The sequence below is a fragment of the Bos mutus genome, chromosome 5 (assembly GCF_027580195.1).
Source record: "Bos mutus isolate GX-2022 chromosome 5, NWIPB_WYAK_1.1, whole genome shotgun sequence".
Classification (NCBI taxonomy): domain Eukaryota; kingdom Metazoa; phylum Chordata; class Mammalia; order Artiodactyla; family Bovidae; genus Bos; species Bos mutus.
Window position 1 is genome coordinate 18,030,824 of NC_091621.1, and position 72,089 is coordinate 18,102,912.

Here is a 72,089-nt window from a genome sequence, read left to right on the forward strand (position 1 = left end):
CCATTTCCCCTGGACACAGAGATTGGTTTAAAGATGAGCACATGACTCAGCTGCTGCTCAAATGGAAAATCTATCTTTGGCCTTTCAAGTAACACTAGAGGTGGATGAATTTGATTTTGCTGGCAGCCGTATTTCTTGCCATAGTGTTTCACGTGTACATGTGTGTTAAGTTGCTTCGGTCGTGTCTGACTCTTTGTAAGCCCATGGACTGTAGCCCACTGTACTCCTCTGTCCATGGGATTCTCCAGGCCAAGAATACTGGAGGGGGTTGCCAGGCCCTCTTTCATGGGATCTTCCTGATTCAGGATCAAGCCCACATCACTGAGGTCTCCTGCACTGGCACGCTAGTTCTTCACCACTAGTGCCAATCACTGGGGAGCCCTGATTACAATACAAAGAAGCATAAAAATGAGTATGAGGATGCCAGAGGTTTTCATAGATGCCAGAATAGATATCCATGCTCATAGATAGCATTTTACTTTAAGAAAATAGAAAGAATTAAGTATTTAACAGTTCTATGTCTTTTTAAGTGATGTGAAAGTCACTCAGTCATGTCCAACTCTTTGGGACCCCACGGGCTATACAGTCCATGGAATTCTCCAGGCCAGTATACTGGAGTGGGTAGCTTTTCCCTTCTCCAGAGGATCTTCCCAATCCAGGGATCAAGCCCAGATCTTCTGCATTGCAGGCAGTTTCTTTACCAACTGAACTGTGAGGGAAGCCCATGTCTTTTTAAAGGATGGTATAAATACAAATTTTCTTCTCATGTAAAACTATTGAAAATTATTTAAAAAATACATTTTTAAGTACATCTGGGTCAGTTTTTGGACAGTTTTAAAAAAAAATATCCGATTTAAGTTTTTGTGCACTCAAGAGCAACGATAATAGAACCTAAAGACCACTAAACTCATGATACAGCAGACATGGGTTTTCAAGGCTATCAGCTAGAAAAATTTCTCATGAGTAAAATAAAATTGCTGATCTGCAGAATCTCTGAGTCTTTGTCTAATATCATAATAAAAGAGAAATTCTCATTCTATCCAAAGGAGTACCTTTCTTTTTCTTTTTTTAAAAAAAGTAAAATTCTGTAATTCCAGGTTAAGGTAGAATAGTATGTATATTTTAATAACAAGTATATATGAGGTTTTATTTTTAATAAACAAGGGGTCTATACTGAATTTCTAATACAAAATTGTCAGTCTTTAATATTAGAATGTATTTTTGAAGTCAAGACCAGCTTTGAAGATAGGTTTTATTAATACATTCATAGAAGTTATAGTTTTTTATTTGACTATGCCAAATACTATGCCTCCTCCTATAGGAGGAGAAAAAACAATAGACTTATAACATTTAAAAAGCCAAGTAGAAAATTTTTTTCTTCATAACTGTAACTTTTCATCTTAATCTTAAATAATCTTTCATAATTTTTAATTATAAAATGATCTTTACTATTCAAAAATATTCCTACCTCAGTTTTTAAAAGACAGTTTTAGTACCTCTGGACAATGTTAGGTTTATTTTTCATGTATCCCATTTCATTACCATGTTTAGTGGTTAAATCTAAAGAAAATCTAAATAGATCCCTCATAAAAAGCATCAGTAGCAGCAACTAAGTATAACAGTAACAGAAAAACTGTCTCTCTCTCACTAAAGGAACTAGTAAAATATTCTGTTTTAGTTTCTTAAAATCTCTGATTATGTATTTGTTGTTGTTTCAGTCATATGATTCTTTGAGGTTTCAAAGTAATGTAAATTTAGGAGGAAAGTTCACGGAGTTCGGAGTTTTGGTTCATACGGATTCACCCACTCTAGTTATATTTGAGTCAGGTTTCATATGAAACCAAATTTCTAAACAAGACCTGCTATTACTGCCAATATTTGCATGGGTTAAAGTAAAAAATGTTATCCCTAATGATAAAAAAGCAAGCAATATGCATTTCTCTTTGCACATAAAATCCTAATGACATTTTCAACTTTTGAAAGAGCTGCTTTTATTTAAGTGTACTTAGCTAAAAGGTCGGTTTTATACTATTTTAGCATCAGTAAAATGGAAACAAACCTAATTTAGTTCCATTGAAAATATAAGGCCACTTATTATGGATCAATGAAAAATTATACATTATTATCAAAAAGTGTGAAATCATACACGTATCACCCACGTAAAGATAATTTGAATACTATTGAGGATTTTTCCAAAAAGCACTTTGTTTTGTATTAACGCATAATGTACATTGGAGCATTTATTTTTCTCTCTTTTGTTTTTATATGTTAATATCAAAATACTTTACTTTTCATCCATATCTTTTATAATATCTTACTAAAAAAAAGTTTATGCAAACCTGTACAAAGTGTGATGGGATGACAAGAGAGGGAGTATTCACAATAAATTCATTAATTTACAAAATATTTTATATTTACAAAATTATTTACATACAGTGTCTCATTGCTTATCAAGACAACTCAATTGTGCAAATATTATCTACAGTGATCAGATGATAACACTATGTCCCAGAGAGATTAACAGTTGCTAGTTCAATGATGAATTTGAAAAAAGTATACAGCACTCCTTGACCTCTTATCGAATGTTCTTTTCACTACACACTCAGGGACGAGATCATTAACTCAGATACTGGAAGCTATCACAGTGACATGAATCCTTGATCATAATTGACCCAAATTATTCTGATCTACAGCTGTTTAAATTAAAATTCAGCAAATAATTGCTCAGCTTCATTTTCTGCTGACTGCAAAGACCTGGCCTTGGAGGGCCTGAAAAGGGAATCTATTACTCAGAAAATGAAGAAAAACTTTTATCGAATTGAATTAAAGTGATTCATTTCTTTTTTCTTCTTTAAAGATCTTTTCATTGATTGTTATTTTTAAAAATCCTGTACAAAATTCTTTATAAATGAACAGGATTGATTTTGCTACTTGCTTTTTTCCTCCCTTGGAGTGCTTGGAACTTTCTCCCTCTTTATGTGTACTTCCACTTCCTCTGCACACCTGTTCTCCAAGTTTCTTTTGCTCATTCTTTCCACTTTATAATCTCTTTTGTGCTCACTTAAGATAGGCTTACTGCAAAAATAATTTCAGTCTTAGGGTGGGGTATTTAAAAGCCAAAGTTTAAAGAATAGTGTATTAATATAACAATCTTCCAGTATTAATTCTGCCTTTATAAGCATATGTTGAGCTGAGAAAATTATTCTAGTGAAATTTTAAGTCAGTTTCTTCATGCTCTTGACCAAAATCTTTTGAGATTTTACCAGTGTAAAGATCTATCCAATTCTGGGATTTAAGAGATGATGCAAGATCCAGTCCTTGATCTTGAGAAACCTTGAATTGAATAAAATCTTCTAGTTGAATATATTGGCATGTTTATTTATGTTAATTTTTAATAAGTCTTTGATTTAACCATCACTCTGTGACTGTGACAGTCCATATGATGGCATTTCATTGGTTACATTAAATTGGAAAGGAAAGGATGAGTTAGATAGTAGATCACTAAGCTTTCTTGGGCAATAAAAATGACCTTAAAGAAGAATTAATTGCTTGCACTGATGCACTTTTGTCAAATTTTGGAGAGCCATAATTAACTATGTATTAAAGAAAATCGAAACTCAATTTTCTGACATTCTGTTTGATTGGGTTAAATTCTTGTCTTTTCTTTTTTCAAAATTGGTTTGAATTTCCCAGCTACTATCAATGCAAAACCTATCTCAGTTCATAAGGATAATATTTTGAAGAGATTTATATAAAGCATTTATACACATATCAGTATTTAGGATTTTCCTCATCAGCATTTTTTTAGTTTAGCTGATTAAATATTAAAAATTTGCCAAGCTATATAGTAGGATTTTTTCCCAAGATTTCCAAAGCATGGTTACTGAAAACAGTGAAACCCTATATTTCATTGGCAAAGAACTATAAGGATTTAAACCTTTAATCAAGACTTTCTAAATGCTTAAGTTTATAAATTGTTTATGAGTTAACCAGGACTCTCCACCCAAATCTGTTCTGCTTGAGTGTAAAGGCTGGTTTTCTGCTTACAGTATCCTAGACAGTACAGACTTCTATGGTTCACAAAGAACTGAAGCCAAGATGAGATGGGAGTGGTCTGATCATGTATAGAAATGCTGAAACATTATTGGCATGAATCCACTCGAAGGGACTGGACTTTTACTTGAGAAGGAGTCTGGAAATGTGTTTTCAATGACATTCTATCTTCTCTTCTGCTTGTCTCTTAAAACCCTTGCCTGTCTCCATAGCCGATTAACACATGCACTCTTCCAGGGCAGGCAGACAAGCACAAGGTTTGATTCGCAGCCAGCTTTGTTCCAACACAGTTGTATGAGAGCTGCATTCATGAAGCTGATGCCCCTTTTCTGGCCCTGCTGCAGAATTCCAAGTGTTCTTTCCAGATGACTGTGCAGCCTCAGCCCCACCAACAGGCTGGAGTCTTTATCTGCCCAACAAAAGAGATGTCTGCTTTACTCTGGAATGTTAGCATGGCATTTCTAATTAGGACAATATCAAGATTCATGCAACTGGATATATCTAGGCAGAAGACAATATTGTTAGGTAAATAGTGGTTATGAATGCATTTTTGTTGGCCACACATTCTAAGCAATGATATATAGCTGTATCTTATCTTTAACATCAGAATAATACATTCTTTCATTTAACCATTCAATCAGTTATAAAAAATAAAAGCTCATTTGCTGAGCACCATTCACTGTGTTTGTCTCTGAGGTAGGTGCAGGAGATATGGAAACAAATAAGACATATTTCATTTCTATAAGCCATAGACCCATAAATGATTATTGATGAGAGAGATGAGGGAGGTAAGTCTAAAGATAATAAAAGAGTCAAAAGTAAGCAACATTGCTCTGGCAGAGAGAAAACTGTGGAAGCAGGAAAGGCTTCACAAAGGAGGGGATTTGAGTGGAGCATGTGGTGTTGGTTTATTTGTTCCTGTTTCTTATTGTCTCCTAAAATGAAGGAAATTTTCCTTACTCAATTTAACGTTCATAGTTTTAATTTTACATCAATGATGTCTTTTTAATTCCCATGACAAATGCCATGGTGTGTGTGTGTTATTTCTTTTTGCTTACAAGAAAGTTTAGCTTCAGAGATTGACTTACTCATGGTCATATAACTCGTAACTGGAGAAACTGGAGCTAAAAATACTCCCATGGCACCAATTCTCCTGCTTTTTTCCACCAACACACTGCCTCTATTTGATGGTATTTTGGCTTCATAGACATAATACTTTGTGACTTAAAGTCAGTTCATGCCTGGTTATCAATTTGATTTTGGTTGACCCAGATCCTGAGGAATTTGCTTTTGCTTTTGCTTGCAAGTATTACAGGAACAAAAAAAATTACACAAGGCAGGACATTTGTACTTGAGTGATTTAATCACAAAACACCTTAAGATGCAGCTACTTTGTTTCCATTTTACAGATAAGCAAACTGAAGTTTGCAAACTTGGAGTTATGAAGTACTTTACCGACATTGAATATTTACCATATAGAAGAGCTTAGATTTAGTCTTGGTAGTCTGGTTCTAGAGTTCACCACAGTGTTCTACATCTGATGAGTCACAAGTTGAGTCCACCCCATGGTTGTTAAAGAATTAAAGAGATGATTCAAATTATCTGACAACCTTTTCCAGACTTTTAAAAATATAAAATAATTCTACTATATAAGCCTGAAGAGAAAGTAGAAAAGATACTGGGACACCAACACTCTGCTTTTTTCCAACTTACCACTTTATATCTGTTCTTTTAAAAAAACATGAGATGATGTAATAATTTCATATTTATGCATGACATATTTCATATTAATGATAGTTTTCCAGATATCAAAGCAAGTGTATATGGGGTGTTAAATGCCCTTACATCCCTTTTGCCCAAACTCTCAGAGAAGTGCTTTCCCCTCAATATAGTAATGCCTTGTCTCTATCTGTTTGGTTCATCTCGATTTGGCTAGGAACTAGGAGAATCTATCAGATAGATTAAAATTTGTTTTTATTTCTCTATCCCAGAAGGGCTTCTGGATTTTTCTCTCAAAAGCATTTAGGAAAAAGAAGAGAAAAGGTGAGAGAAAGGAGACAAGTAAAAGAGAATATAAATTCCAGGAGTCTGAGAGTAAGTATGCCTGTTTTGGGATTGATGGCTCAGAATTGGGTTCCATGGAGTGCTAACTCAGAGTGTGGTCATCAGGCTGAATCACAAATGACTGAATCCCCAGAGGAACATTATGATTGGTGTGATATATCACATAATCCTAAAAGTTAGTGATGAGAAGAATCTCTGTGGAGAAGTCAGCTATTTAGCACAGCAAAGGCTCCGGTTCTTATTCACTGCTGCTGCTGCTGCTGCTAAGTCGCCTCAGTTGTGTCCAACTCTGTGCGACCCCATAGACGGCAGCCCAACAGGCTCCCCCGTCCCTGGGATTCTCCAGGCAAGAACACTGGAGTGGGTTGCCATTGCCTTCCCCATCTTATTCACTACTTCAAACAAAAAACCAAAATACAAACACCCCTATGACATTTAGAATGGACTTTCAGGATATATTTTAAGAGTACTTGTAGAATATATATAATCTAAAATTTAGTTTCTTTTCCTTAGTGTCATGCTTCAATAAAATATTCATGAACAGTTACAGAAGGAGAAAGGTAAGCAATCCAGATATGCCATGGAGATCCTTGTTTCTCTTTATTCATGTGATGAAGATTAAGGATCTAAGGCTATCGAAAAAAACTAAAGAGGCACTGTTTGTCCCAGTTGAAAAGCCAGAAATCATGGCAATTATAGTTCATGGATTAAGTAGAAATTGAAGAGTAAGGGGAACATCAAAAAGTCCATACAGACTTTTTGATGTTACAGATGGATGTGGCAGCCTGAGGGTGGGTGAAGTTACATCAATCAGGAACGAAGAATGAAACTTTCTAAAAAGAAAGAAAACCATCAGTGGCCTGTGCTTGATTTAATCAGATACCTTGTACTGAGGGTATATATTGTGTTGAAAAGAAATTATTTAAGCAGTTCTGATATGCAGTATATGGTTCAGACAATGATCTTATCTTCTGAATATTAAAGTCCTTTTCTGAAGATTTATTTCCCATCCCAATGGTCAAACTAATAGTGATTAGTTTACTAACTAGATAATTCAGGGTAATCAGATTAGTGTAAAATGAACATGCCTCACAAGTTTACTTGATAGTGATAAAATGTCCTCGTTCTTAACCTCTTATTAGAAAATTAATTCTAAAAAATTTAGTTGTATTTCATGTGCTGTAGGATACAGCATAAATCAAATAATATGTGGGAGTACTATTAATGCAACTTCTTTTTCTCATCTTCTGAACTGGTTGAGTGCTTCATTTTGTAGGGTTGGTTGGCTCTTGGAGAATGCTTTCAGCAAAGTGCATAGAATAAAACAATGTACCTTGCTCCCCTAAAACAAAAATGCATGTATATATTTAAAATGAACCTAAACAGCTGGCAAAATAGCTACTTAGAAGTGTTTTATTTTAAAATGACTAAGGTAAAATACAACATGACAATAACTGCATTATTAATAACTGAATTACTGTTGGTTTCAGCTTGGCTCTTTTAGAATTGCAGAGTTTTATTTTTCCTGCCATTATATAGGAATCACTTTGGAAGTGTTATCTTGATATCAAAATATGTATTTTAAGTGCTAGTCCCAAATGAAAAGAAGAGCATTTTTTAACATTACCAGAGGGAGGGAGCAGGTGAGAGAGGCTGTGATTGGGGAGGAATAGAGATTGACAATTAGATAAGTGTGATAAGCACATTCAGTTCAGTTGCTCAGTCGTGTCCAACTCTTTGCGACCCCATGAATCCCAGCATGCCAGGCCTCCCTGTCCATCAACAACTCCCGGAGTTCACTCAGACTCACGTCCATCGAGTCAGTGATGCCATCTAGCCATCTCATCCTCTGTCGTCCCCTTCTCCTCCTGCCCCCAATCCCTCCAAGCATCAGAGTCTTTTCCAATGAGTCAACTCTTTGCATCAGGTGGCCAAAGTATTGGAGTTTCAGCTTTAGAATCAGTCCTTCCAAAGAACACCCAGGACTGATCTCCTTCAGAATGGACTGGCTGGATCTCCTTGCAGTCCAAGGGACTCTCAAGAGTCTTCTCCAACACCACAGTTCAAAAGCATCAATTCTTCAGCACTCAGCTTTCTTCACGGTCCAACTCTCACATCCATACATGACCACTAGAAAAACCATAGCCTTGGCTAGACGGACCTTTGTTGGCAAAGTAATATCTCTCCTTTTCAATATGCTGTCTAGGTTGGTCATAACTTTCCTTCCAAGGAGTAAGCGTCTTTTAATTTCATGGTTGCAGTCACCACCTGCAGTGATTTTGGAGCCCCCAAAAATAAAGTCTGACACTGTTTCCCCATCTATTTCCCATGAAGTGAAGGGACAAGATGCCATGATCTTAGTTTTCTGACGTTTTAAGCCAACTTTTTCACTCTCCTCTTTCACTTTCATCAAGAGACTTTTTAGTTCCTCTTCACTTTCTGCCATAAGGGTGGTGTCATCTGCATATCTGAGGTTATTGATATTTCTCCCAGCAATCTTGATTCCAGCTTGTGCTTCTTCCAGCCCAGCGTTTCTCATGATGTACTCTGCATATAAGTGAAATAAGCAGGGTGACAATATACAGCCTTGATGTACTCCTTTTCCTATTTGGAACTAGTCTGTTGTTCCATGTTCAGTTCTAACTGTTGCTTCCTGACCTGCATACAGGTTTCTCAAGAGGCAGGTCAGGTGGTCTGGTATTCCCATCTGTTTCAGAATTTTCCACAGTTTATTGTGACCCACAGTCAAAGGCTTTGGCATAGTCAATAAAGCAGAAATAGATGTTTTTCTGGAACTCTCTTGATTTTTCCATGATCCAGCGGATGTTGGCAATTTGATCTCTGGTTCCTCTGCCTTTTCTAAAACCAGCTTGAACATTTGGAAGTTCACGATTCACATACTGCTAAGGCCTGGCTTGACGAATTTTGAGCATTACTTTACTAGCATGTGAAATGAGTGCAATTGTGTGGTAGTTAGAGCATTCTTGTAATAAGCAAGGGAAACCTTTAATACAGCATCCAATTAATGAATTACTGTGCTGTGCTCTTCTATAGGGACTGGAAGTACTGTGTCACATGAAATCACTAGAATAATACATTCTCTGGCTCAGGTGGTAAAGAATCTGCCTGCAAGGCAGGAGACCCAGATTTGATCCCTCCGTCAGGGAGGTCCCCTGAAAAAGGGAATGGCAACCTACTCCAGTATTCTTGCCTGGAGAATTCCATGGATGAAGGAGTGTGACCAGTTACAGTCCATGGGGCTGCAAAGAGTTGGACATGACTGATTGACTAACATACACTTACAGTTTGGAAGGAAGATTATATTGAATCTGGTTGAAGAATAATGTGGTGATTGAAGCAGGAGATCAGCAAAGACCTTTGATTGTCTTTCATTATCACCTCTGATTCTAAGGTTATAAGTCACTCATTTATAGTGAGGAATCTCATCTATGTCAGCTGCTTTGTTAAAGTCCCACAAGAACCTATACTGCTTCCCAGAGCACTAACATAACACAAAGATTGACATCAAGTGGTCATTCAAGTTGTGTACCAGAAAAATAATACATCTACCAAAAGTGAAGTCGTTTTACATCTTTTGTCACTAGGCTTAATTAGATAGTTAAGTGACTTTAAGTTTTCTCGATATATCTCAAGTTAAACTTGTGAATCCCCCTACTTGGAATGAGATTGTAAAAGATAAGCTTTACATAAAATATAATTTACAAATCACTTCTAGAATCCATTTCTCTTTCTTCAAATATTGCTATTAGGTTCAGTCTGGTTTCTCTTGCCTTATCTTAAAGTAGAATTTCAGTTATCCTGTGGTGATTTAGTTTCTAAGTCGTGTCCAACTCTTGCAACCCCATGGACTGTAGCCTGCCAGGCTCCTCTCTCCATAGGATTCTCCAGGCAAGAATACTGGAGTGGGTTGCCACTTCCTTCTCCAGGGGATCTTCCCAACCCAGGGATCGAGCCCTGGTCTCCGATTCTTTGCCAACTGAGCTACGAGGGAAGCCCATCAATTATGCCCATGACACCATAATTCATATGAAGATTACATTCATAACTCATAATTTATCCACATTCCCCACAGTAAGAACATTCCTGTGGCAATTAGCCATTACAGATTCAAGCCATAACAATACCACCAACAACAATGAATCAACATCATTATGCTCATAACCAAGTGCTGCCACATGGTATCAAAAGCACTAATGACAAATAGTCAGTTAAAAGTCCTGAGGAAAAGCAAAAAAAATACTGAGGTATCAATGAACTCTTGGAAACTATCTCCAAATTGATTTTTTTCTGAGTTCAATTTTTTTTAATGTGATGAAGTTTTTCTTTTTTTTTTTTTTTTTAGTGTTGGCCAGAAAAATATCTTACATCTTAAAATATCAACATAGTGATGTACAAATAAGGACAAATTCGTGGAATTTAAAAGTGAAAAAGGAAACTTAATCATCATAAAACCCAATGCATATGATGACAAATCATCAGAATTGCCTAGAATTTCATACACATGTACATTTTGCATATATAATATAAATGCAAATATAATGTATACATATTAGTATTTAAGTATATTAGTATAACATATACCTATATGTTTATATGTTGTTGAACTTCATTTCTGGATATTCAGTTCTAATTTAGTAAGTTCCCCAGTGGCTCAGCAGTAAAGAATCCACCTATATTGCAGGAGACACAGGAGACTCCGGTTCTATTTCTGGGTCAGGAAAGGCAACCCACTCCAGTATGCTTGCTGAGAAAATCCCATGGACAGAGGGGCCTGGTGGGCTATGGTCCGTGGGGTCAGAGTCAGACACAACTGAAGCGACTGAGCAGGAGCACCAAAGACTAGCAAAGCTTTCTGATGACCAGTCGGATTTAGAAGTCATTTATGTTACAACTTCCATAACTTTGCATATGAGGCAACTGAACTGCTATGTGGATTGGCCAGCCTACCAGTTGTCATACAGCCAATGGAAAGGAGTCAAGGATGAAACCCAGGCTTCCTGATTGTTGTCCTTTCCCATTAACCTAGGTTTCTTCTTCAAGATGTTTTGTGAGAAATGGCTAAACCTGTCTGTCACCCCACTTATAGTCTTTCTTTAGTTTTTGTTTAATAAAGAATTACTTATAGTCTTTCTTTAGTTTTTGTTTAATAAAGAATTACTTAATAAAGAGGCCAATTCACTACTTGGCCTCTAAAGGTAACTCGATATTGTGTTTGTACACAAAAATAAAGCTGTTAATGCTCGATGCCTTTGTTTGGAAATGGTTTTCGTGTGTTTTCTCATTTCCTTTTTTTTAGATTTATCGTCTTTTTAATATAAATTTATGTATTTTTAATATGGTTTTTTTTTTTTAATTTAAATTTATTTATTTTAATTAGAGGCTAATTACTTTACAATATTGTATTGGTTTTGCCATATATCAACATGAATCTGCCACGGCTGTACATGTGTTCCCCATCCTCAACCCCCTCCCACCTCCCTCCCTGTACCATCCCTCTGGGTCATCCCAGTGCACCAGCCCTAAGCATCCTGTCTTTTAACTGGTGGTTTTTTCACTTCAAAGTTAAACTATTTAAATCTAAGAAAAAGTGAGTTGTTTATTAAACTTACTTGCTTAACAGTGTTGCCAATGGAATGTTTATTGGGAGGAACACAATGCAGGCAATAAACACAATGTTTGTTGTGTTCTTCCCTCTTTCTTCTATCTTATCTTTCCTCTTACATTTATGAAAGGAAATGGCAGATGGTAATAGCTGAAATGTAATGTAATATACTAATTTCTTTGCCTGGTGTATGCATGACTGCCCTCTGTTGGATGAAATTAGATCTGCTCTAATATGTTAGACTGTCTTGCCCTCTAGTGGTTTGTATAGAAGATAGTGATGAAGACACAGGAAAACACTGCATGAAGGATCAATTACTTTCTTCCCAAATAATTGATATTTTCACAAATTTCAACCAAAAGCCTGATTTAATAATAATTTAAGATGTAAGAACTCACCCTGAGAGTGCCTCACATTTCTTTTATGGATATATCAATGGAGTCATTAAGTTAAATGAATATGTTTTATAAGGAATGTGAAATTTATGGTTACTTTTGACCCCATAACTCAATTTATCACTTCTTTTACTGAAAACATCTAATAAGTCACTTTTTGAAAATGAAATTTCCTGAACTGGAATGAATTGCATTTTCTATGACTGAGATCCTATCAACGGAAGCAGAGACAAGCAGCAAATCTTAATCTCTGCAATTTTTAACTTTTGAAAACATCCTCACTTTTGAAGAAAAAAAATATTTGTGACATAAAATATGAAAACAAAGTTGCCTATTGTGAATTTACTACCCTTTAAACTTAGTTGAAACATAAACTTCATAATTTCTCAGTTAATTAATTCCTTCAAAGTCAATCGAGCATAACCTATTTTTCCAGCTCTCAGGTGAGAGAGTTGGAAATAACATTCTCACTCTTTTGTAGCCTACAGTAATCAAATTTGAAGATTCCGATAGGGTTGAGTTTTGTTTCAAAGAATAGACTAGTTTTTTCTGTTTATTCTATCACTCAAAATTTACCACTCTCATTGGGCTTCCCTTGTGGCTCAATTGGTTAAGAATCCGCCTGCAATGCAGGAGACCTGTGTTCAATCCCTGGGTTGGAAAGATTCCCTGGAGAGGGGAACAGCTACCCACTCCAGTATTCTGGCCTGGAGAATGCATGGACTTTATAGGCCATGGGGTCGCAAAGTGTCGGGCACGACTCAGCGACTTAAAGTGTCCAGCTCTTTGTGACTCCATGGACTGTAGCCCACCAGGCCCCTCTGTCCATGGGATTTTCCAGGCAAGAATACTGGAGTGGTTTGCCATTTCCTTCTCAAGGGCAGTTTCCTGACACAGGGATTAAAACTTGGTCACCTGCACTGTAAGCAGATTCTTTACTGACTGAACTACCAGGGAAGCGCCCCCCAAATAGACAATCAACTGTGCTGTGCTTAGTCACTCAGTTGTATCTGACTGTTTGTGACCCCACGGACTGTAGCCCACCAGGCTCCTCTGTCCATGAGGATTCTCTAGGCAAGAATACTGGAGTGGTTTGCCATGCCCTCCTGCAGGGGATCTTCCCAGCCCAGGAATCGAATCCAGGTCTCCTGCATTGTGGGTGGATTCTTTACCATCTGAGCCACCAGAGAAGCCCTACCACTTTCATGGCTCTTACTTATCAGTGTAGTAATTCATTTCTGAATCTCCAGGGTAGAATATAGTACCAGAACCATGGTGGACTTTTAATAAATCTTTGTTTCTAGCACCTTTTCTAATCCTCTTGTTTTGCCTCCTCTGGTGTCCATGAAACCCTGCAACCCTATTATCAAAACTTCCACTGAAAGGTACATCAGGCATGCATGGTGCATGCTAAGTTTCTCATTCACGTCCGACTCTTTGCGACTCTATGGACTCTTTGCTACACTATGGACTGTAGCCCACCAGGCTCCTCTGTCCATGAAATTTTCCAGGCAAGAATACTGGAATGGGTTGCCATTTCCTCCTCCAGGGGATCTTCCTGACCCAGGGATAGAACCTGCATCTCTTATGTCTCCTGCATTGGCAGGGGGGTTCTTTACCAATAGCACCACTTGGGAAGCCCTAAATCAGGCATCCATTGCCTTAAAATAAAGTCAGTTATTTCTTAGCCTATGAGTAAAAATATATAAAACCTGTTCTTGAGTTTAAAATTGAGGACTTACAGGTGTATAGACACATAGATAGATAGAGGATAGATTCTAGAGGAGAAAGGGTGGCTATTTATACACCAATGAAAGAGATTAGAGATGTAGGCATTTATGTTCTTTCTTTAAAAGAATATTTGGTGTTGTCACTTTATAAGACTGTATTCCTTAAAAAGCAAAGCTACCTCATCTGTTTTATTTTTTTAAATCTAGCATTCATTCTTTTATTTTCCCCAGATCATATTTGCTCATTTTAAAAATTGTGCTTTGGACCCAAACAGCTGAAATTGGAAATAACTGACCAAGGAACTTGCCCTTCCTTGTCTGTACCAGCAGGAGTGACACCGGCCAGGTAAGTCATACTAATTGTGTAGAGCTGGTGGCTGTCCTAGTTGATTGCTGTGTGTGTTCTGATGAGCTGGTGCTTATTACATATTTTAATGATCACCATAGAGCAGCAATGGCACCCCACTCCAGTACTCTTGCCTGGCAAATCCCATGGACGGAGGAGCATGGTAGGCTGCAGTCCATGGGGTCGCTAAGAGTCAGGCACGACTGAGCGACTTCACTTTCACTTTTCACTTTCATGCCTTGGAGAAGGAAATGGCAACCCACTCCAGTACTCTTGCCTGGAGAATCCCAGGGATGGAGGAGCCTGGTGGGCTGCCATCTATGGGGTCGCACAGAGTCGGACACGACTGAAGCGACTTAGCAGCAGCAGCAGCAGCAGCATAGAGCAGTAGGCAGTTTTCATTTGTTCACACCAGAACCTTGCATGTGCTGCTCTCTCTTTCTACTCAATTTTACTTCCTCTAATACTGAATTCTCAGACATATTAGTTCTAGTACTCTTCATATATGTTATTTGGTGACTTCTAAAAACTCCAGAATAGAGTTGATCACAACTTCATTTATGCTTTTACTTTACAAAGTAAATAACCTTATTCAGGTGCTTACCAATGTCTAGCATAATTCTTGAGCACTGGGAATTTTAGCTATGACTTTTTTTTTTTAATTAAAAAATAATTGTTAAGCTTGCCTTACACTTTACAATTTTTACCTTTTTGTTCTTTCAGGCAATTATATTGTAGTCAGATGTTATAGATTCTAACTAGGATATTTTGCATTTTATTTCTTGTCTACCTTTCTATATATTCTAGATTTTTAAAGATATTCTTTCATCTTTCAATTAATGAAATTCTTCCAACTTTTTTTAATTTCTAGAAGCTATTTTTTGTTCGTGGATTTTTTTTCTCACAACATACGAATCTTGTTTTCAGTGTATTATAACTTATTTAGCCCCTCTGAAAAAAATATTTGATTTTAAACAAATTCTCATCATGGTATAAAAATTATGTATTTCTACTGATTTTCTTCTGTCATGTTGCAGATATCTTCCAATCTGTGTTGAAGACTGGTTTTAAGCTCACATTTAAGAAAGGGGAAAAATAGGAAGGTCTGTATAAAAAGGTCTGTGTATAAAAAGTTCAGCAGACTTCATATTATAGGAGTGGATGTGAGAAACCATTAAAGTAGAAAAAGTCTCTAAATGCCAGAATAAGGAGAGTTTTACTCTATAGTTTTACATTTAAAAAGTTGTGCTTATGATCCAGAAATATATGATGCCATTTTTCTAGAGAGATGAAATGTGCTTTCTGTCCATTGCTGAGTCTGATAACAGGGGTACTATAAGTGGTGGTGGGAGACTTCTACTGTCTGCTAACCTCAGGGTCTCTGAGTCAACATCACTTAAGGGTCTCCTGCTGCTGCTGCTGCTAAGTCGCTTCTGTCGTGTCCGACTCTGTGCGATCCCATAGATGGCAGCCCACCAGGCTCCCCTGTCCCTGGGATTCTCCAGACAAGAGTCTCCTAGAGCAAGTTAAATCTCTTCTTAATCCTGTTGCCTACAGAGTTCTTTGCATTCATCCCAGTCTATAGCTTCCTGCCATTCCTCATCCTTTTCCCTTTTGTCATCTTCTAAAATACATGAGTTTTTTGTCTGTTGATTGCATCTTCATCTATTTCTTCAGAGCTGTGAAGTGTATACCTCTTTGTTTTCTAAGCTGTCAACTTAGGAGGTTGCAGGGATGAAAAGAGCTATATGCTTGTGGTCAGACCATCATTTTGAAACAGAAATCATAAGAAGGACCAAGAGAGACAACACCAAACACTTGTACTGCCCTGCTGCTGCTGCTGCTGCTAAGTCGCTTCAGTCGTGTCCGACTCTGTGAGGCCCCAGAGACGGCGGCCCACCAGGCTTCCCCGTCCCTGGGATTCTCCAGGCAAGAACACTGGAGTGGGTTGCCACTTCCTTCTCCAATAGGTGAAAGTGAAAAGTGAAAGTGAAGTCGCTGAGTCTTGTCCGACTCTTAGCGACCCCATGGACTGCAGCCCACCAGGTTCCTCCGTCCATGGGATTTTCCAGGCAAGAGTGCTGGAGTGGGGTGCCGTTGCCTTCTCCGTGTACTGCCTTAGTGATGAGAAAATAAAGAGTGGCAGAAAGCAGTGCAGCAGGACATATGTTAAGTCCTGTCATGTCCTTGTGCATCGTGCTCAGTCGTGTCCGACTCTTTGCAACACCGTGGACTGTAGCCCACCATGCTCCTCTGTCCATGGGATTTTCCAGGCAAGAATATTGGAGTGGGTAGCCATTCTCTTTTCCAGGGGATCTTCCCAACACAAGGATCAAAATTGCATCTTCTGTGTCTCCTGCGTTGCAGGCCAATTCTTTACCAGCTGAGTCATGTCATGTACTTAAAGCCCACCTATTGGATTAAATACACTAACCTTATTTAAATCTCATAATAAAATATTAGAATTAAACTACTGTCTGGGGTCATCTTGCCAAACTTCAGTTTGGAGGTTGGAATTTCTCCTATGCTCTTTCAGTCAATGTGCTTCCCAAATATACTTAGCCATCCTTACTGAGTACCTAATGAAGCAATGCACATTGTTGGAAACTTCTATTTTGTTAGAAACTTCTTATAAAGAAATGAATTCAGCTTCTCTTCTTGTTTCACCCACTAATTCTAATCTGTCCATTAAAAACATGTGCTTCAGGGAACTCTGTGAACACTTGATATTGTATATAAAAATAATTTTTAAATGTGCCTAAGAACACTTTTCTGGGAGGAGGGTCCATTGGTTTCATTATGTTCTCAACTTAACCTACAAACAAACAAAAGACCAAAAGTCACTGGTCTCAAAACAGTCCAGACAGAGTTGGCTTCCTTTAGTTTCTGGCAGCTCTTCAAATATCCAAGAATAACTGTAATCCATTTTTATTTTTGGTATTTATACAATGAAAGCTTCAAAGTCATTTAAATAGCATGATACTGCAGCTAAATAGGATTCAGATTTTAAGGAGCTCAATTTAAGGTTATTATAAACCTATTCATGTCCATACCTATAAATAAAAAGAGAAGTCAGCTATTAAAACAAAGCAATGTATACTCTAAATGGTGGGAACTAGAGGTTTGTTGCCTTTAAGAAGTAGGATGAAAAAAATAATTCAGGGAATTCTCTCTATGCTCCTGTGTTTAATCACTGCACCTGTAAACTTTTCAATAACAAAGGATAAGATCATATTAATGGGATTTTTGCCTTTGCTGACAAATAAATATATCAGAATTATTTGTTAAAATGGTTGAAAAATCATTAGCAATTTTAGAAAAGCATATGACTTTGCTTTGTTAATAGCATGGCTTTATGAGAAGTATCACAATTATCAGAACTTCATGAGAACTTGAAATTTCACTAAAAATTTTCATTTTTATAGCATATAATTTTTCTTTGTTAAATTATTAAAATGAAAAAAATGATACTTTTAGGCATAAATTAAAAAAATTAAATAAAACTAATATTACATGAACTATCAATACCCAGTGTATCAATGCTAAGATTTTGGTGTATACACTTTCAGAATAAAATCCCATCTTCCTTGACACCTTTATTTATCAATATATTATGAATGTCCTTTCACAAGAGTGAATATAGATTTGCCTTTTAATTTTAATTATAACATATTTTTCCATTGCTTATATGTATTACAGTTTACTTATAACTGTTTAAATAAACATTTTGTTTCCATTTTTTGCTTTTATAAGCAGCAGTATAATATAAACATTATGTATATATTTTGAGTATTATACACGTTACCAAATTTCCTGAGACCAATTTATACTTCTACCCACAGGAAATTAGAATCTTCCCTCCTTTTGCACACTCAGGCTAAATCTGTTAGGCAAACTGTGTATATTTCTTTGTTTTATGATGCTTTCTTTGGGGGGAGTACTTCAGTGCAAAAGACCACTGTTTCTACCTAGCGGTAATAATAGGGTCAATGTGAGTTCTCCTGGTTTTTGAGGCTTGTGATTCTATGAATAATAAGGGTTATTGTAAGAAGTCTGCAAAGAGCTTATGGTTTTGAAATAGCCTTTGCTTGATAATTCAAAAAGATGAATTCAATCCATCTCTATAAAGAGAAAATATATCCTCATACTCTTATAAGGATGGAAGATGCTGTATAAACATCAATACCTATTATAGTAAATTCCCAATTTGAGAACTATGAGGATGAAAAAAAAGGAAAAGACTGCAGAGAAAGAAAGGATGGATGGCTGAATTCATAGATAATCCAAAAGCTTCATTTTGGCCAATAGCTTATATGAATATCTCACACCTGATATTTCCCTCCAAACTACTAACAATGAATTATTTAAAAAAAAGTAAAAAATGAAAATAAAGTTGAAATTAAAATTAAGTGGTGTAAAATAGATCTTTTTTATAACACTAGCTTGAAATAGTTACTCATAAGGAGAAAGTATTTAAAAGAGGATAGAAAGAACAAGGAGACCTAAGTTTAGATAAATTGACAATGAATCATTTCCTGAAAATTACATTATCATACTTATTCCATTCAATAATTATTTAGAAATTATTCTATTTTACTCATATTGTATCACATAGAAAAACCCAGAAAATGGAGCTAATGGCATTTAAAGTTGTTTAAAAAAAAGAAGAATATTTTTCTTTATTGTATTTTGAACACAATAACAATTAGTATATTAGAAATTGACAGGAAGTTATGATTATGTATATATTATTTCTTAAGACTCAACAGAACTTACATGTGGTTTATGGAATTTTAAAACTGAAGTTTAACAAAAGAAGCAATTATGTACCTGAAGTATGATGGAATTAACCTAATTTGGATTAATATTTTCAGAATAATATTAAATCCATTTTTTTCTATTTCTTTTTTTATAGTGTGTATTTCACAATGTTGTTTGTGATGTTAAGTGAGATACCATATTCATTTATTTATTGTATTTTTTAATTTATTATTTGAATGGCATGCAGGATCTTAGTTCCCCAACTAGAGATCAAGACCATGCAGTGGCAGCAGGGAGCCCTAACTACTGGACCATTAGGGAATTCCCTTTTCTAAAAATTTTCTACTTTTATCTAGTCACAACATTTATAATATAGATTGCATAACTTGATACTCAGTGCTTTAGAATATATGCCACTCCCAAACAAATGACAGAGGACATTTTACCTAGTGCTTCCACAGAGCGATCACTATGTCAGTGCCAGGATCTGTTTTGATCCCACCTGTGCTGTCTGCATCACAGGAATTGTACCTTTCTGGAAGCCGTGGTTGGTCATTTGCATCCTGGCTGATCAAATCATCACTATGCACTGGGCGCAGCACCAGGTTAATTTCGTCTTTGGCCAGTCTGACCTGAAGGCTCTGCAGCCTGCGATAGCACTGGGCTTCTTGGCACTGGGCTTCAGTAGCATGCCCTTAGATTTTAGTACATTCTCTTGCCATTTCTCCTTTGTTGAATGTCCTACCCAATTTTTCTGGAGCTCATGCTTTCTTCCTTCCTGGATTGATCCCTTGTTTTGTTGGAGCAAACATTCTCCCTTAGCTTCCTGAGAAGCAGATTTTGAAAACTACATTTTTGATTCCTTGCATGTTCGAAATCTTTTTTCCTACCCTCTTTTGTGATTGAATTGTGCCAGGGCATGCACTCTGAACTTAGAAATAATTCTTCTTCAGATTTTAAAAATCATTATACCATTGTCTCCTAATCATCAATGTTTATACTGTGAAGTCCCATACCTTTCTGATTCCTGACACCACTTGCCTGACACCCTTGACCTTTATTTCTTTTAACTCTCTGGAAGCATGTAAGATCTTTTCATTTATCTACTTTTGAAATTTCATGATGATGTCCCTTGAAAAATGGTTCACATTTTCACCACTATTTTGCAGGAAAAAGGCTATGTTTCTTAACACAGCCATTAAGTTCTGAGAAATTTTATTTTATTATTTCTTTTTAATATTTTCCTAACATTTTCTCTCTCTCTTCTTTATCTCTTTCCAAGACCTTCTATTAGCCACATTTGAAACTGGTTCCTTAAAATATGAACATTTAAATATTTCTTGTCCCTTGTTCTACTTTCTAGATGTTTTTCTTAACAATTTTGATATTTAAAATGCATCAGCATTTTAACACTAATAATTATTTCTTATACTCTGGTCATTACTTTTTTAAAAAGGAATCCTGTTCTTACTTTATAGTTGTAAAATTTTTTCTTATCCAAAAATGATAACATAGTGTAATTATCTGATCCCTATAGATAATATTCACATATCTTATCTTGATTAGCCTTGAAGTTATATTTTTGAAAATTTATTTTGTCTACCCCCCTGCCTTTTTTGTGAGTTTATTTCTTCTGAGTTTCATTTTCATCTGTTTGTGTTGGTCTGCTCGCTCATGTTGGATACTTTTTTTAGCTTATCTGGAGATGCTTGATTGTCCAGTAATTTCTGAGAATGAAGCTCTAAGAAGTGGAGAATGAGCTCTGTTGGCTTATGGACTCCTGTTGGGCTTTACATTACGGTTTCTGGGATAAGAACCTGACCTGGAGACCCCAAATATCAAAGTCTGGAGGTCTTTTCTCTTGAGTCAGGTGGTACATGCAAAGAAACCCTTGAGTTCTAAGCTAGTGTGCAACCTCCAGGACTCAGCATTGGGTATCCAAGCACTTAAAATCCTAGGAAGACACTGTAGATCTCTCTGTTGAGCAGGAAGACATTCACTTACTCAGTCTCTAAGAACAGGCCTTACACTGCCCTCTTCCTTGCCTCAAATTTGGAGACTTTGGTTCAGTTTCTCCAAAATAAAGCTTTCTCTTTTGTAAATAGGGAAGGAGGCTATTTAAGTTGTGAAGGAGGGAATCGGGGCTCTGTCTACTCCTGGGCACACTTCTGATTCTTTTGTTTCTGTCTCATCCTCAGTAACTACCATTAGTTACTGATCTAATACAATTTGGTTATGCACAGTTCTTAAGTCTTTTATGGTAGATAATAGATGTCCACTAAAAATTTATTTGAGGTGAATGATTCTAGCTACTCCATTCATTACCAGGTGGTACTTTCATGCATTGGAGAAGGAAATGGCAACCCACTCCAGTGTTCTTGCCTGGAGAATCCCAGGGACGGTGGAGCCTGGTGGGCTGCCATCTATGGGGTCACACAGAGTTGGACACGACTGAAGTGACTTAGCAGCAGCAGCAGCACTCTAACCTTGCTGCCAGGTTATAAAAAAGGTTATTCTCAAACCAAGTGTCTCCCCCATCTACAGACACAAAAGAAATATTTCGTATGATCTTTCCTGTTAAATCAAGAATCCATAGGTCTTTGTTCTTTTAGTTGTTTTTTATTACCACTTTCTGAAATGGTAGATTTGACAAATGTCAAAGTTTCAGGGTAGAATTCTGTAAACCATATATTTGGAATTCTGCAAAAACTCCAGGGTTCATGAAGCTGTGAACTTCAACATAGGAATTCCACTTAGTAATTCAGCACAAGGCATTTTTCAAGTAAAGAAAATAGACCTAGCTGGCTTCTTATACCTGGGTACACAAGCATGGGAGAGTCTCTAAAATATTTTTATGCAATGAACCTATTTTTTGAATAGGGGCTTCCCTGGTGGCTTAGACGGTAAAGCGTCTGCCCGCAATGTGGGAGACCTGGGTTCGATTCCTGGGTCGGAAGATCCCCTGGAGAAGGAAATGGCAATCCACTCCAGCACTCTTGCCTGGAAAATCCCATGGACGGAGGAGCCTGATAGGCTACAGTTTATGGGGTCGCAAAGAGTCGGATACGACTGAGAGACTTCACTTTCACTTTTATTTTGAATAATCTAATAATTTTCATTTTACTAATGAGAATTCATATCCAATATTCATCCAACGAGGCAACATATTTTACCAACATTTAGTAATATTAACCAGCCAGCTTTGGATGATAATTAAGATATGGATAACAGAAAAAGAGATTAGCCATGCCTGGAGTAGGGCCTTCCCTAAAATGTTGCCTGACCACAACTCAATTGTACATTATTAATTAGTATTTTAACTGACCAACCCTAGCTTGGACATTCTTGGTTAATAACAGCTACAGCCTAAGCTAAGTAGCACATATACTGTATCACACTGCCTGTCATCTACTTTTTTATAAAGTACATTAAGATTGCAACATTGTCTTCTAAGGAAATTGTGCTTCTAAGGACCAACTCAGAACTCTTTAGGACTTAGTGGTTTCCTTACATAAGCATATCTTGGAGATTTTGCAAGTTTAGTTGCAGACCACTGCAATTAAGTGAGTGACATGAAGTTTTTTGTTCCCTAGTAAATATAAAAGTGTGTTTATACTGTACTGTAGTCTATTAAGTGTGCATAGCACTATGTCTAAAAAGCCAATGTATACACCTTAATTTAAAAATATTTTATTGCTAAAACATGTTGACCACTCTCTGAGCCATCAGTGAGTCATAATCTTTTTTTTCTGGTGGATGCTTTAATGTTCATGGCTGCTGGCTGACCAGGGTGGTGGTTACTGAAGACTAGGGTGGCTGTAGCAATTTCTTAATATAACATAGCAATGAGGTTTGCCACATTGGTTGACTCTTCTTTTCACAAAAAAATTTCTCTGTAGCAGGTAGTATTGTTTGATAGCATTTTACCCACAGTAAAACTTCTTTCAAAATTGGAGTCAGTCCTCTCAAACACTGTTGCTTCTTTATCAACTAAGTTTATATAATATTCTAAGTCCTTCATTTTCATTTCAACAATCTTCACAGCATCTTTCCCAGGAATAGATTCCATCCCAAGAAACCACTTTTTTTTTTTTTTTGCTCATCCAGGAGAAGCAACTCCTCATCCAGCAAGTTTTTATCATTAGATTGCAGCAATTCAATCACACCCTAAAGGCTTCTCTTCTAATTCTCTTGCTGTTTCTACCACATCTGCAATTATTTCCTCTACTGAAGTCTTGAGCCCCTGAAAGTCATCTATGGCTGGAATTAGCTTCTTTCAAACTCCTGTTAATTTTAACATTTTGACCTTGTCCCATGAACTATGAATGTTCTTAATGACACCTAGAATGGTTAATCCTTTCCAGAAGGTTTTCAATTTACATTTTCCAGATCAATCAGCAAAATCACTATAAGGCAGCAGTTCTTTTCTTCACAGAGCTAGAACAAATAATTTCACAATTTGTATGGAAATACAAAAAACCTCAAATAGCCAAAGCGATCTTGAGAAAGAAGAATGGAACTGGAGGAATCAACCTACCTGACTTCAGGCTCTACTACAAAGCCACAGTTATCAAGACAGTATGGTACTGGCACAAAGACAGAAATATAGATCAATGGAACAAAATAGAAAGCCCAGAGATAAATCCACGCACCTATGGACACCTTATCTTTGACAAAGGAGGCAAGAATATACAATGGATTAAAGACAATCTCTTTAACAAGTGGTGCTGGGAAATCTGGTCAACCACTTGTAAAAGAATGAAACTAGACCACTTTCTAACATCATACACAAAAATAAACTCAAAATGGATTAAAGATCTAAATGTAAGACCAGAAACTATAAAACTCCTAGAGGAGAACATAGGCAAAACACTCTCTGACATACATCACAGCAGGATCCTCTATGACCCACCTCCCAGAATATTGGAAATAAAATCAAAAATAAACAAATGGGACCTAATTAACCTTAAAAGCTTCTGCACATCAAAGGAAACTATTAGCAAGGTGAAAAGACAGCCTTCAGAATGGGAGAAAATAATAGCAAATGAAGCAACTGACAAACAACTAATCTCAAAAATATACAAGCAACTCCTACAGCTCAACTCCAGAAAAATAAACGACCCAATCAAAAAATGGGCCAAAGAACTAAATAGACATTTCTCCAAAGAAGACATACAGATGGCTAACAAACACATGAAAAGATGCTCAACATCACTCATTATCAGAGAAATGCAAATCAAAACCACTATGAGGTACCATTTCACACCAGTCAGAATGGCTGCGATCCAAAAGTCTACAAATAATAAATGCTGGAGAGGGTGTGGAGAAAAGGGAACCCTCTTACACTGTTGGTGGGAATGCAAACTAGTACAGCCACTATGGAGAACAGTGTGGAGATTCCTTAAAAAACTGGAAATAGAACTGCCTTATGATCCAGCAATCCCACTGATGGGCATACACACTGAGGAAACCAGAAGGGAAAGAGACACGTGTACCCCAATGTTCATTGCAGCACTGTTTATAATAGCCAGGACATGGAAGCAACCTAGATGTCCATCAGCAGATGAATGGATAAGAAAGCTATGGTACATATACACAATGGAGTATTACTCAGCCATTAAAAAGAATACAATTGAATCAGTTCTAATGAGGTGGATGAAACTGGAGCCTATTATACAGAGTGAAGTAAGCCAGAAGGAAAAACATAAATACAGTATACTAACGCATATATATGGAATTTAGAAAGATGGTAACAATAACCCTGTGTACGAGACAGCAAAAGAGACACTGATGTATAGAACAGTCTTATGGACTCTGTGGGAGAGGGAGAGGGTGGGAAGATTTGAAAGAATGACATTGAAACATGTAAAATGTCATGTAAGAAACGAGTTGCCAGTCCAGGTTCGATACACGATACTGGATGCTTGGGGCTGGTGCACTGGGACGACCCAGAGGGATGGTATGGGGAGGGAGGAGGGAGGAGGGTTCAGGATGGGGAACACATGTATACCTGTGGCGGATTCATTTTGATATTTGGCAAAACTAATACAATTATGTAAAGTTTAAAAATAAAATTAAAATTAGAATTAATCACAGAGAAAAAAAAAAAGAAATTCAAAACTGAATTTCTTGAAGAATAAGACTTGAAAGTTGAAATTACTCCTTGATCCATGGGCTAAAGAATGGATGCTGTGCTTCCAGGTGTGAAAATACATTAATTTCTATCAGAGTTCTTGGATGACCAGGTGCATTGTCAATGAGCAAAAATATTTTTAAAGGAATTTTTTCTTTTCTTTTTTTTCCTGAGCAGTAGGTCTCAACAGTGGGCTTAAAATATTTAGGATATCATATTATAAACAGATGCACTGTCTTCCAGGCTTTGTTGTTTCATTGATAGTGCAGAGTAGATTTAGCATAATTCTTAAGAATCCTAGAATTTTGGGGAATGGTAAATGAGCATTGGCTTCAACTTCGAGGTATCAGCTCCATTAGCCTTCAACAAGAGAGCCAGCTTGTCCTTTGAAGCTTTGAAGCCAGGCACTGATTTCTTGTCTGTAGCTATGAAAGTCCTAGACGGCATTTGCTTCCATATAATGCTGTTTTGCCTAACTGAAAACCTGTTGTTTAGGTAGCCACCATCATTCAATATCTTAGCTAAATCTTCTGAATAACTTGTTGCTGCTTCTGCATCAGCATTTGCTATTTCACCTTGCACTTTTATGTTATGAAGATGGCTTCTTTTCCCAAATCTCATAAACCAACCTCTGCTAGTTTCAAACATTTCTTCTGTAGTGGTCACACCTCTAAGACTTCATAGAAGTGAAGAAAACCAGGGCCTTATTAGGTTGGGATTAGGTTATGGCTTAAGGAAATTGTGTGGCTGGTTTGATCTTCTGTCTAGAAGATCCATACTGGCAATAAGACTGTTTCACTTTCTTATCTGGGCCTTCACTGGAGTAGCACTTTTCATTTCCTCCAAGAGATTTTCCTTTGTGTTGAGAACTTGGATAAGTGTTGGTGCAAGAGGCCTGGCTTCCAGCCTGTCTCAGCTTTTGACATGCCTTCCTCACTAAGCTTAATCATTTCTAGCTTTTGATTTAAGTGAGAGACATGTGACTGTTCCTTTCACTGGAACGCTTAGAGGCCATTGTAGGATTATTAAGTGGTCTAATTTCAATGTTGTTGTGTCTCAGGGAGTAGGAAGGCTCAGGAAGAGGAAGACAGATGGCGAAATGGCCAGTTGGTGGAGCAGCTAGAACATATTGATTAGGTTTGCTATCTTATATGTATGTAGTTCAAGATATGTCAAAACAATTGTAAGAGTAATATCAAAGATCACTGATCACAGAGCACAACAAATATATTAAAAATGAACAATTTGAAATATTGTGATAATTATTAAAATGTGACCCAGAGACAGGAAGTGAGCAAGTGCTGTTGGAAAAATGGTGTCAATAGATTTTATCAAGGTGGGGTTGCCACAAACATTCAATTGAAAGAACACCCACAATATCTGCCAAGTGTGATAAAGGGAAGCCTAATAAAAGGAGGTCTGTCTGTCATGGTCTTAAGTTTTCTAAGTTTCCTCCATCCCACTAAACCATCACTTTCTCATTGACAAAAGATTGCTGACAAATGTTATCACCTTCTACTGTCACATATTATCTCATTTTCCTTGTCCTTTTGGATTTATACTCTTTTAAAAATACATTTACTTTTATATTAGTTGGATTATAGAAAGAATAAAGATAAATTATTTAAGCCTCATCTCTTAACCAACACTCTATTAAATTTATTTTCCTTAATATGAAAGCATTTTCTTATCAGATCATTTATGCAGAAGTGGGTAAAAATATATATATTTCCAGCCAATATTTTCTATAAAACTGGGCAAAAGATATTGAACTAATATTTCTTAACATCATCTTTATTCTTATGCTGGAAGTGGGAATTCTCCACAAGCAAAAGCAATCAGTTAGAATAAACAATAGGAACAATTCACAAGTTTGACTGTCATAGTTTCAGATCTTTTCTATTATTTAAATTATTGTTCAGCCGATCTCCAAATGTTTAATCAAAGTAAAATATAAGTAATAAAATCTCCCAATTACCCCTTTAATTGTGCTCTAAGTAATGAATACAGTTACTGCAAAATATATAGCTATTGTTATGATATTGATGAGACTGTTGAAGATGTCATCATGTCTGGAAAAGTGACCAGAGAGGTTGCTGGGGGCTGCATGTAACTGTGAGGGTTGATTATGGAGGAAAGTCCCAGAAAAAGTGTCTGTGATAGTATTGAGACTTGCCTTCACTACCAGAAAGTAACATTTTGTGTTACCGTTTTCTATAAACACACTTTTGTACTTGAAATAGCTCTAGGTTGACTTTTGAAATCTAATCTATATTGGCAATATCATAATAGTTGGGATTGTTTCTGCTGTCTTTTGCCTCAGTTTGGGTCACACTGGCTTAAAAAAAGATTGAAGTCTATTTCTACCTATTGTAACTAAAATCCTAAAATGTAAACCACACTGTAAATCAGATTTTCAATGTGCTGCACTCTATAATAACAGAATATTTGGGAAAACTTGTGAATATTAGAAAATGAAGCCATACTTTCACAATTGGTATATTTACTCTGTCTGAGCTACTCAATTACCATGTGAATATAGGTGGCAACAGTGACAGTAAGAAGTCTGCCTGCAATGTGAGAGGCCCAAGTTCTATCCCTGGGTCGGGAAGATCCCCTGGAGAAGGAAATGGCAACCCACCTCAGTATCTTGCCTGGAAAATCTCATGGACGGAGGAGCTTGGCAGACCACTGTCCCTGGGGTCGCAAAGAGTTGTACACGACTGAGCGACTTCACTTAAACTTAACAGAAAGGCAATTTTACGGTTAAAGCAGATGGATTAAATCTATTTATCAGTGAAAACTAAGAGATGCAATAGCAATCAGAAAGATAGTTGGTTCTCAAACTCATAATAACATCAATTTTCTATGACCATTTAGAAAGCAGCTTTAAAAATTCAACTTTGTATTAATAAAAATTTTATCTGAACTTCTAACTTACTGCATAATTTGGGAACTTGGTCTGGAATCATGAAATGTCCTACATAGTATGGCTATTTATTTATACAATAGACTAGATTCTTGTTTACTTTGTCTGCTTTCTTCTTCTGACAACCACTTGGGGCCAGTATATGAACAAAGAGAACATGAGGTATGATAAATTTAATAGTAAGTATACATATACTTGTTGGATTTTTTTAATTTTATTTTATTTTTAAACTTTACATAATTGTATTAGTTTTGCCAAATATCAAAATAAATCCATCACAGGTATACATGTGCTCCCCATCCTGAACCCTCCTCCCTCCTCTCTCCCCATACCATCCCTCTGGGTCGTCCCAGTGCACTAGCCCCAAGCATCCAGTATCGTGCATTGACCCTGGATTTTTTAAAATGTTGTAGGGTTGGGCTGTAAAAAAGTTTAGGGACATAAGGTCTTGTTATACTGGAAAATTTGAGAGTTAATAAAACACATACTAGGAATGTCATCACTGATGTATGCAAATAAATTCTCTATGTTATGAGAATAATGTCAGAAGGTCTATGTGGCATAAACTTAAAGAAAAATGAATTAATTTGATTTAATTAATTTATTGTTTTGCTTAACCATTAAATAAATGTTGCATGAATTCCTACCATGTGTTAGTCTTGTACTAGGCCTTGCAGAAAGAATAAAGATGAATAAAACATGTCTCTTGCCTGGGGGCACTCACAGTCATGGTCTAGTGAATGATAATAAAAAACTAAGTCCACGAAGAGAAGGATTTGTGTGATCAATGTGTTGGGAATTAAAGTCTGGTAGGCCGTCTATCCCCAATGGTTGATTTATTGATTTTTACCTTATCTTATTCCAGAAAGTATGTTTTAGGAATGAGATAGACACAATGAAACAAATATGAAAGCTGGGGTGTTAAGGAAAATAGAAAACGTAACCCTTACAAAGGTAGAGATAAATATACATCTCTTTTTCCAAAGGATAAACTAAATTCCAATGAACGCTAAAGTAGGTATAAACAAAGAAAATATTGAGAAAGTAGAAGAGTGGAATGTTGACTTCTTTCAGATAGGAAGAATAGTTCAAAATGCAAGTATTTCAAGTATTATTAAAGTTACTTGCTAATACTTTGAAAAATTGAATATCACCTCTCAGTATGAGATAAATGTGCTTTAAACACTTCAAGAGGCAATATGTGGCAGTTAATATTTGTTGCTTTTTATTTCTTTATATTATATATTTACCATTGTTGTTCTTATTATCATATCCTATACATTAAAAATTAAAAAAAGAGATGAAAAGTTTATATCACATTTTCTTATAACTTCAATAGAGATTTGATGAAAAATTTTATACTTTGGTGTCATCTTGATTCTTGAACTTACTCCCAGATCAGCTAAAAATTTGTCGTATGGCCTGAGGCAAGGAAAAACCACAGAGTCATGCAATAATTTCCTGACAGATCAGACAACCCAGTTATTCCATGTCCCCAGGTGTCCCAGTGACCTAGATTATTGTCAACAACAAAGATTGCCTTAGCTTTAAGTTTAAAATATCTGCTGGGTTTGCAAACTCAGATTCATTTTACCATCTAGCTGAAGACGAATTTTAGGGTGCTGGAGTTTGCTCTCATTCATTCATCCACTCTTACTTAGTTCTTAGTGCAAAAGAAAGAGTGTCACCTACTGGATGTGGGATAGGAAGAGAATATTAACAAAAAATGGATTCTTATGAAAGGCAGATTCAAAGTAAATGTGAAAGGAAAAATGTCAAAGAATGTCTCATTTCCCTAATAATAATTACATAAATTTGCTTAAATGCTTTTATTGTCAATAAATACTGCATGGACATTATCCTAGAATTTCCATCTAAATATTTAGAAATAAAGATTCCTCTTGTTTTCTTATACCTTATTTTTAAAGAATTTTTTAAAAATTTAGAGCAGTTTTAAGATTCACCGCAAAATTATGCGGAAGGTACAAAAATTTCTTGTTTAGCCTGCCCCTTCTAAGCACACATATATGGGCATAACTCCCCTGTTATCAACATCACTTACCAGAGTGGTATTTGTTACAATTCATGAATCTACATTTACAAATTACAATAAACTAAAGTCCACAGTTTACATTAGGGTTCGTTCTTGGTGTTGTACATTTCATAGGTTAGGAAAAGTGAATAATGCTATGTATCCATAATTATAATATTATATAGATTATTTTTACTGCCCTAAAGTTTCTCTGTGCTCCATCTATTCATCCCACTCTCCTTCCCTTGAGGAAACTTTCTTTTTACTGTCCCTATATTTTGCCTTTTCCAAAATGTGATATAATTGAAAACACACAGTATGTAGCCTTTTCAGATTGGCTTCTTACACTTAGTATTTGTTTCCTCTATGTCTTTTCATGACTCCACAGCTCCTTTCTTCTTAGCAATGTATCATATTCCATCATCTGAATGTGCAGGTTTATTTATTCATTTACCTACTGACAGATATCTTGGTTGCTTCCAGGTTTTGGCAATTCTGAATCAAGACGCAATATACATCTGTGTGCACATTTTGTGTGGATACAATTTTCAACTCCTCTGATAAATACCAAGGAGCCTGATTCCTGGATTGTATGATAAGAGTATGTTAGTTTTATAGAAACTGCCAAATTACCTTCAAAAGTGAAAGTATTTATACTTAGGTATAAATCTAATGAAACATATACAAGATCTATGTGAGGTAAACTACAGATCTCTGACTAACAAAACTTTGAAAGAGCTAAATAAATGAAGAGATTCCATCTTCATGGATAGGAAGACTCAGTATTGTTAAGATGTCAGTTCTTCCGAAGTTGCTCTATTTATTGATTGAATGCAATCCCAGTCAAAATCCCAGCAAGTTATTTTGTTTATATTGACAATTTGATTATGAAGTTTATGTGGAGAGATAAAAGACCAAGGATAGCCAACACAGCATGAAGAAGTAATATAAAATATAAAGCTGGAGGATTAACACTATACTACCCATCTTCAAGACTTAGTTTAAAGCTACAGTAATCAAGTGAAATGAAATGAAAGTCACTCAGTCATGTTCTACTCTTTGTGACTCCATGGACTATACAGTCCATGGAATTCTCTGGGCCAGAATACTAGAGTGGGTAGCCTTTCCCTTCTCCAGGGGATCTTCCCAACCCAGGGGTCGAACCCAGGTCTCCCGCATTGTAGGCAGATGCTTTACCAGCTGAGCCACAAGGGAAGCTCAAAAATACTGGAGTGGGTAGCCTATCCCTTCTCCAGGGGATCTTCTTGATCCAGGAATCAAATGGGGGTCTCTTGCAATGCAGGCAGATTACCAACTGAGCTATCAGGGAATTCAGTTCAGTTCAGTTCAGTCGCTCAGTCGTGTCTGACTCTTTGTGACCCCATGAATCGCAGCACGCCAGGGCTCCCTGTCCATCACCAACTTCCGGAGTCCACCCAAACCCATGTCCATTGTGTCAGTGATGCCATCCAACCATCTCATCCTTTGTCATCCCCTTTTCCTCCAGCCCTCAATCTGTCCCAGCATCAGGGTCTTTTCAAGTGAGTCAGCTCTCTGCATCAGGTGGCCAAAGTATTGGACTTACAGCTTCAACATCAGTCTCTCCAATGAACACCCAGGACTAATCTCCTTAAGGATGGGCTGGTTGGATCTCCTTGAAGTCCAAGGGACTCTCGAGAGTCTTCTCCAACACCACAGTTCAAAAGCATCAATTCTTTGGCGCTCAGCTTTCTTTATAGTCCAACTCTCACATCCATACATGACTACTGGAAAAATCATAGCCTTGACTAGACGCCCGGCCTCTCTGTCCATCACCATCTCCCGGAGTTCACTCAAACTCACGTCCATCGAGTTGGTGATGCTATCCAGCCATGTCATCCTCTGTCGTCCCCTTCTCCTCCTGCCCCCAATCCCTCCCAGCATCAGAGTCTTTTCCAATGAGTCAACTCTTCGCATGAGGTGGCCAAAGTACTGAAGTTTCAACTTTAGCATCATTCCTTCCAAAGAACACCCAGGGCTGCTCTCCTTCAGAATGGACTGGTTGGATCTCCTTGCAGTCCCAGGGACTCTCAAGAGTCTTCTCCAACACCACAGTTCAAAAGCATCAATTCTTCAGCACTCAGCTTTCCTCACAGTCCAACTCTCACATCCATATATGACCACTGGAAAAACCATAGCCTAGACTAGACGGACCAAAGTAATGTCTCTGCTTTTTAATATGCTATGTAGGTTGGCCATAACTTTTCTTCCAAGGAGCAAGCGTCTTTTAATTTCATGGCTGCAATCACCATCTGCAGTGATTTTGGAGCCCAGAAAAATAAAGCCTGACACTGTTTCCACTATTTCCCCATCTATTTGCCATGAAGTGATGGGACCAGATGCTATGATCTTTGTTTTCTGAACGTTAAGCTTTAAGCCAACTTTTTCACTCTCCTCTTTCACTTTCATCAAGAGGCTTTTTAGTTCTTCATCACTTTCTGCCATAAGGGTGGTGTCATCTGCATATCTGAGGTTATTGCTATTTCTTCCAGCAATTTTTTTTTTTTTTTTTTTTCTTCCAGCAATCTTGATTCCAGCTTGTGCTTCCTCCAGCCCAGCATTTCTCATGATGTATTCTGCTTATCAGGGAAGCCCTACAGTAATCAAGACACTGTGCTATTTGGAAAATAATAGACAAGTAGATGGATGTAACAGAATAGAGAGCTATAGGAGAAAAAAAAACTAGGTGAATCTATGTGTGCCCCTCTTTACCTCTGATAATTTTCCTTGCTTCAAAACCTGCTTGTCTATAATTAATATAGCTACTCTTGCTTTATTTTTATCAATGTCAGCATGGTATGTTTTATCCAGCCACTTACTTTTAATTTTTATGGTTCTAGAATTGATGCTTTCAAACTGTGGTTCTGAAGAAGACTCTGGAGAGTCCCTTGGAGAGCAAGGAGATTAAACCACTCAATCCTAAAGGAAACCATAGTCTGAATATTCATTGGAAGGACTGATACTGAAGCTGAAGCTCCAATACTTTGATGACTTGATATGAAGAGCCAACTCACTGGAAAATACCCTGATCCTGGGAAAGATTGAAGGAAAGAGGAGAAGGGGGTGGTAGAGGATGAGATGGTTGGATGGCATCACATACTCAATGGATATGAGTGTGATAGTGAAGGACAGGGGAGGCTGGTGTGCTACAGTTCATGGGGTTGCAAAGAGTTGGACATGACTTAGCAACTGAACAACAAAATTTAAAGTGAGTTTCTTGTGGACAACATACAGTTGGGTCAAGTCTTTTGATCCATTCTGGCAATCTTTGTCTTTTGACTGGCACCTGTAGAGCACTGACATTCAAAGTGATTATTGTTACATTTGGATGAATATCTACCATATTTGTTGCTATGCTTTATTTGTTGCCCTTTTTGTTCTTATTTTATCCTCTACTCTTTTTCTGCCTTTGTGGTTTTAATTGAGCATTTTAAATGATTCCATTTTCTCTTTTTTTAGCTCATCAGTTATATTCTATTCTTTAATATTTTAGTGGTTATTCTAGAGTTTACAATACACATTTACAATGAATACAAGTCTACTTTTAAATACTACAATGCCACTTTACTGACAGTGTGAGTTCCTTATAACAAAATATTCCTAATTCCTCCTTCTTATCCATTGTGTCACTGTTGCCATTTATTTCAGTAATATATAAGCATACATAAGCATAAATGTGTATATATATATGATATATGCATAAGCACTTATTATCAAATCCATTGTTACTATTATTATTTTGAAAAAAATGTTACCTGTTAGATGAATTAAGAAAAATAAAAATAAAAGTTTGATTTAATTTTCACTTAGTCCTTCTTTGATGCTCTTGCTTTCTTTATGTACATTGAGTTTCTGACATATTAATTTCTTCTCTCTAGAGAACTTTCAATTTTTTGCAAGGCAGGTCTACTGGCAACACATTTTCTCAATTTTTGTTTGTCTGAGAAAGTATTTCTCTTTCACATTGAAGTTATTTGAAGAATAGCTTCATTGAGTAGAGGATTTTAGTTGGTATTTTTTTTTCTCTCAGCACTTTAAATATTTGACTCATTCTCTTCTTTTTTGCATGGCTTCTGAAAAGAATCTGGATGTAACTCTTACCTTTGTTGCTGTATAGGTAATATGTTTTCCCCCTCCTCTGGCTTCTTTTAAGAAATTTTCATCTTCAATTTTTTTTGTAATTTGAAAATGATATGCCTAAGTGTAGGTTTTTTTTTTTTTTCCCCATTTATTCTATTTGTTGTTTTTGGAAATTCCTGATCTGTAGCTTGGTATTTGACCTTAACTTGGGGGAAATTACTAGTCATTATTTTTTCAAACATTTTTTCTATTCTCTTCTTTCTCCATCTCGTATACTCATTAAATGTATGTCACACCTTTTAATTGCCCCCACAGTCATTGGATACTAAGTTCTGTGATTTTCAGTCCTTTCTTCTCTTTGCTTTTCTGTTTTGGAGGTTTCTACTGAAGTACCTTCAAGTTGAGTCTTTCCCCAGCTTATCTTGTTTACTAGTAAACCCAACCCTTGTAGCTCAACTGGTAAAGAATCTGCCTGCAATGTGGGTTCGATCCCTGAGTTGGGAGGATCCCCTGGAGAAGGGAATGGTTACTCACTCCAGTATTCTGGCCTGGAGAATTTCATGGCCTATATAGTCCATGAGGTTGCAAAGAGTTGGACATGACTGAATAACTTTCACTTCAGTTCACTTTAATAAACCCAACAAAGGCATTCTTCACTTCTGTTACAGTGTTGTTGTTGTTTTTTCCCAATCGCTAGCATTTCTTTTTGGTCTTTCTTAGGATTTCCATTTCTCAGCTCATGTTGTCCATCTGTTCTTGCATGTTGTCTATTTTACCTACTAGAGTCCTTTGCATATTAATCATAATTGTTTTAAATTCCTAGTCTGAAAATTCCAATATCCTTACCATGTCTGATTTTGATGCTTGCTCAATATTTTCAAATGTGTGTTTTGCTTTTTGGTATGTGTTGTAATTTTTTAAATAGTCAAACATGATGTATTAGGGAAAAGGAACTGCTGTAAACAGGCTTTTAGTAATGTGGCTGTGAGGTGGGGTCATGGGGGTCTCAATCTTTCAGGGAGCCTATGCCACTGGACTGTGAACTTCACAGGTGTTTTTCATTTTTCTAGAATGATACCCTTCTAAGTGAAAGAGGCTGGGTAGAGTGGGCTGGAGTTGAATAATACCTTTCTCCCAGGTGTGTTAAGGCTCTGATAACCACCATCAGGTTAGTCTCTGGTTAATTTGTTTCCTCTGAGGTCAGTCCTTATAAAGAGCAGAATGCTCTGGTATGTTTCAAAATGGTTCCTTTCCTTTCCCTTCAGAAGCATGAGGGAATTTTCTCTAATATACTGTGGAAACTTGGTTGAGCTCCTGGATGTAAATCTCTCCAAACAGTACATGCTCACCCATGACTGGATCCCCCTAGAGTTTTTATCTCCCAGAGTCGTCCAAACTGTGCTTTCATCAATTTGTCAATTACAGATCTGATTTTCCTACCCTGGTACTGGTTCCTGTGGTCGTTTTGGCTCATAAATCTCTGCTCCACAGAGTTATTTTCTATATTCACTTGTGTGTCTTTCTGATCATGTGAATTCACAATTTGCCCTGTATTCTCACCACTCTTATGGGTCCTAGAAGGATTGTTGATTTTTCAGTATATTCAGCTTTTTACTTACTCTTTGGATAGAGTGGTAGCTTACAAGATCCTTACATTGGGAACTGGGAGTCTGTTTTATACATTAAAAATTTTTCATTTATTTTTTATCTAGTAATATAGAACAATTACATATCCTCTTATGTTGTCTATGTAAAGAAGATTAACTTTCTTGACAGTCTAATCCTACAATATGGAAAACTCAGGTTATTAAAAGACTAAAAACATTTAAACTTGGATTCTAGTAATTAAAGGTGGTCAAAGTTGAGAAGAAAACTCTGGTCTAAATATGGTCACTGATTTTCATCAATATGAAGTCAGCACTTACAGTTTAAATGGCTGTTTATTTAGCTTGTTGTATTACATTCTCTTTTTTTTTTTTGGCATATGTCAGTATTTTATTAACAACTGCAGAATATTCTGCTTAAAGTTCCACAAATTAAAGACTGACATCACAATCACATCAGAAGTAAGAATGTGATTAAGAAGACTAAGTACAATAAAGATAGTAATAGTTATAGTAACTGCATGTATTGAGTACTTCTGTGTCATGCACTGTAACTTACATATTTATTCTGCACAAAAACTGTCATAGATATTCTACTGTTCCCATTTCAAAGATGAGACTATTTAGAAAAGTTAGACAATTTACTCTATATTAAGATGCTAGAAAGTAGTATATTCGATATAATAAAATACCAATGATCTTGACAAATATAATACATACCATATTTGAAAGCCAACCATCTCCTCTTGAAAAATACAGTAATGTCTTTCCAACTGGGCTGGCCAAGTGAAATTAAGGAAAAATCAACAAGAAAGCAGGTTTACAGATGAAAAATTTAAGTCCTCACAGAGAAAATGATAATAAGATTAAGAATTGGTCAAACTGCAAGTCCTTACCAAAAAAAAAAAGTCTTTATAAATACTTGCACAATTGTCTAACACAATCATACCCATTTTGAACACTTACTGTGTGCTAATTTATAAATTAGTTCATTTAATTTTCACAACTACCCCAGGAGTTGTTGCCAAAAGGTGGCAGTATCAGGATGCAAGCCAGAAAAATTGATCTGTTCCCCTACAGCCTATGTAATCAGCCACCATGCTATGACCAGGAGCACTTTCACACCTTCAGGCTTCCTGATTTTCTTTTCTTTTCTTTTTTTAAATTAATTAATTTATTTTAATTGGAGGCTAATTACTTTACAATATGGTAGTGGTTTTGGAGAAGGCAATGGCACCCCAGAGTCGGACATGACTGAAGCGACTTAGCAGCAGCAGCAGCAGCAGTGGTTTTTGCCACACATTGACATGACTCAACCATGAGTGTACATATGTCCCCTATCCTGAACCCCCCCTCCTTTTCCCTCCCCATCCCATCCCTCAGGGTCATCCCAGTGCACTGGCACTGAGCACCCTGTCTAATGCATCGGACCTGGACTGGTCATCTATTTCAATATTGGTAATATACGTGTTTCAGTGCTATTCTCTCAAATCATCCCACCCTCGCCTTTTCCCACAGAGCACCAGCCCCAAGCATCCAGTATCTTGCATCAAACCTGGACTGGCGACTCGTTTCATATATGATATTATACATGTTTCAATGCCATTCTCCCAAATCATCCCACCCTCTCCCTCTCCCACAGAGTCCAAAAGACTGTTCTATACATCAGTGTCTCTTTTGCTGTCTTGTATACAGGGTTACTGTTACCATCTTTCTAAATTCCATATATATGCGTTAGTATACTGTATTGGTGGTTTTTTTTTTTTTTTTTTTTTTTTTTTTTTTGGCTTACTTCACTCTGTATAATAGGCTCCAGTTTCATCCACCTCATTAGAACTGATTCAAATGTATTCTTTTTAATGGCTGAGTAATACTCCATTGTGTATATGTACCACTGCTTTCTTATCCATTCATCTGCTGATGGACATCTAGGTTGCTTCCATGTCCTGGCTATTATAAACAGTGCTGCGATGAACAGTGGGGTACACGTGTCTCTTTCAGTTCTGGTTTCCTCAGTGTGTATGCCCAGCAGTGGGATTGCTGGGTCATAAGGCAGTTCTATTTCCAGTTTTTTAAGGAATCTCCACACTGTTCTCCATAGTGGCTGTACTAGTTTGCATTCCCACCAGCAGTGTAAGAGGGTTCCCTTTTCTCTGCATCCTCTCCAGCATTTAATGTTTGTAGACTTTTTGATAGCAGCCATTCTGACTGGCATGAGATGGTGCCTCACTGCAGTTTTAATTTGCATTTCTCTGAAAATGAGTGATGTTGAGCATCTTTTCATGCGTTTGTTAGCCATATGTATGTCTACTTTGGAGAAATGTCTGTTTAGTTCTTTGGCCCATTTTTTGGTTGGATCATTTATTTTTCTGGAATTCAGCTTCAGGAGGTGCTTGTATATTTTTGAGATTAATTCTCTGTCAGTTGCTTCATTTTCTATTATTTTCTCCCATTCTGCAGGCTGTCTTTTCACCTTGCTTATAGTTTCCTTAGTTGTGCAAAAGCTTGTAAGTTTAATTAGGTCCCATTTGTTTATTTTTGCTTTTATTTCCAATATTCTTGGAGTGGGTCATAGAGGATCCTACTGTGATTTATGTCAGAGAGTGTTTTGCCTATGTTTTCCTCTAGGAGTTTTATAGTTTCTTGGTCTTACATTTAGATCTTTTATTTTTGTGTATGGTGTTAGAAAGTGTTCGAGTTTCATTCTTTTACAAGTGGTTGACCAGTTTTCCCAGCTGCTGCTGCTGCTAAGTCGCTTCAGTCATGTCTGACTCTGTGTGACCCTATAGACGGCAGCCCACCAGGCTTCCCCGTCCCTGGGATTCTCCAGGCAAGAACACTGGAGTGGGTTGCCATTTCCTCCTCCAATGTGTGAAAGTGAAAAGTGAAAGTGAAGTCACTCAGTCATGTCCTACTCTTTGCAACCCCATGAACTGCAGCCTACCAGGCTCCTCTGTCCATGGGACTTTCTAGGCAAGAGTACTGGAGTGGCTTGCCATTGCCTTCTCTGGTTTTCCAAACACCACTTGTTAAAGAGATTGTCTTTTCTCCATTGTATATTCTCACCTTCTTTGTCAAAGATAAAGTGTCCATAGGTGCATGAATTTATCTCTGGGCTTTCTATTTTGTTCCATTGATCTATATTTCTGTCTGTGTGCCAGTACCATACTCTCTTAATGACTGTAGCTTTGTAGTATAGTCTGAAGTCTGGTAGGTTGATTCCTCCAGTTCCATTCTTCTTTCTCAAGATTGATTTGGCTATTTGAGGTTTTCTGTATTTCCATACAAATTGTGAAATTATTTGTTCTAGTTCTGTGAAAAATACTGTTGGTAGCTTAATAAGGATTGCATTTAATCTATAGATTGCTTTGGGTAGTATATTCATTTTCACTATATTGATTCTTCTGATCCATGAACATGGTATATTTCTCAATCTATTTGTGTCATCTTTAATTTCTTTCATCAGTGTTTTATAGTTTTCTATACATAGGTCTTTTGTTTGTTTAGGTAGATTTATTCTAAAGTATTTTATTCTTTTTGTTGCAATGGTGAATGGAATTGTTTCTTTAATTTCTCTTTCTGTTTTCTCATTGTTAGTGTATAGGAATGCAAGGGATTTCTGTGTGTTGATTTTATATCCTGCAACTTTACTATATTCATTGATTAGCTCTAGTAATTTTTTGGTGGTGTCTTTAGGGTTTTCAAGTAGAGGATCATGTCATCTGCAAGCAGTGAGAGTTTTACTTTTTCCAGTCTGGATTCCTTTTATTTCTTTTTCTTCTCTGATTTCTGTGGCTAAAACTTCCAAAACTATGTTGAACAGTAGTGGTCTTGTTCCTGTCTTTAGGGGAAATGCTTTCAATTTTTTTTCACCATTGTGGCATTGAGGATAATGTTTGCTGTGGGTTTATCATATATGCCTTTTATTATATTGAGGTATGTTCCTTCTATGCCTGCTTTCTGGAGGGTTTTTATCATAAATGGGTGTTGAATTTTGTCAAAGGCTTTCTCTGCATCTATTGAGATAATCATATGGTTTTTATCTTTCAATTTGTTAATGTGGTGTATCACATTGAATGATTTGCGAATATTGAAGAATCCTTGCATCCCTGGGATAAAGCCTACTTGGTCATGATGTATGATGTACATTCTTTAAGTATATATTATTTACTCCATAGAATCCTAGTTAGCTTAAAAAATAATATTAGTCCCTTTTGCTTTCAGATGCTCTAATATTTGTGCCTATTTGGTCTCTATACCTAAATACCTTGGATTACCAACTTCTCATGAAATATAAATTATAGGTATATAAATATGGTAGGCTTTCTCTAAAAGTCACATTTACCTCAATATATCATGGAATTTATATTATAAATCCCCCTTTTTCCTGTTTGTGTTAAAATAAGGAGTTGTAGTCTCTTGTGTTCTAGAGTTTTGTAATCTATTTAGAATTTATTCACTTACCAAGTATTGTCTGTATTTTTTCAGGTGATAAGGAAAAGTAATCAATACATAGAGTGATCTGTTCTAATGAAATTCACAGTTTAGTGACAAATTTTTAGGACATTATTCAATAATTATCACAACATATTGTATAATCGTATACTATATAGTCATAATCTAGAGTTCACATTTAGGGAGATGAAGCATAAGAAGCACATTTTTCAGATTGGCTCATTCAGTATCCACTCATAACTCCTTTTAGACTTCTTTTTTTTCACTAGACAGTCTGAAAGTGTAAAATCTACATTTTAAAGATTTTTAGACATGATATTCCCCTAGAGAAGCTAGACTCCATATTGAGAAGCTCCTGAGGGATACTAGAAAGGCAATCTGAAGTAACACCTGGTGAAATCATCGCTGTGGCAGTCATGATGCAAAGTCTACAGCATAATCTCCAGCAACATGGGAACTAAGCAGTGGATATTGGTTGCAGTGGGCTTTCCACTGGAACATTCCTGTGGCATGGTGTATATTTCTCCAGGATGTATGCCTCTTGCCTGGCTTTGTAGCAACAAAGCTTGGCTTGCTGGCCCTTGCAAAAATTCTTTATCTTAATACTTCTGAAATAATTCCTTTTCTTATTAACACAGCTGAAGGAGACTGTTTATTATAACAAGGACCATGACAATAGACTATGCTTTCTAAGTCTCCATTAAAAATCTGTCTTTGGGAGTTTAGGTTTTGAATAATCCTGAATCTGAGATCATATGTGAATTCATGAACTTGTGGTGCCCATGACCCATAGTTGTACAACTCAAAATCTTTACTAATTTTGTGTTGAGAGCTTGGACTTTGATTTCTGATAGGGATTTTTGTTATTGTTTTTACTTTTTTTTTTTAACTTAGACTCAAGACTCCATACCAACTGTAAACTCTCTTGAAGTCTATTCCACAAACTAGAAAGGTGTTTCAGACTGAGATTATGAAGCTCCCCTGCCAAATATTGGATTTAAAATCCTAGTCTCCCACTTTTAAGATATCAAGATCTGAACTCTTAAGGTTTGTTCATTTATCACTATCTGTTTTTTTTTTTTCCCCTTCATTTCCATTAATAGCACATATGGCACTTTCTTCATTTTGAGTTTATAAAGTATTAAAATACTTTTTTAATTTTGTGATTTGTTAGTGAGGTCACAGTCAATGTCTGTTCTTCTATATTGCAGTAATTCTATTTTAAAATGTCTATCAACAATCAAAAATGTTTAGCATGAATTCTCATTAGACTGTAACATTTATGAGCTGACAATTTCTTACAAAAAGGACAGCAGTTGGTATGCAGTCATGGGGAAAGAAAAAGATATTGAAAGAGGAAAAAAATTTTATGTATTACCAGCACCATCTCTGGTAGAAGCTAGTTTGTTTTGGAGCATTAGAGCTGATTATCTAGAACTGTACTGTTGAATATGTTAGCTATTAATCAGATTTGGCTATTGAAATTTAAACTAATTACATTAAATGAATTTAAAAATTCATTTCCACAGTTACATTGGCTACATTTCAAGGGCTCTGTAGCCACATGTGCTAAAGGCTAATGTGTTGGATACTTACTGTGGTGTCAGACACTGTTCTCATCATTGGCATTACTCAGGAATACAGCTCCTGTCCTAAGGAGCTGCCTCTAGTCAGGGAAAAGAGAAATTAAATACGTAACCTAGTTAAAACAAAAAAAAGTAAGAACAATTTAGGTATTGGTATGTAATGACAAATATAAAATAGGATAATATTATAGGGACTAGAGGGCTGCTTAATAGGTAGATTTATAAGTGAAGGTTCTTTGGATTACCAGTTGAATGGTAACAAAACAAAATGTAAGAATCTTAGTGTGTACAAAGCAGATACAGTAATGGGCACAGAGGCTTAAGACAGGAAAAAATCTCAACACATTTAAGATGCAGACAAAAGGCCAGTGTGACTGGAGATTAGTGGAAGGGAGGAGAGTAGAAGGAGATGAAATTGAAGACATTGGCCTAAGAGTTTGAATTTTCTTTTGGTTATAGCAAGAAGCTTTTGAAGAATTTTTTTTATTCTTTTTATTTATTTTTTATTTTATTTTTTAACTTTACAATATTGTATTGGTTTTGCCATATTTTAAACAGAAGAGCAACATGATCTAATATATATTACCAAAATCATGAATAAAATGAGAGCAGGACAAATTTTTATAGAAGTGACTTACAAACTGAGTTTTGAAAGTATTGTTTCTTCATCATTATTTACTTTGCTCATTTCCAGGATAAGGGGAAAGGAAGTTCTGCCTTATACTGTCTAGTAATAGACTATTTTTTCAGTCCATTTAGTGGACTTTTTGGGGCAGAGATCTTGGTGTACGGAGAGAGTGGACTGGGGACTGGGGTGGTGAATTAAGAGTGGATGAGCAGGTTACTTTTTAATATGCTGTCCAAGTTGGTCATAACTTTTCTTCCAAGGAGTAAATGTCTTTTAATTTCATGGCTTCAGTCACCATCGCAGTGATTTTGCTGCTAAGTCACTTCAGTCGTGTCCGATTCTGTGCGACCCCACAGACGGCAGCCCACCAGGCTCCCCTGTCCCTGGGATTCTCCAGGCAAGAATACTGGAGTGGGTTGCCATTTCCTCCAATGCACAAAGTGAAAAGTGAAAGTGAAGTCGCTCAGTCATATCTGACTCTTAGCGACCCCATGGACTGCAGCCCACAGGCTCCTCCATCCATGGGATTCCCCAGGCAAGAGTACTGGAGTGGGGTGTCACTGCCTTCTCCGTGCAGTGATTTTGGAGCCCCTCAAAATAAAGTCAACCACTGTTTCCACTGTTTCCTCATCTATTTGCCATGAAGCGATGGGACCAGCTGCCATGATCTTAGTTTTCTGAATGTTGAGCTTTAACCCAACTTTTTCACTCTCCTCTTTCACTTTCATCAACAGGTTCTTTAGTTCTTCTTTGCTTTCTGCCATAAGGATGGTGTTATCTGCATATCTGAGGTTATTGATATTTCTCCTGGAAATCTTGATTCCAGGTTGTGCTTCCTTCAGCCCAATGTTTCTCATGATGTATTCTGCATATAAGTTAAATAAGCAGGGTGACAATATACAGCCTTGGCCAACCTAGACAGCATATTAAAAAGCAGAGACATTACTTTGCCAACAAAGGTTTGTCTAGTCAAGGATATGGTTTTTCCAGTAGTCATGTATGGATGTGAGAGTTGGTTCATAAAGAAAGCTGAGCACTGAAGAGTTGATGCTTTTGAACTGTGGTGTTGGAGAAGACTCTTGAGAGTCCCTTGACTGCAAGAAGATCCAACTACTCCATCCTAAAGGAAATCAGTCCTGAATATTCATTGGAAGGACTGATGTTGAAGCTGAAACTCCAATACTTTGGCCACCTGATGCAAAGAACTGACTCATTGGAAATGACCCTGATACTGGAAAAGACTGAAGGTGGGAAGAGAAGGGGATGACAGAGGATGAGATGGTTGGATGGCATCACCAACTCAGTGGACATGAGTTTGAGTAAATTCCCAGATTTGGTGATGGACAGGGAGGCCTGGGGTGCTGCAATTCATGGGGTCACAAAAAGTCAGACATGACTGAGTGACTGAACTGAATTGAACTGAGCAGGTTGCATTTACTGGGGGGAAACCAGATATACCCATTTCATGAAGGTTGGAAAGAGAAAATAAAAATGATCACATGTAAAATTTCCTTCAAGTAAACATTCTGAAATTATTTCTTATCCTATCTCACTAATATTATCAAAACTAAGGGTTGAAATATTCTTTTAAGGATATTAATTAGCTACCTGCCTATGACTTTTTTGAAGACCCATTAATGCAAGTATAATGGGGCAGGTGCAAGTTTAAAGCACCTGAGGGTAATATGTTTCAACTCTTTTGCATTGTTTAATGAGACAATGAATTCAGTGGACTTCAAATGTGTCCCATCTTATAAATTATTGTGTTATTAACTTTAACAGGTTAGTGGAAGCACTAGTCACATCTCCGTTGCCTAGTGTTAGTACTCTAGATAATAGCTGGGGACAAGGGGTATTAATCCCTATATTATTGGCTCCTGAGAAAGTGATCCTCTTACATGCGAGGAATTTAGAAGGAAAATACATATAAATGCATGAGAAAAAGAGGAAAAAATTATGGGAATTTATATCAAAACCCCCTGGATTTTATACCTTCTCTTTATTTTCATGCAGGACATTAATTAGATGGACAATTTAAGTTTGTGTTTATAGGTACCAGTTATTGTTCCATTTTGCTCATTTTCCCAGTTTTTGATGGTTTTATGGGTTTTAATTTTAGTGTAAGAGTAAGAAAAACAGTTTAGTTCTGTGCTTCTCTATTTTTACTTAGTCTCCTAGTGTGTATTTTAGCTTTCTTGATGGGATTACCAGTGAGCAAGTTGCAGTGTTGTATACTATTGCTCTAGTGGTCCCAGTTAATATCCTAGTGCCTTAATGATTAGTGTCTGTGTGCTTAGGTAATTTAAATTGTTCCTCCATAGCTCGGGATATTTTGAACTGAATTGACACTGATAATAGCTGGGCTGGTTAGCAATATGAGCAAAATTTGTGTTTTAGGGCCTAATTGATGTATCAAGAGAATGCAGCTGTCATAATTAAGAAGATAAGACATTGAAGCCACCATAGATACAAGATACTGCTCTGATAAATTGAACCTACAAACTGTGAAGTGGCCCAGTTATATATATGCAATTTTGTTTCCCTTGATATCTCTTCTTGTTAGGGTGTGAATCTAGCCTTAGGCATTGGTCTGAGGAAGCATTATTACTCGGTTACCAAATGGCCTAGATTTAAGATTCCCATCCACTCCTAAATTGGTGAGCTTTATCAAACAGGACATAATGAATAGGTAAGGAAACACTTTTTGCCTTTTCTCTTGACTGAATTAATTACACGTAAATGACAAAGGTTCTGTTTCTGAGTCACACTTGTCATTGAACTGTTCTGCTAGTTAAAATCGTGGATTTTCTGCCTATCTTCTAAAAAATGCTAATTTCTATACCATTATTGGAATCAGAAAAAAATGGCATGTAAAGTAAAATACAGATCAAGATTAATAAGGTAGTTTTCCAATTTTTGCCCGATGAACCAATCTGGGCAATTTTGTGCTATGAATTCTTGTCTGTGCTAATTGGAATAAGAAAGGAAAGCAAGGTTTCCTGCCCTTTTGTTCCTCCTGGGTTTAAAATCAATTGAACAGATGCAGTGATATAAACCTGCATTTAAGTCTCTTATATTTTTCTTTATAGACACAATTGTGAATTGTATTCTTGTAATTAGAGGGTGAAACAGATGGCAAAGCCTCATTTTAAAGAGATGTCCATTAAAATAAATTATGCTGCCAAGTGATTGTTCATTCCAAGAGGGGAACTCAATTTGCTCCACGTGAAAGAAAGAAGTTGCACATAGACATTTTGAAGAAACTTTGTTATGCAGGGCAAAGTAACTCAGTTACTGGACCATACGCTGAAAATACTAAAACTAAAGATGCATAAATAACTTTATCTTTAAAAAAAAGAAAAAAGAAAATGAGCATTGTTGTAGGTGAGAACTGAAGTCAGATGGAAGCCCTTCTAAGTACAATTTAATGTACTAACCATATCTGCTCCTGATGTGTAAGAAATCTGTGGTCACTTTTTTCTCTTAAATTTTAGCCATTCTTATAGAAGCCAATGAAGCATTACTAGCAATGATTTGTGATACATCCCTCTATGTATTAAGTGTATATTTAGGAAGAAAACATACTTAAGATATTTTAGCTGTCATGTGAGGCAGCATAACATAGTGGTTAAGAACAAGGATTCTGGAGTCAGCCCTCCTGAGTTTTGAATTTCATCTGTCGTTGACCCTTTGAGTGACGTTGGGGAAATGTATAACAATTCTATAATATAGTTCCTTCCTGTATCAAGTTGGAATAAGTAAAAATGGTGACCAGAATTTAATATCATCCCTATATTTTATGCTTAATCTTTTTTAAACAAAAAAACATTAATAAATCATTTATTCCAAAAAGAGGCAACTACAGTTTTTCTGCCAAAAAAGTGGAAGTGTTTTTAAGTTTAAAATTTAATTAATATGCCTAAAATTTAAGACAGATCTGTATTTAACTGCAAGTCTTAGATTCTCAGCTTGAAAAAAATTCCTTCCCTGGTGCTTACGTTTTTGACCAATTTCCTGTCTACACAGAGCTGGAGAACTTAAAATCTAAACCTGTTATCAACATGAAACAACAGAAAGAAACTTTCAGGAAAGAAACAATGCTGTTATTTTATTAGCTCATTAAGTGAGACCTCAATTTGAGTGAAATGAAACATGTATATTTCCCTATCAACCAATACAAAAATATTTTTGATGCCTTTATATTTGCACTATACTGGGCACTGCATTTTAAGAATGACTCAGATTCTGCTCACAGGGAGCTTGTTTTTACAGGATGAACACCTGTCTTTTCAATCCTGTTCTCCCTGCAATAAATACAAGAAAGGAGAAGAAAGGTCCAGAGACCTCTGGGACCATCTGAGAGATTATTAGAACCTGTAAACCCTAGGGTTTACTCAGTCTGTAGAATTACAACCAGAATTTGAATATTGTGTCAACTTCATGTGTAAACTTAGTTGTTACTTCACCTTCTTGAAAGTAAGATCACAGCTCTTAGAACTGTTAAGCAGAATAATTACATTGATCTAGTGCAGTTTCTGGAATATATTTGATATTCAATAAGCAGATGGAGTAACATTCTCCCTTTTCTTTTAGATTACACCCCAAATAACTTGGCACTGAGCATTTACATTAATGCACTCAAGCACTTCATCTCTGAGTTAGAAGGATTTCATAAAGTCAAGAACTAGAAAAGCATTGTATCTTATAATATTTGACTCAAGATCTTAGACTCTGCAATATGAACAATAAAAAATGAAAAATAAATAATGGAGGGAAAAATATAAAACATCCTTCTATGTGGTCAGTATATTGTCTGCTACAAAGGAAAATCTAATGCAACCAACTGACAAATTATGAGAAATAGTAAAACAGATTAAAGTGATTTTACATAAAGTCAAAATACAAAAATCATTTTTTACAAATAAATGTGTGTGCTCAGTTGCTCAGTCATGTCCAACTCTTTGTGGCAGCATGGACTGTAGCCCACCAGGTTCCTCTGCCCATGGGATTTTCCACTATGAATACTGGAGTGGGTTGCCATGCCCTCCTCCAGGGAATCTCCTAGACCCAGGGATCAAACCTGTGTCTCTTGTGTCTCCTACATTAGTAGGAGAATTCTTTACCACAAGCAACACCTTGGAAGCCCTTAAAAATAAATAGTAATTGATTAAAAACATGAGAGGAAATAGTTCCATTAAAAATAAGAATATAAGTTATAAAGTAATAAGCATAAGCCTTGTACAATGTGTACAGCCTTTCTGTTGAAAAGATAAAACTTTAAAGGTAGACCTAAAAGAATATCTGAATAAATGAAGAAATATATCATGTTTGTGGATGTAAAACCCCAGTAAATTTCTAGCAGAGATTTTGAACATGAAAGCCAACTCTAAAATTCATTTGGAATAGAAAATGCAGAATATTAAAAACAACTAACACATGTCCTATCTGATATCAAAACATAATTGAAAAATGAAGTAAATAATAAGTTGAGATATTTAATATGGCAGAACCCAGAAATGGATACATAGAGCTTTAACATGCCAAAAATGTCTTTTCAGGTCCTTTAATAAAATATGGACTATAATAAAATAAAGTTGGGATAATTTTCTATCCACCAGAAAAATAATTCTTTGATTTCTGTCTCGAAAGATTCTCAAAGATATATCCCAGATAGAGCAAAAGCCAATATATAAAAATAAAAACAACAGAAATAAAAAATACATGAATATTTTACAAGAAAAATAGGAAAATGTCTCTGTGACTTTAGAGCAAGATACTCTTTTTAAAAATTTTTAGAAGAAAACACAAATAGGGACTTCCCTTGTGGTCCAGTGGTTAAGAGTCTGCTTTGGAATGCAGAGGACATGGGTTCAGTCCCTGGTAGGGGAACTAAGATCTCATATGTCATGGAGCAGCTAAACCACCACACCACAACTACTGAGCCCATGTGCTCCAGAGCCCGTGAGGCAAAACTTGAGAGCCTGGATGCCACAATTAAGACCCGATCCAGCCAAATAAATTAATTTTTAAAAAGAAAACACAAAAATTGATAACTTTGGTCATGTCAAAATATTTCCAAAGAAAAAAACACCACAAAGTCAGAATAAGAGGCACACTGGTAGAAAACATTGGAAAAGGCAATGGCACCCCACTCCAGTACTCTTGCTTGGAAAATCCCATGGATGGAGGAGACTGGTAGGCTGCAGTCCATGGGGTCGCTAAGAGTTGGGCACGGATGAGCAACTTCACTTTCACTTTTCACTTTCATGCATTGGAGGAGGAAATGGCAACCCACTCCAGTGTTCTTGCCTGGAGAATCCCAGGGACGGGGGAGCCTGGTGGGCTGCCGTCTATGGGATCTCACAGAGTCGGACATGACTGAAGCGACTTAGCAGCAGCAGCAGGTAGAAAACATTATACCATGCAACCTATAAAGAAATTCAGCATATATCCAAGGGGAAAAAAATTAAGCACATAAACAGCCAAAAGTCAAATGAGAAGAATAAGACGATAGTGAGATGAAAAGATCAATTTCACTTACTTGCAAGTAGAAAAATATACTTTGAGAGAGATTTCACTCATCAGACTAGCAACAATTTAAGTGCCAAGTGTAAACAATTACTGGGGAACAAGTATTCTATATTGACAGTAAGCATATAAAAGTATGGTAATTTTGAGGGTACTTGGTTAGTTCCTATAAAAAATTAATTTCTTATAATTGCACTTCTAATTATTCTGGAGAAATTCCTACACATGTCTAAGATGGCATGACCAGGAATGTTCACAGGATTATCTGAAATGCAATACTAAAAGGAAAATAGAAATAACCAAGGAAAATAGAAATGACCTAAATAACTACCAAAAGAAAACCAGTAAATAAGTTATATGAATTTTTTTTTTAACTTTACAATATTATATTGGTTTTGCCATATATCACCATAAATCCGCCACAGGTATACACGTGTTTCCCATCCTGAACCCTCTCCCTCCTCCCTCCCAAATTATGGCACATTCATACCATAAAATACTTTGGGGCAGTTTTTAAAAAAAGAGATGAAATTTGTGGACTGCTGTGGAAAAATATATGACATACTTTTGGGTAAAGAGGAGAGAGGAGGGTTCAGGATGGGGAACACATGTATACCTGTGGCAGATTCATTTTGATTTATGGCAAAAACAATACAATATTGTAAAGTTAAATAAAATAAAATTAAAAAAAAAAGAGTTCAAGTTTCCAACTGATCTTTTCAGTGTAACACAATTAATGTAAAACATATGCTCATATTCAGAAAATAATACTGTATATCTAATGCAGAAATGGATAAAGAACTGGAGAAATCTGCACTCAACTGTTATTTGGTGAGATCCAGAGTGTTCACAGACTGGGTATGGTGTTTGGAAGGTGGCTTTAAGCTTTCTTGTAATACTTTAATATTTTCAAGGTGCATATTTGCATATATGTGTGCATTCTATGTAACATATCTATTTTACTCATACAACATCTATTTTAAATATATTTAGATTTACACGTGGGCTCCCCTTGTGGCTCAGCTGGTAAAGAAACTGCCTGCAATGTGGGAGACCTGGGATCGATCCCTGGGTTGCTAAGATCCCTTGGAGAAGGGAAAGCTACCCACTCCAGTCTTCTGGCCTGGAGAAATACCATGGACTCTATAGTCCATGGGGTCACAAAGAGTCGGACACAACTGAGCAACTTTCACTTTCACTTTTCATATTTATACATTACATCTAAATACATCTATATCTACATGCATCCATCTATATAAAACTTGCAGTTTTGTAAGATTGGAAATTCTTTCAGAAGTGCAAATGCCCTTTAGTTGTAATAATTATCTTTAATTAAGAATGGACAAAAGGTATCATTCTGGCTATCAGAGATTAGGGGTTATCTATAAACAAAGTGAAAGCATCAGTCAGTCTGTCGTGTCCAACTCTTTGGCACCCGCTGAACAGTAGCCTGCCAGTCTCCTCTGTCCATGGGATTTCCTAGGCAAGAATACTGGAGTGGGTAGCCATTCCCTTCTTTTCCTTCTCCAGAGGATCTTCCCAACCCAGGGATCGAAACCAGGCCTCCTGAATTGCAGGCAGATTCTTTACCATCTGAGACACCAAATTTAAAGGTTAAAAATTAATTTGGGCAGAAATCATTCAATAGAGAAATACAAGTCAAGTCCTTATTACAAGGTTGTTCAGCATTTTAATAGTACACATTTCATCTTGAGTAACTAAAGTGAGAATGAAGGACCACTAAAACTGACTATGTTGTATTTTTGTTCACTTCATATTGAATTGTCATTAAAGTACAGTAATTTTCAGCCCATCATGGTATCTTTAACTAGTAATTTGGGAGCAACCTAGAATATAATGGCTGTGCATGTGCTAAAACAGCAATAGATATTTTATAGCTTCATCAAATAGATTTTTATTAGAAACACTCTTATTGTGATATTTTTTATTATGCTCTGCATTTCAGTCTTAAATCTAGTTGAGTTTATTTGTTATCACCTCAGTTTGATATTGAAATAGCTATAAAAGTAAGATTATATCATGTTCTTTACATTGCAAATATTAAGACAGTTTAAAGAGGAAATTCATAATCAATCCTATTGTCTCTGTTAGTGGTTCAAATATTTCTCAAAATATAATTATAGCTTAGAAAATTGTCACATGAATATAAACATTTTTTTGGCTTTAAACAACAGAAATTTATTCTCACATTCCATAATAGAAGTCTGAAAGCGAAGTGTTGGCAGGGCTATACTTCCTTTGAAAATTCTAAGGAAGAATCTTTCATATAAATATTTTTTTTAAAGACGTTTCTAGTTAAATTTAAAATTCTGTTATAAAAGTCCTCTTATGAGTTTGGCAATCTTAAGGCTGTGACAAAATTATTTTGTTAAGATATAAAGGTATTTAAATTGAGGAGTAATTTTTTCCATAGAGAATACTATCAGAAATTTTAGACTTTACTAAAATATTATCAAAATGGATTGAAAAAAAAAATATATATATATATATTTTTTTTTTTAAAAAAAAACAATCTTCCTCAACAGTGCTCTGGCTTCTTAGATTCACCTCAACATTAAATTGTGTTTCAGTGTTGGGTTAGCCCTGGGAATCAACACTAAATGACACAGCTGCTCCCAGTGCAGAATGGCTTGGAAACTCAGGATGTGATACCATAGAGGGCTACACAAAGAGTATGAGAAGCATTGGTAAATAATGCTTGAGTAAAGAAGCGTCTTCGAGACTTTAAAACTTTTTATTTTAAAATAGAAAGATCTTTACCCAAAACCTTCTTAGAAGAATTTGTTAATGAATTGGCTAATGGCAAGAACTTTGCCAGGCAGATCTCAGTAGAACTCTCTCTCTGTGTTTACTAGCTGTATGATCAAAGACACTTTCCTTTAATTCTTTAAACCAGACCTGTAAAAGGTGATAACAATATCTGCCTAAACATTACTATGAGAATTAGTAAATGAGATATGCATGTAAACCACTTGGCATCTGGTATATAATCTATTCACAAAATAGTGTATTCCATCCAATCTAAGATACCAGCATCATAATATGTACCATTTTAATGGACTACAGTTAAAAAAAGAGAGTGAAAACTGTGATAGAATTGAGAGCCATCTCCATTTCAGAAATGTTAATGTGTAAAAATATGTGTATTAGAGTACATGGAACACAGTGATGGCCTGAAGTCAAAGCCTGTAGAAGGATGCTCTAGGGAAAATGACCCTCACTTCATCTAGTCTTTATTACACCAATTATTTGCATGTGTTAATCTAGGTCATGTATAGCCAGAGACTCCAGAAAAAAAATTAGGCAGGAATCATGGACCAGAAAGATATTTAAAATCTCCATTCCCTCTCTCCAGGAGAAAGGCAATAATAGCTTTTAAAACATGGCAGAATCTTCATTTTGTACAGGTTTTTTATCCAAAGTTAAACATCACCATAACTTAGGGAAATCCGGGAACACATACCTCTATCCAGTAGAATACTGTGTTATTTCCTGCTTTTTATAACCATTTCTTTGACTTTTCCTTATATTTTATGATTGCATAAACTTAACATACTAAAAAAAAACACATAAACAAAACAAAATTGAAATATAATGATGACCTTCTTCATCAGACTCTTCTACCCCCCAAATGTAACCATTGTAATGTACACTTGTTGAGTCTTCAATAAGTATTTATTTTTTAAACACTCTTTGTGTGGGAATTTATAAAAGTAAGGAGATCTCTTCTTTTCTTTAGAAATAATATATGATATATTTGTTGAGACACGTGCGCACTGGTCATAAGGTAATTCAGGCTTCTGAAGCAGGAATAGCTTCTATAACCTCTTTGATGGAGAGTCATCTCACCTGTGCTTGGATACCTTCTGTGGTATGACAGCCTTGAGTCAATAACCCAGTCCTGTCTTTCCATTTCTGGATAAACCTAGTTTTTAGAGTGTTGTTTCTCCTTTTGTTAGAGTGAATCTGTGTCTCCAAAAGACCACACGTGATCCTAGTTCTTTCCTTAGTCACACATATTATCTAACTGTCCTACATTCTGGTCAGACACAAATTAGATGACAGCTATTTTGTGTGATTTATCTTCAAAGCTTGTCTGTTCTTTGCCTAGTATTAAAAATATCTTGAGAGCTAAACATATGCTAGACAGTGCTCTACATGGTAGAAGTGGTTTCCTTCATGTAACCTTTCAGTGATCTTCCATTTTAAATATGATAGTGGAAGAAATGGCTACAGAGAAGTTAGTAACCCTCCCACCTTTCCGCTGTGATAGGAGGTGGAGCCAGGATTCAACCCCTGGCCTTGAGGAAACATTTACTAGACTGGTGTGCTGCTTTTTTAAAACACTATCACTCCCTCGAGGTTTCTTACAATTGGTATTACATTTCCTAGGATATATTATACTTAATAAATGTCCTCCCTAAAGTATAGAATTTCCAAAAGAAAACAGCTCTTCAGAAGTGGCCCGATGCTATGTGGGTGAAGGAAGCCTGTCCCCAGCCTTAGTAGTTAGGTAGTAGCACGGTTTGTGACCCAAGTTTCTATTGCTTCTTAAGCACATCCAGCATACAAGAGGCTCTTGTGAAAAGGGTGTTTCAAGTGAAAACCTTAAGGTCTTATTCTATAAGCATTTGTTAAAATTCATACCTTCCATTTTAAGTTCATGTCATTGTTTGATCATTTTTTTAATCAGCGTAGAAATTGGCATTTGTGTTTATTAATTATGGTGCATGTGAGGAGCTGAGAAACTTAAAAATTCCCAGTGTGTTAGTTATTCCTCCTGGGAATAGTTGTTAATATGTAAGGCTTAATATTTTAGTTATTTTTATGATTATATATTTATTCATTATAAGAAGTTAGGACATCTTCAAAAATAACTCAGCCTCTGAGGCACCAGTACTCGGTGTGGATAAGTATAAATCTGCTATATACTATCTGCATGTCTCTACTTTTCTAAGTCAGAAAGCCAAGTGCCCATTGGTAGAAGGAAACCATTTGTGGTACCTGATGTATTATTATTGTAATGAAGACTAGATGATCCTTGCAGTTAGTGGGGAAGATTCTGACCCTCCCTAGAGACTAATGATAATCTTTATGTGTGTATGTGCTCAGCTGCTCAGTTGAATCCAACTCTTTGTGACCCTGTGTACTGTAGCCGACCAGGCTCCTCTGTCCAGGCGAAAATACTGGAGTGGGTAGCCACTTACTCCTTCAGGAGATCTTCCCAACCCAGGGATGAAACCCGCATCCCCTGTGTCTCCTGCATTGTAGGGAGGTTCTTTACCCTCTGAGCCATTGAGGAACGCCAATCTTTATATCATACCTTTTCTAAACTTCTGGCTTAAATCATTTTTTATGATTATGACCATTTAAAGTAGAAACATCATATATTTGATGTTAAAAGTACTACTCTAATGATACTTTCTGAGATCTGAGACTTGATCAAAATGTATCTTCTGCAAAGTAATATACTTTGAGATTTCATAGATATAATCATATTACTCAGTTTTGATTCTTTACACTGAAAATTTATCCATTCCTCTGATAACTTAGAGTTTACTTTCTGAATATATAAACTAGATTATGCTAAGAAGTGGGAGAACAATCTCAAGAAGTCAACACATGGGTCTGTGGAGGATTTCCCTTTAAGGATGTGACATTTCTTGCATCTTTTTTTTTTCCTTCTTGATGAAACCTAATGTTTTGTTTTTATGCTTTATTTCATAAGTACATTTGTCTCATATCTTCAGAGAATAGTTTACAATGAATTTTCACTTTGAAACATAACTGGTACAAAAGCAGTCCTTCTAATAGTTTGGGTCTGTTTGCCAAAAAACTATTATTTTATTTTTGCCTAAATTGACACTCACATGCGGTCATGGCTTCCTGAATTTTCTGCCACTTATTCACATTTTACAATTTAAAGGGCTTCACATGAATCTGAAAACACATACATTTCTCCATGTATTTCCTTTTTAGATCATTTAAAAGGTTAAATAATTTTTTTTTGTCGTTGAAATTCCCATCATTAACTTTTCTCTGTTCAGAAAAGTACCTATTTCTTTCAATTTTTCAGATATAAACAAATGTTGTTTTTCAGCTATAAAAAATTGTTTACCCAAGAATATACATTTTTTTTCTCCAGAGTTAATTTATCTTACAACTTTAGAAGTCATTTGTTTCTCTATCTGATCAATGATTGGATTATGCTGAAATTTTGATGTAAGGAAAGCTTAAGGATTTCTCTCAGGAAAATCATTTTACTTTTAGACAGTATTGTCTGTTAGTTGATGTTAACAAAGAAGACATTATCAAAGAGTTCACCACATATTTTCTTTAAATAGTTAAATTTTCTCATATGTTAAGTGAAACTCAAGCAGTTATGTTCAACTCTTTGGGTCCCCATGGACTATATAGTCATTCTCCAGGCCAGAATACTGGGGTGGGTAGCCATTCTCTTCTCCAGGGGATCTTCCCAATCCAGTAATTGAACCAGGGTCTCCTGCATGCAGGCAGATTCATTACCAGCTGAGCTACTGGGAAGCCTGGTATGTTGGGGGTGCATAAAAATTAACATTAAAATAACATAAAGTCTCAAATGTTGGGGGTACATTAAAATCAAATTTTCATGAGTCTAAAATGATGTTATTTACTGCCATGTGATTTGTGGGAAAAATCATTTCTTTGCAGGTATATGACTTATTTCTATTCAGGAATCTTATGTCCAAATTATTCTCAATAAAGGTCTACTCTTTTCTAGTGAGCTAAAGCAGTATGATAGGATATAAAGAGGAAAGGCACAGGAAGAACTAAATTTTATATCAAATTTTTGCTATGCCAACTCTGGACACTGAATTAACCACTGAGTCTCAGTTTATCCTTCTGTAAATTGTAAGAATAATAACATTAATATGTATCTTGTCCAAGTCTCAGGTTAATTGTATAGATATTGTATGTGAAAATTCTTTGGAAAATGAAATGTGAAAAGCATAGTTTATTTGGCAAAACTAATACAATTATGTAAAGTTTAAAAAAAAAAAAAAAAAAAAAGAAACACCAATCTATTTTTAAAGTGTGTTCTGTGGGATTGATTCACAGGAGGCAAAGCAGCTTATGTAGTCAGAATGACCTGAATCTTTCAGATTTTATATGAGATTGTTATAGCTCATTTAAAAATTGATATTGTTTATTTTTAAAGATCGAGGGTAACCTCAGTAAGCTAGCTATACTACAAATCATGATATATGAGAAATTAAAAAACTACTGTCTAGTCTGGCGCTATTTTCCTAGGAGTTCAGTTTGGAAAGTGCACTGACTAGACAACAGCCAATTACTGAACTGTCAGTTAGTTGGTTTTTCTCTCATAGGAAGTGCAAGAGAGTGGGATTGGTCATTTTAGGAAAACAGTAAATGTCACAATTTCTAGGATAAGCAAATGGAAACACATGTGGACATTTACTTGAAGAGCTCTGTCCCAGCCTAAGTTCCTTAGAAATAGCGTTTATTACAGGGCATGTTACCCAGGGAAGCAAAGAGAGGGAAAATGGAAATGAGAAAAGAAATGAAGGGAAATCAATGCCCAGTGGGATGTTGCCAAGTGGGTCACAGTCTCCCAAGAAAAAAGGGTTGATTCTTGGGTCGTGTGAAGTCTCAGGAGAAGCCTGAGTCAAATCGACTTGCTGGCTTCGCCTCCTTTCAGTCTCCTGTGTCTCATTGGTCAGTCTGATCACAGAATGTTAAAGCCTCCTCACAGCAAGGTTATTTTGCATGGATCTCAGAGCAGCTGTTGGGAAATGAGAGATTGTGAGTTGCAGGTGATAGGATCTCATCCCTGAGGAGGCTGAGGCCATAGTGTTGTCAGGAGATGAAGTGATTGTGGTGAACAGGGCTCATGACCACCAGAACAGCTTGAGCGGTCCCTGGAGCCAGCCAAGAAGCAAGCCACCCGCAGAGCCCTAGATGGGAGATGGACATGTATACTGGATTTGGTATCACACACACACACACACACACGCAACTAAAAATAATTACATAATTTGCCTTATTAAGTAGGAAAATACAAGAAACTTTGATGCAAGGAACTTTGAAACCCATAGGACTACCAAATCTGATCTACTTAAAAGAATTGTAACCTAAGGAAGAAGTACCTTTTGACTCCTTACCAAATCCATGCCATACTTACAAAAAAAAATCATTTATATAAACGACTCTGTATGTTGTAAATGACCAAGATCATTATCATCTAATTGCAACCATCATCATTATCTAATGATACTTCTGAAGGGGACCACCTGCCCATTTCAAAGCAGATGCACCAAGTGATGGATTGATAAGTAGACCATTACATTAGGGTATATTTAAATAGGTTAAGAATTTAATTTGGAATTAGACCAAGATAAGCTTGCCACTACTTTCCTGAATAGAAAATATGTTTACAGGGAGGGTGTTTTTTGTTTGTTAGAGTTGTTAGAATTCTTAAATAGTTTTTATTTTTTGTTTAAATCTTTGAGAGGATAGAAGAAAATATATTACAATAAAAAACTATATTAATTTTGACTGGGGAAAGTAGTACACAGAGAGATTGAGATGATAAAGAAAAAGAGCCTATTAGCAAATTCAACCTAGACAGCATATTAAAAAGCAGAGACATTACTTTGCCAACAAATGTCTGTCTAGTCAAAGCTATGGTTTTTCCAGTAGTCATGTATGGATGTGAGAGCCAGACTATAAAGAAAGCTGAGTGCCGAAGAATTGATGCTTTTGAACTATAGTGTTGGAGAAGACTCTTGAGAATCCCTTGGACACCAAGGATATCAAACCAGCCAACCCTAAAGGAAATCAACCTGACTATTCATTGGAAGGACTGATGGTGAAACTGAAGCTCCAGTACCTTGGCCACCTGATGTGAAGAATGGACTCATTGAAAAAGACCCTGATGCTGGGGTAGATTGAAGGCAGGAGGAGAAAGAGACGACACAGGATGAGATGGTTGGATGGCATCACCAACTCAGTGCACATGAGTTTGAGCAAGCTCCTTGAGATGGTGAAGGACAGGGAATCCTGGCCTGCTGCAGTGTATGGGGAGGCAAAGAACTGGGCATGACTAAGCGACTGAACTGAACTGAACAAATACATTGAAAGTGAAAATTTACTTTTTGAAAATAGTTGCTATTAACATTGTCTCCTGAAACAGATAAAGATACACTGAATTGAAAGGCAAAGAAGGATAAAGATTGTCTAGCTGGGTTATTATTGGAAAGTCAACAAAGCAAGCATTCAGGGGCCAGCTTAGTGATATAACTGCTGACTTGAGGAAAATTAATCCTTCCTTAAAATATTTGATTAAATTGTACAAATGAGATTCCAGCTTAATCAAATCCAATAAAGTCTTTCTTGAGCAGCATAAACTATGCTTTGCCTACCTTGGCACATAAAGTTCTCAGGCTGTAGACTGTCATTGTAGAGCAATCATGCCCAGTGGAAAATGTAGTGAACAAGATGGCTATTCCATTGAATTCTGAAAGCATTTAGTAACATTAATAGACTCTTATTTTTCAAATATGCTTAATGATATAATGAATATAATTCCCTCTGCAAATCAACATGATCTTTTTATAACAAAAGAGGAACTGAAGGATCTTTACAGAAACACTCATCTGTGACAGATGCTTCATCAAATTCTATCCTTAGCATTTTATAAACAGCACAGACTGTGAGATGACAAGGTATTTTTCTCTCTCACACATATTAATGTAAAATGATATTATGAAGACTAGATGATCCAAACAATTTTAGTGACAGAAAGTTCCATGATAAAAACTTCTAATTCTATATGTTTAGAAAACATAATAGTGAGTCATTTAACATATTTTTCAACATTAGTTTTATTAGTAATTTTTAAATGTATATATAAATTACTAATTTATTTACACTCAATGGTGAGAGAATTGCCTGTTACAATATACTGGGTAAACAAGAAGCATAGGTAGACAAACTGAAGAGATTTTTCATTAAAAAATTTAAACATTTCAATAAAATGCTTGCAGATAATTCAGTGGAAAGTTATGCATATCAAAAGAATTCACATCACTTAACATAAATTTGCATGTGAGAAAATACTCAGATACCTAATATAACAGATTACCACAGGGTACAAAGACAATATTACAGTGTTGTGTAAAGCAAAAGATCAACACTATAAAAACAGATTATGCTGTAAATAAAGGATTTGGAATATCAAATAAAAAGATTCTCTGGTCCAAATAAAAGTTAACAATAATGACTGTTTGGGTTAAGAAGAAGTCTTCATGCTATTGCTTTTGGCATTGCTACCTGTTCCATCCATTCCCTGATTTTTTTCATTTCAATACCCTGAACCATACTAGGCTTTAAATAATCTTTTCATTTTAGTGATTTAATCTTTTCTGAGATGCAAATTTGGCAAATTTGCTCTCACATATACAGAGAGTAATCTTTCTCCTGGAGAGCAAACATATATTATGATCTTAGAAAAAAGAGGGGGGAAAAGATAGGGAAAAAGGCAGGTGAATAAAACTGATTAAGATAATGCATGTGAAGAAATGAACACTTTGCAGAACACATTGAAATCCTTGAAAATATGATTTATTATTATTCATGATTAGATGAAATGAATTCATACTTAGGAACATCATTAACTTGTGTTCTAAGAGGCTATTTAAAAAGCATTGACATAATATTAAATTAAATCCTATGAATATTTATTAGAGGAATCTGTACATTTGAATGTGCATGTTTGAATTAAGGTGCTTTCAGTAATTCACTTTTAGTTTTTACAGTGTGCTCAGAGTTACACTGAGAACTCACCATGGAAGTCCTGCTCCAAATACATCATTTCTTCCTCCTGAGCTGTTAACATTTTCCATATCATTTTAGTGTCTATTGACAGGAAGAATATTGCCATAATGTTTGATTTTTTTTTCTGTTGAACCTAAAGTTAAAAAAATACTGAAAACAAAAAATACCTTCAATCTGCCTGCAATTCAGGAGACCCCAGTTTGATTCCTGGGTTGGAAAGATCTCCTGGAGAAGAGATAGGCTACCCACTCCAGTATTCTTGGGCTTTCCTGGTGGCTCAGTTGGTAAAGAATCCTCCTGCAATGCGGGAGACCTGTGTTTGGTCCCTGGGTGGGAAGATCCCCTGGAGAAGGGAGTGGCTACCCACTACAGTATTCTTGCCTGGAGAATTCCATGGACAGAGCAGCCTGGCAGGCTACAGTCCATGGGACAACAAAGAGTCGGACACGACTGAGCAACTTTCAATTAAAAAAAAAATGATGACCCAGAGGGATGGTATGGGGAGGGAAGTGGGAGCAGGGTTCAGGATTGGGAACACGTGTACACCCGTGGCGGATTCATGTTGATGTATGGCAAAACCAATACAATATTGTAAAGTAATTAGCCTCTAATTAAAATAAATAAATTTAATTAAAAAAATGAGTATGGAAATTAGAATGGCTTTTATTTTAACAAATGTATACATACAACATCAATGCATATGTGTTGTGACAGAGAAGAAAATCTATTCCTAAGCCATTAGAGAATAATAACAAAATTAACTATAAGCAAGTGAAGAAGTATCTGTGTGTATGTGTGTGTTGGCAGATGAAAATGGGATTGGAGAATATTGTACAGGGGTGTGTGATCAAAATTGCCATAACACATAAAATAAAGAGACAGCCATCTATTACCAAACCAAGCATATATGCAAGTACCATAGTTATTTGACTGTCTCCAAATGCAAACTGATTTGATAAAATACACAGAATAAATTTCATTTAAATATAATTTTTCTACAAGTGTTAATTTCTATTATAGCATGGTAACAGAATTTCACCTTTCCATTTGAAAAATTAATTTAAAAAATGTAAAGTGTCAGTTCATTCTAAATGCCTGTTAACTTCAAAACACAGAAGTAGGTAGGAAAGGTTTTTGAGATACAAATTTTCTAAGAGAAATTGTTTCCACAGGTTCAGCTATTCACATGGTAACAATGTCAAGTTGAGGTTGTCAGTGTTTTGGGAAGGTCATTTTGCAAGTGAGGCTGCTCTAGTTCCTTACCTTGTCATAGCTGATATAGTAGATGGACAGATTTTAGCATTTGCTTAAGAATGTGTTAGACAAATCCTCAATGTGATGGGCTGATATAACCCTGGTTCAAGAGCTTGAGTGTTCTCATTCTTTACTGTTTCTTATCTTTGTCTTTGTGAACATTTTCTATTTCCTCAAAGACCAAAGTGACTTTTCTTTTGCTTCCCTCACCTTCTTTACAGCATAAAACTGTTAGCATGCAATTTATTTCAAGGACACTGCTTCTAGCCTCAATGATATTTTGTCTGTCTGTGTATATATGTATGCTTGCTGGCGTGGAAGAGAGGGTGGAAAAGGAGTCAGTGTGTGTAGCTTATTCTGAAATGAGTTATAATTCATAAGAGTTTTCAAATATGTGGGAAATTAGATAACTTGCAAACTAAATGTCCAGCTTAATCCACACTATAGCTCTCATCTGAACATGTGAGGAGAGGGATTGAAACAGATACAACCTTCTTTCTGACTCTAGAGGAGCAAAAACCTGTAAGGCGTACAGTAAACAGCTGACTGACAGTGTCCTCCATGACTTCTGTCTGTGTGTGTGTGTGTTAGTCGCTCAGTCATGTCTGACTTTTTGCGACCCTGTGGACTGTAGCCTACCAGGTTCCTCTGTCCATGGGATTTTCCAGGCAAGCAATACGGGAGTGGGTTGCTATTCCCTTCTCCACTGTCTGAATAAATAAAGCTTATTTTCCTCAGTCAAGCTAAAGGTATATTTTCAAATGCTGGAAAAACAAACAGCAAAACCCAACTCTATTTTGTGCCATCCTCAAAGGCACCAGGGTTTAAGTGTCAGAGTTGTTGTTTGTTTGTTAATAAAATTGCAGTAGATAGTATGTCTTTAAAGTCACTGAGCAATGTTTGGAAGTAAAATCATATGAAAGGTTACATTTTTTGTTTGAATGACTTGAGAATTTCAGAACAGGGTAGTTTTTTTGTCATTAACAATGATTTCATAAGGCCAATTTGCAAGACTTCAGTCAACTCTTTTCTATACCAATGAAGTTCTGTAAAATAAGATTTGGGATACTCTGTATTTGTCTTATTTGGATTCATTTACAAGGTATAATTGAAACAAAAAGTTGCATACCCTATGATATAAAAACTGCAATCCTGGAAATACTAACAGCCAATTCTGAGACTTGAATCCAGTAAGAATTTACGAGTGGTTTGTGAGCCTTGAAAATGTGTTTTTCAAACCAAATCCCAATTTCTTCTTACAATGTACATCCATATCTCCTGAAAGTTTATTTAAAGGAAATTTCTATTTTAAAACTGTAACTTGAAATAGCTTATACCTGAACAAATGCCCTCTATTATTTTAAACACACAAAGACATGACTTGGCTTGCCCTCATTCAGCTAGTATACTATTCAATAGCTAAAAATAAATAGGATAAAACATAAAATAAAAAGGAAATTCTTGCCTAAGTTTATTTGGGAACAGAAGAGTGGAGAAAGGGGAATAATCAATGCTGACAGAAAGGAAGGATAGAGAAAAGAAAGGAAAAACATTTTACTTTTCAATTTTAGGCTTAATTATAAATAGAACACTATAGTTCAAATCAGGATTCTGTACTATCACTGTGGAGAAGGTGCAGGACTGGCTAGGTAACTAAAAATACATGTGATGAAAATACTTGCTTATTCCTGCTGCTGCTACTGCTAAGTCGCTTCAGTCGTGTCTGACTCTGTGTGACCCCACACAGCCCACCAGGCTCCCCCATCCCTGGGATTCTCCAGGCAAGAATGCTGAAGTGGGTTGCCATTTCCTTCTCCAATTCATGAAAGTGAAAAATGAAAGTGAAGTCGCTCAATCGTGTCCGACTCTTAGCGACCCCATGGACTGTAGTCCACCAGGCTCCTCCATCCATGGGATTTTCCAGGCAAGAGTACTGGAGTGGGGTGCCATTGCCTTCTCCATTGCTTATTCCTACCTCTCCTCATTCTTTCGTCTTTCTTCATTCATTAAAAATGGAAGAAAAATTAGATAGAGAAGCTATATCTCTATGAGGTCACCCAAGTCTTGAAACAAACTTGGCACAGATTGGGGTTTTGGGAAGGTTAAGTAGTAAAATTGGAGAAAATTAACTTGTCAGGGTAAGGCTATGAGGCTGGCTGGCATGGATTGTTAGGGCCCTTTGTGTGGATGCTGCAGACTGGCTCAGAGGTGTGTGCCAGGCTGGGAGGAGGTCACACCCCCTGAGGCTGAATGACAAGCAGCTGATTTAGCTACAGGCCCAGGGTCAGCCTAATTTCACTAAGTAGGTTCAATTCAAATTAGGAGTTGTCCAACAAGGTGCGTATAGGAGGATAAATTCCAGTCAAATGCATCCCAGAAACAAATTATTTTTCTGTTCTTTTAACTGAAATAGACCAGGGGCATGTGTTTAATTAGATAATGTATAATGAAGCACAACAAACTGCCTGCTACAGAATAGTCCTATGAACAAGAAAATTATGTCTGTCTTTGTTTTTAATATAGGATACTGAATTTCCTTCAGTTAAGATGGTAACTTATTTTCATATTTGATATTTAAAGGTGTCTTTGCACAAGACAAAAATCAGATTGGCAAAAATGCAAGATTTTGACAATGTAATATGTTTAGTAAATGCTGTGGGAAATGAGCAGTTTCATGTATTACTGGTTGGAAAGCAAAATGTTTTATGTAACATCATCAGTGGAAGGGGATTTGGCACCATCCAGAAAAATTACATATATCTGTAACCTTTCATTTCTAGATATCTATCTTTAAAAAACACTGACAAACAAACACAAAAGCATAATCATTAAGCTATTCACTGCAGGTCCATTTTGTGATAGCAAAAAACTGCAAACAGTCCAATGTCTTCAGTGGGGTTTCAGATAAAGAAACAATGCCATAGTCAAACAAATGGGGAGGCAGTTGTAAAAGAAAGGGAGAAATATTGTTATATATTGCTATGCAATGATCTCTGAATTTGTTATTAAGTGAAAAAGAGGAAGAAAGTGTGTATTATGTACATCTTAAATGTCAATAATCTACCATGTTAGAGAAAGCCCAGGCCATGTGTAAGCATTACAGCTGACAGACCCATGTGAGACCCCAGTGGTTAGCCATCTTTAACCATTATACATGTGAGTAAGGATGTGCTTTGGTACAAATTAGATCCTAAGAACCCCCACGTAGGCTCTTGCCTGGCAGGGAAGGTTCTTCTGTTTGGATTCAGGGATGCAAAAACAAAACTAAAGTTGAAATTGAAGTAGCACAAGTTTTATTCAATGACCAGAGAATGGAAAAACAGAAATTTAGTTCACAAATCACCTTCTCAACCAGGGGGATGATTAAGGTTTTAAGGGCAAGGGTAATGAGAGGGAAGCATATATATTGGTCAGCAAATGATCTGATTTTTTTTTTCCTTTCTTAATTTTAGTTGGAATACAGTTGCTTTACAATGTTGTGTTAGTTTCTGCTGTGCAGAAAAGTGTACAGTGCTACAGCAATCCATTCTATATAGCTATAAACTGTGGAAAATTCTGAAACAGATGGGCATACCAGACCACCTGACCTGCCTCTTGAGAAACCTGTATGCAGGTCAGGAAGCAACAGTTAGAACTGGACATGGAACAATAGACTGTTTCCAAATAAGGAAAGGAGTACATCAAGGCTGTATATTGTCACCCTGTTTATTTAACTTCTATGCAGAGTACATCATGAGAAACGCTGGGCTGGAGGAAGCACAAGCTGGAATCAAAGTTGCCGGGAGAAATATCAATCACCTCAGATATGCAGATGAAATCACCCTTATGGCAGAAAGTGAAGAAGAACTAAAGAGCCTCTTGATGAAAGTGAAAGAGGAGAGTGAAAAAGTTGGCTTAAAGCTCAACATTCAGAAAATGAAGATCATGGCATCCGGTCCCATCACTTCATGGGAAGTAGATGGGGAAACAGTGGAAACAGTGTCAGACTTTATTTTTCTGGGCTCCAAAATCACTGCAGAGGGTGATTGCAGCTATGAAATTAAAAGACATTTACTCCTTCGAAGGAAAGTTATGACCAACCTAGACAGCATATTAAAAAGCAGAGACATTACTTTGCCAACAAAGGTCTGTCTAGTCAAGGCTATGGTTTGTCCAGTGGTCATGTACGGATGTGAGAGTTGGACTGTGAAGAAAGCTGAGCACTGAAGAATTGCTGCTTTTGAACTGTGGTGTTAGAGAAGACTCCTGAGAGTCCCTTGAACTGCAAGGAGGTCCAACCAGTCCGTCCTAAAGGAGATCAGTCCTGGGTATTCATTGGAAAGACTGATGTTGAAGCTGAAACTCCAATACTTTGGCCACCTGATGTGAAGAGCTGACTCATTGGAAAAGACCCTGATGCTGGGAAAGATTGAGGGCAGAAAGAGAAGGGGACGGCAGAGGATGAGATGGTTGGACGGCATCATCGACTCGATGGACATGGGTTTGGGTGGACTCCGGGAGTTGATGAAGGACAGGGAAGCCTGGCGCGCTGTGGTTCATGGGGTCGCAAAGAGTCAGACACGACTGAGTGACAGAACTGAACTGATATCTATATCTATTTACATATATATATCCCCTCTTTTATAGATTTTTTACCATTTAGGTCATCACAGAGCACTGGGTAGAGTTGCTTGTGCTATACAGTAGGTTCTCATTTGTTATCTATTTTATACATTATTTGTTGTTCTTCAGTAGCTAAGTCCAGCACTTTGTGACCCCATAGATTGCAGCATGCCAGGCTCCTCATCTCTTTAAGAATTTTGCACAGTTTGCTGTGTTTACACAGTCAAAGGCTTTACTATAGTTAATGAAGCAAATGTTTTTTCTAGAACTCCCTTGCTTCCTCCATGATCTAATGAATGTTGGCAATTTGATTTCTGATTCTTCTGACTCTTTGAAACCCAGCTTGTACATCTAGGAGTTCTCAGTTAATGTACTGCTGAAGCCCAGCTTGAAGGATTTTAAGCATTAACTTACTAGCATGTGAAATGAGCACAGTTGTGTGGTAGTTTGAACAGTCTCTGGCATTGTCTTTCTTTGGGATTGAAATATTTTATACATAATAGTATATATATATGTCAATCCCATCTCCCAATTTATCCCACTCCTTCTTCCCCCTTTTAATCCATAGATTTGTTCTTTACATCCATGCCTCTATTTCAGCTTTGCAAATAAGTTTATCTGTATAATTTTTCTAGATTTCACATATAAGCGACATTATTTCTGACTTGCTTCACTCTGTATGACAGTCTATCCATGTTTCTGCAAATGGAACTATTTTGTTCCTTTTGTGGCTAATATTCCTTTGTACAGCTGTACCATATCTTCTTTATTTATTCCTCTGTTCATGGCCATTTAGGTTGCATCTATATCCTGGCTATTATGAATCGTGCTTCCTACATGGCTCAGTGGTAAAGTCTCTGCCTGCCAATGCCAGAGACATATGTTTGATCCTAGGGTTGGGGAGATCTCTGGAGAAAAAAAATGGCAACCCACTCCGCTATTCTTACCTGGAGAATCCCAAGGGCAGAGGTGCCTGGCAGGCAACAGTCCATAGGGTTGCAAAAAGTTGTATTCAACTTAGGGATTGAGCAACACTCACAAATACTGGGGTACATGTATCTCTTTGAATTATGGTTTTCTCCAGATATATGCACAGGAGTGGGATTTCTGTGACATCATTTCAGTTTAGTTCAGTTGCTCAGTCATGTATGACTCTTTGCAACCCTATGGACTGCAGCACTCCAGGCTTCCCTGTCGATCACCAAATCCCAGAGTTTACTCAAACTCACGTCCATTGAGTCAGTGATACTATCCAATCAGCTCATCCTCTGTCGTTCCCTTCTCCTCCCACCTTCAATCTTTCCCAGCATCAGAGTCTTTTCATATAGGTCAGTTCTTTGCATCAGGTGGCCAAAGAATTGGAGTTTCAGCTTCAGCATCAGTCCTTCCAGTGAATACTCAGGACTGATTTCCTTTAGCATGGACTGGTTGGATCTCCTTGCAGTCCAAGGGACTCTCAAGAGTCTCCTCCAATACCACAGTTCAAAAGCATCAATTCTTCAGTGCTCAGCTTTCTTTATAGTCCAACTCTCACATCCATACATGACTACTGGAAAAACCATGGCTTTGACTACACGGACCTTTGTTGGCAAGGCAATGACTCTGCTTTATAATATGCTATCTAGTTTGGCCATAACTTTTCTTCCAAGGAACAAGCATCTTTTAATTTCATGGCTGCAGTCACAATCTGCAGTGATTTTGGAGCCCCCCAAAATAAAGTCTGACACTGTTTCCATTGTTTCCCCATTTATGTGCTATGGGATAGGATGCCATGATCTTAGTTTTCTGAATATTGAGTTTTAAGCCAAATTTTTCACTCTCCTCTTTCATCAGGAGGCTTTTTAGTTGCTCTTCACTTTCTGCCATAAGCGTGGTGTCAACTGCATATCTGAGGTTATGATGTTTCTCCCAGCAATCTTGATTCCAGCTTGTGCTTCATCCAGTCCAACATTTCTCATGATGTACTCTGCATATAAGTAAAATAAACAGGGTGACAGTATACAGCCTTGATGTACTCCTTTCTTGATTTGGAACCAGTCTGTTGTTCCATATCTAGTTCTAACTGCTGCTTCTTGACCTGCATACAGATTTCTCAGGATGCAGGACAGGTGGTCTGGTATTCCCATCTCTTGAAGAATTTTCCATAATTTGTTGTGATCCACACAGTCAAAAGCTTTGGCATAGTCAATAAAGCTGAAGTAGATATTTTTCTGGAACTCTCTTGGTTTTTTGATGATCCAGTGGATATTGGCAATTTGATCTCTGGTTCCTCTGCCTTTTCTAAATCAAGCTTGAACATCTGGAAGTTCACAGTTCATGTATCATTGAAGTCTGGCTTCAAGAATTTTGAGCATTACTTTGCTAGGGTGTGAGATGAATCCAATTGTGTGGTAGTTTGAGCATTCTTGGCATTGCCTTTCTTTGGGATTAGAATGAAAACTGACCTTTTCTAGTCCTGTGACCACTGCTGAGTTTTCCAAATTTGCTGACATATTGAGTGCAGCACTTTCACAGTATGGTAGTACTACTTTTTGTTTTTTTGAGGCACCTCCATTGAGGAATTCTCCATAGTGGCTATCCGAATTTACATTCCAACCAACAAATACCTAGGAATAAACCTAACTAAGGGCTTCCCTGGTGACTCAGAGGTAAAGAATCCACCTGATAATGCAAGAGACATGTGTTTGACCCCCTGGGTCAGGAAGATCCACTGGAGAAGGAAATGGCAACCCACTCCAGTATTCTTCCTGGGAAATCCCATGGACAGAGGAGCCTGGTGGGCTAGAGTCTGTGGGATTGCAAAGAGTCACACATGACTCAGAGACTAAACCACCACCACAATGTAGAACAAGGCACAGATAAAATAAAATTGGCCATGTGTTGCTAATAGTATCAACTGAGTGATGGGAATATAAGAGTTCTTTACATTATTCTCCTTTTGTACATGTTTGAACTTTTCCAGTGTAAAGATTTTTGAAATGTGTTTGAACTGAATGTTAATCTCTGAGTCTATCATCTCTTGGGCATATATCTTGTTTTTCCATATTGTCATTGTTCAGTTGCTAAGTCATGTCTGACTCTTTGCAACCACATGGACTGCAGCATGCCAGGCTTCCCTGTCTTTCACCGACTCCTGGAGTTGGCTTAAACTCATATCAATTGTGTTAATGATGCCATCCAACCATCTCATCCTCTGTCACTCCATTTCCTCCTGCCCTTGATCTTTCCCAACATAAAGAGTCTTTTTCAATGAGTTGTCTCTTTGCATCAGGTGGCTAAATTATTTGAGCTTCAGCATCAATCCTTCCATGAATATTCACTCTGGTGCTCCCAGCTGGAGAATCAGAGCAGTTGAATCTGGCTCTGAAAATTTCTAAGTGGATTTCCTACATAGGGATGAGAAAAATGAATTCTTTTTTTTTTTTTAGAAAAAGTGTTCTTAAATATATATTTGTCCTTCCTCTACTGGTTTCTATCATAAAAGTAAATTAACATGAAAAATCTAGGCATAAAAACAAAGTAAAGCTGACAACAAACAAATGGAAACCTTGTATCAGAACTGAGTGAATTATCAGAGGCTGCATCAGACAATTCAGTTGCTCAGTAGTGTCGGACTCTTTGCGACCCCATGGACTGTAGCACGCCAGGCTTCCCTGTCCATCACCAACTCCTGGAGCTTGCTCAAACTCATGTCCATTGAGTCTGTGATGCCATCCAACCATCTTCTCCTCTGTCATCCCCTTATCCTCCTGCCTTCAATTTTTCCAGCATCAGGGTCATTTCCAATGAGTCAGTTCTTCACGTCAGGTGGCCAAAGTATTGGAGTTTCAGCTTCAACATCAGTCCTTTCAATGGATATTCAGGACTGATTTCCTTTTGGATTGACTGGTTGGATCTCCTTGCAGTCCAAGGGACTCTCAAGAGTCTTCTCCAACAGCACAGTTCAAAAGCATCAATTCTTTGGTGCTCAGCTTTCTTTATGGTCCAACTCTCATGTTCATACATATCTACTGCAAAAACCATAGCTTTGACTAGATGGACCTTTGTTGGCAAGGTAATGTCTCTGCTTTTTAATATACTGTCTAGGTTGGTCATAGCTTTTCTTCCAAGGAGCAAGTGTCTTTTAATTTCATGGCTGCAGTCACCATCTGCAGTGATTTTGGAGCCCAAGAAAATAAAGTCTGTGACTGTTTCCATTGTTTCCCCATCCTTTTTCCATGATGTAATGGGACCAGATGCCATGATCTTAGAATACTGGAGTGGGTAGCTGTTTCCTTCTTCAAGGGATCTTTCCAACCCAGGGATCGAACCCAGGCCTCCCACATTGCAGGCAGATTCTTTACCAGGTGAGCCATCAGGGAATCCAAGAGGTTGCATAGGAGGGAAGCATTTGTTGCTGAGGTCAGTAAACCCAGATTTCTTCTCCCTGTCTTCCACTAATAAAGGGAATGAGTGACCCTAGGCACAAATGTAATCCTGTGGCTTCTTTCGGCTTATCTGGTCAGGGAGGCCATCTTGTGGCACCGTCTCCCTGGAATCCAATCTAATTCAATTCAGTCCCAATTCAGTTCAATTCAGTTTGGTTCTAGTCTATTTCCTTCTACCAACTATTTGTTTAAAAATACAAATTGCAATAAACAGATGAATCTGTGTTGCCTAGAAATGCCATTTGCTGGCAGGAGTGGAGAAAATATTCTCCTTCTTAAAAAATATCTCATTTACTATGTCAACAATTAGGCTAAGAACTCATTTGTTATTTTAATATATTCTCCCCTGTAATTAGATTAGTTGTGAAGGAATGCATCAGTCTTTCAGTCCCTTCAATTAAAAAAAAAGCATTAAAAAGATATTCACATTGACATTATATCTCCTTTTATTTGAGGTGATTGAAAACTTGTAATCTATTCTTATGACAGCCAAGTAATTTTCACAGGATGATAAGTCTCAATCTTCTAGTACTAGTTTCAAACATCCATATGGAGTTGTCTTAAAAATTATTTATTTGATATGCCAAGTCAGTGTCTATATATCATTTTGAGGGTGACATTTACCCTCCACTCCTGTTTCTATGTGAAATAATTTTCCTTACAGTAACACTTCAATCCCTAGTGCCCCTTTCCCCTGTCACTCACTACTCCTGAGAGTAATGAGTCTCTTCCTAAACTGCTGAGTTCACAAGAAGGAGATGGACATGCGTGGCTGGTCTCTTCCTCCCTACTCTGGTCCATCAGGCCCCACAGAGTCAACTCTGAGCTGCGTTCATCCTCCACAGGAGGGCCTGCCTGTGACCAACTCTACCTGAGGCCAGATGAATTTGTCTTTCTGTATTTGCAGTGATGTTTTTGCAGGCCCATTTGTTCACAGGTCTAAAATCATATCGCGTTCAGTAATCCTGTAAATTTCATTTACTATTCACTACCCACGCAGTAAAGTGGATTTTAGATTTATGGATGAGTGGACTAGGTTTCACAGACATGGCCAGATCACATTACTAGCAAATTACTTCCTTTGTAACTCAGTTGGTAAAGAATCCACCTCCAATGCAGGAGACCCTGGTTTGATTCCTGGGTTGGGAAGATCCCCTGGTGAAGGAAATGGCAACTGACTCCTGTATTCTTGCTTAGGATAGCCCATGGATGGAGGAGGCTGGTGGGCTACAGTCCATGGTGTTGCAAGAGTCAGATACTACTTAGCGACTAAACCACCATCATATATTTAACTATAGTATTACTAGCAAATTATAGGTGTCAGTCCCAGTTCTATTGGGAGTCTTCAAGAGGGTCCATTAAAGAGTATGTTACCCCTTTCCCTGAACCCAGTTCTAGGAAATTTAGAAATAAGTCAAAAAGTGGCAGACAGAGGTCAAGAATCACCAGCATGTATATGAAGAGTCAAGTTGGAGCTTAAGTGATTGGTAAAACCAACTCCCAGAATCAGAAAGATTTGCTCACATAGGACAAGAACATACCTCCTGCCCCGACTCCTCTTGACTCCCTTTCTTCCTTTCTCCCCCCAGTCCCCAGCAGTACAGCCTAACTGTTAACTAGTCTAGACTCTAGAGAAACAAAGGAGAAAACTGGCCTCCCTACAAGTAGCTCACTCTCAGAGTTAGAATCCCAGAGATGGGATGAGCCCACAAAGTTTCAGTTCAGTTCAGTTCAGTCACTCAGTCGTGTCCGACTCTTTGCGACCCCATGAATTGCAGCACACCAGGCCTCCCTGTCCATCACCAACTCCCGGAGTTCACCCAGACTCACGTCCGTTGAGTCAGTGATGCCATCCAGCCATCTCATCCTCTGTCGTCCCCTTCTCCTCCTGACCCCCAATCCCTCCCAGCATCAGAGTCTTTTCCAATGAGTCCACTCTTCGCATGAGGTGGCCAAAGTACTG